This window comes from Struthio camelus, chromosome 1, assembly GCF_040807025.1.
Source record: "Struthio camelus isolate bStrCam1 chromosome 1, bStrCam1.hap1, whole genome shotgun sequence".
In the NCBI taxonomy this organism is placed as follows: Eukaryota; Metazoa; Chordata; class Aves; order Struthioniformes; family Struthionidae; genus Struthio; species Struthio camelus.
This window is the reverse complement of record NC_090942.1, coordinates 224,900,563-224,961,510: the sequence shown is the minus strand read 5'-3', so window position 1 is coordinate 224,961,510 and position 60,948 is coordinate 224,900,563. Positions and strand designations below refer to the sequence as shown.

The 60,948-nt window shown below is 51.1% G+C and overlaps 2 protein-coding genes and 2 non-coding genes across 4 annotated transcripts in view; 1 reads left to right on the top strand and 3 right to left on the bottom strand.

The window, feature by feature from the left end:
• Positions 1-6,642: 6,642 nt before the first annotated feature.
• On the bottom strand, positions 6,643-10,108 carry RPS11 (ribosomal protein S11). Its single transcript, XM_068930959.1, has 5 exons — positions 9,816-10,108; positions 8,886-9,017; positions 8,572-8,647; positions 7,735-7,864; positions 6,643-6,818 (listed from the first exon to the last, which is right to left on the bottom strand). The coding sequence occupies exons 1-5, from the start codon at positions 9,828-9,830 to the stop codon at positions 6,695-6,697; spliced, it is 477 nt and encodes a 158-aa protein (XP_068787060.1). The 5' UTR covers positions 9,831-10,108; the 3' UTR covers positions 6,643-6,694.
• On the bottom strand, positions 7,434-7,527 carry LOC138065872 (small nucleolar RNA SNORD35). Its single transcript, XR_011138917.1, has one exon. It is a non-coding gene; the product is annotated as a small nucleolar RNA SNORD35 (small nucleolar RNA).
• Positions 8,346-8,436, bottom strand: LOC138065873 (small nucleolar RNA SNORD35). Its single transcript, XR_011138918.1, has one exon. It is a non-coding gene; the product is annotated as a small nucleolar RNA SNORD35 (small nucleolar RNA).
• A 49,893-nt stretch (positions 10,109-60,001) lies between the features above and the next one.
• The window catches only part of LOC104147578 (olfactory receptor 52B2-like), an 11,999-nt gene continuing 11,052 nt past the window's right edge, over positions 60,002-60,948 (top strand). The window contains exon 1 of the mRNA XM_009680316.2: positions 60,002-60,080. The gene's annotated coding sequence lies outside the window, so the exon portion shown is untranslated. The remainder of the gene's footprint in view (positions 60,081-60,948) is intronic.

The window sequence follows — 60,948 nt, the reverse complement described above, 5'->3', positions numbered from 1 at the left end:
TTTCCAAAGCTCATAATTTTTGGAAGCAAAAGAAGCCATTCGTTTTAAATTGTTAAAGGTGATAAGGTACCTCATGTAGGGTATGGCTAAGCTAAGGTCTCAGTTAATGATAGCTACTGTAATTCTGGCAAAACTCTGCCTCTCATAATCTGTTATAGTAAAAATAGTGAATATTTTCACACTCAGTCCTGCCAGTTTGAAGATACCTTAGAGCAAACATTAGCCAGAGCAAAAGCTTTCAACTGGACATGTCACAAGGCTATTAGAGACTGGCTAGAAGGTCTAACAAAGATTTCCAAAAGAGTTTTGGGAATCTTAATACAGTAGCTTTATCTTCCCATAAGGTTGAATTATTTAAAACCATACATGCAAAGACTGCAACATTTTGTGGCAGGAGAGACAAGAGCTGGGAAAGGCCTGGATGGGAAAAGCTGCTGCTGCTCACTGTTATCGGTGCTCCACCTCGTTCTTCTCTGAGTAAGGAAACGAGCTGCTGAGGGGAGGAACGTGGATTGGGATGTCCGATGCAGCAGGTCCTGGGTACACAAGCTTCACGGTCCCTGCTCCTGTCTGGAGCCATCTCCAGGCCTGGAGCGATGGGGATGGGCATTTCTTCCCTACTTTGCTCCACACAGCCCACTGACAGGGCACTGCCATTATTGGGATCTCACCCGGTTTGAGGAGCCTCACACGCTCCCCAGCGCAGATGTGGTGAGGAGCACCTCGGCCTGCCCAACGCCTCGTGCAGCTCCTGGCGGAAGCTGCAGGAGATCGACTCTGACGTCTGCCTGGCCCAGGTGCTCTTTGCCCACACTGGACAGGGTCCAGCATCCTCACGCTCATGGTCCTGGACCAGCACCTGGCGGCTTGCTACCCATGGAGGTGCTCCACCATCTTCACCGTGCCTGCAGTGGAGCTGCACAACACATCCCTGTGCTATCGCCGCCTCCTACACCCCAGGCACCTTCACCTTCATGCACAGCCGCGGGGCTTGCAGTGTTGCACCCTGTCCCCATCACCTTCCTTGGTTACACTATTGGTTTCATGCTATGACTGCTCTCAGTCCACCCGCTTTCCCTCCTTCCTTTACAAATCCCCACATCAGCCTCCGCAATTTTCCTCCATTCCTCCCCTTGAAAAACTGAAGCAACTGTTGAATGATCTTCCAAGTCACACGGACCTACTGGTCTCAGCGCTGCAAGTTAGGCGGTGCTAATGTTATAACGGATGTTTCTACCCATACAGGGATTGCTGGTGCTACGGGAATTAGCCTGGTGCGCCTGGCCTTTTATATTTGCAGAACCTGAGGTCTGAAATATGTCTTACAAACACCACTTAAAGGTAGGCTGATTTGTGTTTTAAACTCTTATGTGGGAGTAAAGTGTCAGTCTCTTCTAAATATGACCCTTTCTGGTGAAAGGGAGGAATAAACTCCACACTTTGAGTGCATTAAAGCGTTCCCTATGCCATCTGTCCATTGAAATTGCATGCCTTATTCCACAGTCACCAGGAGGACTCAACCCATTGTGTCCTGGGGAGACACACACTAACTCCAGAGCGGGGGTGCTGGGACGGGGGGAGACCGCTGGCTGATGCCAAAGGGATGCTCCCCGTAGCCCTGCCAGACTTCAGCGAAAATCTTGGAAAACAGTAGCAGAACAGGTTGCGACAGCTGTGACGTATCAGAAAACGTCACAGGATAGCAGGAGGCCTGGTCACTGTCACCATAAACCACACGGGAGACCAACGGCCCAGATCAGAGCCAAAAGCTGTCGTCCACAGAAGGAAAATAGGGTAAGTTACCTTCGTCGCAGCGTTTGCCCTTTCCAGACACATTTCCCCCTTGGTAGCAATCGCAAAGGCATGACTGCATACCAAAACACGTTGGCAGCGTGGTTTTCCTCCCTCTGCCCTTCCTGCATCATTCATCTCAGAACATCACGGCCCTTGCAGCAGGGAGCCTTCAAAGCACGTGTGAGCAGAGCGCCCAGCGCTATGGGACCAGACTGACCAGTGGCTCTGAAGGACAGAAGTGACCTTTCCACCAGGTGTCAGAGTGGCTAATCGACCACAGGACCCAAAGTTTCACCACGGCTCTGACAAATCGTGCAATGAGACTGCATCTCCCAGAGAGGCACCTGGTTCTTAACCAGGGGACAGCAAGCAGAAATGACCACAGGTACCACAGGCAAAGCTCTGCTTCTGTTAATCACTCTGTTAGCAGTGCCGCCTCATCCTTCACTCGACCTCCTCTGGCTTTGTCACACCGTCTGGTCAATGCATGTTTTCCCCAGTAGATTAGGAGAACACATACCTGTGAATACCTTCTGTGCTTCCCATTGCAAGGCACTGGCTGCAGCCACGGGCTCAGCACTACGGTGCTGCTCTACCACCTCCAGTTTTTCCACATAAAACTGAAGAGATCATCACTGCCTCTGCTAGAGGTTTCAGCCCCTCCCAATCTACCCCTGGAGCTGCTCAGGTGCGAGGGGGCCAGGGCAGCTCGAGCAATGTGGTAGCCACCTTCGCCATCCTGGCTGGTCTGACCCCAGCTGGCAGCGCAGCGCCAGCATGACCGAGCGCTCTGCACCTTCCCTGGGTTCACCAAACACTGCACTGTCCTACCAGCGCTATCCCTCTCTGAAGCGCTCCTACCCCGACATCGACACGAGCACGAGGAAGCCGCATCCTCAGCGAGCGCTTCTGGCAGGTGAAGCGGGACAGAAGCTGGAGCTCAGATATGGATCTCTTGGAAAAGCCCTATAACGAGCTCCCCATTAGTGAAGGGGAGGTAAAGTGCCTCTTCCTCACACACCAAAGCATGCATCATCCTCTTAATCCAGAGCAGATGATTTACTTACTTCAGTACGCTAATAATATACTGTGCATCATTTCCACATAGTGATGGGTATCATCTCCAGTGGGTTTTAGGGTTAAAAATATACACTCTAGGCAGAGAAGCGCTCCTTAATTTTTACAGGTTGGACTCAGGTGTGAACGTAGGAGCATAAGAGTGATGTGCCACCTCTCTCCTGTTGTGATAAGATAGGCTGCCAGACAGCTCAAGCCCAACGCCAACCTACAAGTTATGCCTTCTTTCAGACCTTACCTGTGAATTTCTCTTTCCCTCTGGATTATTCACCTGGTTTCATATATACAACAAACCAAATTTTGTACACCACCATTAGGCCAGGGTTTCTTTGCACAAAATGTCACAACCCTAACGACACCTGCCTCATCTTGAGGTGTTTTTCTCCTCAGGGCAGTTGTCCCAGCTGTTTGCCATTTCTGTATAAAAATTAACCTTCTCTCTTTCCAGCTGCTTTTGAACCGCTGCATTTTTCCCTGCTCAGTTTCCCAGATCTCTCCCTGCTTTGAACAAAGAGGGAAAGGCCTGCTTCTCAGTCTCTCTGCCTTCCCTGCCTGGCAACGTTTGTCCTGCATCACGGTGGTGCCCAAAACATATATAATATACAGATACTGTCATGGTGTCACAGAGTCCCTAGCAAAAAAGGGACGCAAACTATTGACATCCCCAAAGTAGCTGTCTAACACCAGGCAAGATGGTACTGAGGGGCCAGCAGCAAGGTGCATTCATCCTGCTTAGCTTTTTGAGTCAAATATCTTTAACATGAAGACTGGTACAAAACAGAGTCCAGTGACCCCAGAGTCTTCAGTCGTCACTCAAGCGCATGCAAGAAAGAAGGGAAAAGCATGTCTCAGCCCTCCCTGAATCAAGGCATCGCTGATTAACTTGCCAAGCCGATTCCTCATCTAACAAAGCAGCGCTTAAGCAAGGGCTTAAGGCAAGGGCTGAGCAGATTTAACAGCTTCCCACAAAAAAGCAGGACATCACTCTTCCCCCCTCTACCCAGCTCGATGCCAGGAGCCCCTCCTTCCCTCTCAGTGCTCTGGCACTTGACAGGACCCTCTGAGAAGATCCAAGTCATTGAACTAGTAGAAGACTATACAAAAAAAAAAAAAAGTTGACTGTTTTCTGCCAGGTTAGTGAGTTAAATCTGCGGAGGGGGAGATCCAGTGGGTGTGTGGGAAGGGTAGCAGACCTCTTTTGTTCAGCAGCAGTGAGCCACTAAATGAGCCGCACTGGATCGTGTAACTTACCCTCAGACATTGCTTACTGCTGCTACTCCTCTAGCTTAAATAGCGTCTGAGTAAGCAGGAAATAGATTGATCTCTTTCCTCTAAAGGCTTCTAAGGGACAGATTACATACCCTCACACAGCTAGAAAAGCTAACATGCTCTTGCCAAGAGCCTGCAAGCCAAGCAATGCTGAAAAACCCAAATGCGCAGGGAGTTCTCGTGTTGGGAAAGCCTTTATAGCAAGGCAGTGGGACAGAGAGACCTTTTGTTTCAGTCTTGCTATAAGTGCTAAACAAATCTCGTTTTACTAAAACCTCCTTAATGGGTACTGAGACTCCCACTAAGAAGTGCCCAGCACACTCAGCACTGCCAGAGCTAACAATACCATCCCAAGGAAACTGCATGCACTGCACGGCAGCGGGGGCCACAGGACCAGAAACATCTCCTGGAGACAGTCGGATAAACACTCTGCCAGGCAACCACACTACAGAGTGGTCCTACAGGCCAAGACTCCCCAGGTCCACGAACTGCATTTCCACATGCAGGCTCTTCCTTAACTTCTTAGCACCCAGGAACATCCTCAGAGCCCTTCTCAAACCTTTAGAGGACCTTCCCCACCTTCCTCAGTGACACTCATTTCAGTTCTTGCCTCCATCACTTTCGGAAAGCACCAGCTCCCTCACTTTCACCAGTTTGGCCTGACCTGCTGCGTTCCCAGCCACATTGCACAAGGCACATTGGAGCTCAGGGCAGCAGGAGAGCTGACACACAGGCTGCTGCAGGAGGGATGAAACATGAGGCTGCGACATCCTCCCAGCCCTGACAGGAACTTGGACCCCCGACGTTTGCAGATGCTGGCTGCTCATCTGCCAGCACTTCAGAAGGATCCTGTACTACCAGCTGAGCCTGTGCTACTCTTCTCCCATCCCAGCCCCAAGGTTTGGGGGTTTAGTTACTTGCTTTTAAGCAGAGACACTTCTTGGCACATCAGCCTTACTCGTAACATCTCCAGCCTGCCTCAGAATGAGCATTCCTCCTAATTTGCACCTAATTCCTCACAGATTAAAGCAGCATGAACCAGCAGCTCTCACATATACACTACAACTTTTTAAAGCCAGATCCATGTTAATGCAGAAGTCACAATGATCTAGAATTTTCTGCAAGCTGTGGAGCACCATTTATCTCTCACAGCGCTTCAGCATTAATTCGATAAGCAATGCTGCTATACAGACAGTCTAATTCTCTGGAAGTGTACATGGAATCCCCATCTCATACAAGCTACTGTAGCAACCAGAACAGAGATGCAAGCCTCAGCACCGCCCTCCTGTTTTTAGACACTTCCTGACAAGTACAAGAAACCCAACAGTAGACTTTGTAATCTGAGCTAACCCAACGATTAGGCTAGTTCACATCTGCAAGAGCACAGGCCTTGCTCAAAATCATGTTTCTTTGCTTCTTGATATTTTAAATGGGTTTGGGTTAAGATAATGCTATCAGCTTAACTACACTGGGTTAAAACACTGAATTTTGATTGTTCCACCTCCGGTGCTTATCGTATATGCTCTCTTCCTGCTGTAGAACAAGACGTTCTACTCATTGTATCATGCCATCACTTCTTTCTGGCGTTGGTTTCCCCCTGGAAGTGGGATCAGTATCCTAGATGGAGGACTAATTCCGTTCCAAGAATAACATATTTTTCTATGACTGTAGGAACCATAACCAACTATCACCTCTAGAAAAAACTGCAGGAAGAGCAGAATTTCTTTAGTGTTAACTCCCAGCCACTTGAACTGCTGACACACCATATCCTTGTAAAATGTGTTTAGACACCTTTTTGTGCAAACACAGCACATGGCATCTTTCTCAAGTACATATTTAAGCCTTATGAAAAATGAAATCTTTAAAGATTTCACTTCCTTTGTTATCACTAAGAGGCTTTACACTCTAAACCGAATTACTTTGTAATTTTCAATCTGTTCTCCTCTGCAGCTATGCTGCGGAAGGGTGAAAAAGCATACAGGGAATCAGACTTGAACTGGAAAGTCACAGAAACTCTTCTGAAAATAGCTAACAAGCACTCAAAACACATCCCTTTTTGCTTCTTTCCTGTGCACAGGTCTCCCACACATTAGATATTTAGGTCTTGTTCAGCCTTTTCTGGAATACAAAAGTCAGGAAGAGAAGACCGATTACAAAGACCAACTTCTCTTTTGAACATGCTCTTTGACAGCTGACTACATCACACTTTGGCTTGAAGAACATTCACTCATTGGTCCTAGGCAGATTGCATGTCAGTTCTATAGAAGAATTCCAAGATTCCTATTTATTAACAAAGGCACAATTCTCTTGCTCCTTCTCTCTCACCTACCTCCACTCTCCTCTCTTCTGAGCAGAAAACCTGAAATATCTCGGAACAGTATCTGCACAATATTCTCACATTTCCCCAAGAAACATACTTATTTCACTCATCTTTGTAGTCCTATGAGTTTACACATGCTATTGCATCCCTATGCTATTTATTTCAGATTATACACACAAGAGTACATTTTTACAAAATGTTTTATTTGTCCTGAATTTCTTCCATATGCGTTTTTTAAAACTTCTGGAACTGCTTCTTGGTACCAGCAGCCTTTGTGACTTTGAGGACATTGAATCGGACAGTCTTGCTGAGGGGACGACATTCTCCCACAGTGACAATATCCCCGATCTGGACATCCCTGCAAAGACATTACAGGTATCTGTAATTTTCTATATTTAAAGCTCGTTAGTTCTGTACCACAGACATATTTGTGTTACACGATGCCAGAAATGCTACTGCATAATACAGCGATGAAAGTGACCGCGTGTCCTCAAACGGTACCTTCTGCTTATTTTGGAATCTTAAGTGCTACAAAGGTGAGAACATGCGTAAAAAGAAGTGCTCATCCTACCCTGCTGCCACAAGGCCTTGGAGTCTGTCATTCCACATTTGCTTAAACTCAAGACAAGACTAAATGCAAGCTTTTCATAAAAGCAGAACGAGCGCTGAGCGTCTGAAGGAAAACTCTCCAGAGATCAGTTTTGCTTTCAGTCACACACAGGCTAAAATGTGGACAAGTCAACTGGACTGAAATAGCAGTCCAGGCTATTCTGAAAATTCTGTCCACCAAAGATGGTGTTAGGAGGGATTCAGTAGACGAAACCGGTATTGCTGTTTGCACCTGCTCCCTCCAGCCTCAGCATTTACTTTGGCAACCTCAGTTTGTCCAAGTTTGTTATCCTTTCTCAAACACTGTAAAACCTCAGGCTGCAACTCTCTAGTTCTACAGAACAGGCAGACTGACCAGAACATGTCTTATGGTTCAGCAAGTGCCACTGGCATTGTCAGCAGCTCCCCTTCACCAAGAGAGGCTCTGAAGACCATCGTGAGTTTAGACATCACCACCAGCAAACAGGTTCCAGGTCAGAAACAGCAACAAAACTACACGTGTTGCACTGAAGTGCCTGCTCGCTTCATTTTTTAGACAGAACATGAGTTCAGCATTACAAATATGCATATTAGACATCCTGAGCACATTAGCTCTTCTATACATGTAATCTTCATACATTAACTCTCCCCTCCATCACTGCTAGACAGAATAGACTTCTACACACCTGAAGCAGGGGGAGAGATGCACAGACATGTTCTTATGGCGCTTTTCAAAACGGTTGTACTTGCGGATGTAATGCAAGTAATCCCTACGGATGACAATGGTGCGCTGCATCTTCATCTTGGTAACCACACCTAGGTGACAAAATTGGAGGGAATATCACAATGATAAGAGTAAGCAAGCACATACTGACCATTAGTAAATTGGGCTGGAGATTTCATTTATAGCTAATAGAGAACAGATTTCAGAAGAACTGTTCAAGAACATTGGCAGTGACAAGTGGTATTTGACATGTGAAAGCAGGAACCTGCAATTCCAGGAATTTCTCCTAACCTACCTTAATAATAAATTATGAGGCAGCCTTGGAGGATTGCTCTAGGACCCTAATCCTACCAGAGTACAAAGACTCTCTTTCCAGCCTGCTACCAGGCTGCAACCTTCAAAATGGCACGGTGTTATGAAGCAACTTATATCCTTTGCCTTTTCAAAGGCTTTCTAAGCATACAATGATATGCTTACTGGAATTATGTTCCCTGCATCATCTGCTGTTGCATTATGTTACCACCTGCGCTACAGAACAGCCCATCTAGAAGAACTGCCAGTAACGGGTCCTTTCACTAGGCATCAGCAAAGCCATGCGGCATTGTCGTCAAAGCCCCTTCACCATGAGACTTGGAAGACCATCGTGAGAATGGCATCACGTGCAGCTCAAGGACCACATCCGAGTTTCCAGGCAGCTCTAGACAGACACTCCTGAATCACGGGCTTATGTTTGCTCACTGCAGGGCAGTCACACAATCACATTCGAAGCGTTAGTCCTTAGGGAACCTTTGCAGCTCACCTGACAGGATTCGGCCACGGATAGAGACATTACCAGTGAAGGGACACTTCTTGTCAATGTAGGTGCCCTCAATCGCCTGCAAAGAGAAGTGCGTGTCAGCATCTGGGCAGACAAAGCTCAGATACCACAGGACATCCCAGTGACCACGCTCAGAGAAGCCATAATAACTGCGCCTGCCCGTGACCTGACGCTTGCCACCACATGGCAGGACCCTCATGTCCCTGGGGATACAAAGGGAGCAAGTGCTCGAGCAAGAAGAGCACCAAGAACTGAAGTATCCCTGCCTGGTGCCCGGCAGGGAGGCTGGGCCCTACCTCCTTGGGAGTCTTGAAGCCGAGGCCAATGTTTTTGTAGTAGCGGGGTAGCTTCTCCTTGCCACCCTCACCCAGCAGCACCCGCTTTTTGTTCTGGAAGATCGTGGGCTGCTTCTGGTAAGCCCGCTCAGTCTGGGGAGAAAGAAAGAGGGAAGCATCACCTGGGGGCCATTGCCACTGAAACCCCCAACCTGGGCATAGTACCTCACTGGCACCGGGAGATGCTATTCTAGATCTGGAGAATGGTGTCATACTGGTACTGGGAAACCCCACCCGGGCCACGGTACCTCACTGCCATCGGGATCCCTTCCCCCCTCCCACCCCGGGGCCCATCCTCCCCCCCCCCCCCCACCTGCACCAGGGGATCGTTTCCCCCCCGCCCCAACCCCAGTCCCTCACCAGCACCAGGAGATCCTTCCCCCTCCCCAACCCTGGTCCCTCACTGGCATGAGGGGATCATTCCCCCTCCTCAACCCCGGTCCCCATCCCCCACCAGAACCAGGGCCCGGCTCCCCCCCCAGTTCCGGGGTCCAGTCCTTCACTGGCCCCAGGGGCCTGGTCCCCCCCCGCCCCAACTCGAGGCCCGGTCTCTCACCAGCACCAGGGGATCGTTCCCCCCCCCCCCCCAACCCCGGTCCCTCACTAACACCAGAGGATCGTTCCCCCTCCCCACCCCGAGGCCCGATCCCTCACCGGCACCAGGGGCCCCCATTTCTCCCCCCCGCCCCAGGGCCCGGTCCCTCACTGGGCCCCAGAGGCCGAGTCCCCCCCCCCAGGGCCCGGTACCCCACCCGACACGCCTCCCCCGCCCGCTCTGAGCCCCAAACCCCCCGCCGCCCCAGCTAGGCGGTCGGAGACCCCCTCCGGGCCCCCGGCGCCCCCCGTCCGGCCCCGGGAGCCCGGCGCGGCCCGGCGCCGCGCGGCGCCCACCTGCGTGTCCGCCATCTTGGCCCGCGCGCTGCCAAAGAGGCCGCGGCCGCCGCGCGGCGCCGCTTATCCGGGGGGGCGGGGCGGGGCCAGGCGGCGCGCCGGAAGTGACCTCACGGCGCAGCAGCGGCGAAGGGAGGAGGAAGGAAGGTAGTTTGGGTCTTGCTGCCTGCCGTAGTCCAGTCGCTCCGCTCGCCTGAGGGGTGCTGGCGCCGGTGCGGCGGAGGCGGCGGGGCCCGGCCCGGCCTCGGCGGGGGTCGGGGCTGGGGCAGGAGCGGCCCATTCCGGTCTGGCCCGGCCTCTGCGGGGGTCGGGGCTGGGGTGGGCGCGGCCCGGCCCGGTCTGGCCCGGCCCGGCCTCTGCGGGGGTCGGGGTCGGGGCTGGGGCGGGTGCGGCCTAGTCCGGCCCGGCCCGCGGTGCAGTCCTGACGCCTCGGCCTTTGCGCAGGGCCTGGACGGGGCAGGAAGGGGAGCGCAGCGCTTTGGGAACCTTCTCATTGGCTCTTACCCCGCGTGTGATAGATCTGAGCAGGGGTCGGGCAGCGCACAGAGCCCGGCGGGGAGCGCCAGTGCCCGGGGCCGTGTGTGGCCGCCCAAGCTGGGCGCTGGATGTTAAGAGGAAAGATGGAGATCAGCGTGGTGATTTAGGCAGGAGCGCTGAAGAGTTTGAGGTGGGCCCCTCCTCCAGAGCAGCATGGGTGTTTATGATGTAGGAAAGTACCACAGAGTAGGGGCTGAACACTGGTGGTTCAGCGATTCGGTCGTACGTCGCTGACTCCAATGCCCAGCAGAACAGCTTCACCAGTCAGGCTGTAACTAAGGCGATGTCGCTCAGTGCTGAGCCCTGTGCAGCCTCCCTGCACAATTCGAGGCAAGATCTTTTCTGTGTTGGTTCCCTATCTGCACAGCAGAGAGAGAAATTCTAAGGGAAAGTACATAATTTACTGATACAAACACCTGCCACAACCAATTCCTCTGGGCAACTGGAGATTTAAGTGTAGCAAGGTTTTGGAGGAAATTTTCTCCTGGCCCTAGGCTGCCAGGGACAAACAACGGCTTCTGTGATCATCCATGGCGATCTAAAAGGGGTTCAAGTCCTTCCTGTAACTAAGGCAGCACCATATTATACTCCCTTTATTTTTTAAGCAAGAGGTTTAGAAGATGATGGGCAATGTATTATATCTGGAGTCCCTGAGTTTCTGCAGTAGCTATGGGAGAAAAGACTCCCTTGAAATCGCTCTCAAAGGAGATCTTGAGAGCTGCCCTGGCTGGGCTGGGTTTTCCCAAGCTCCTTGAGCACTGGAAGCGGGTGAGGATGCTCATAACCAGCTGTATGGGCGTACACTTACAAAGAAAGGGTCTAGTCCTACGTTTACAGCCTGAATTCCAGAAAACGTGGGATGTTCAGGGTGGGTAGCTCTGACTCTGGACAAATATTTGTGTTACCTCCAGGCATGATTCAGAGGTTGTTAGTAATATTACCAGAATTGGACCTAAATTTGAATTCTCAATGATCATGGTGTCCTGACGTGATTTATTACACATCACGGTCCCTCAGAAAGGGCAGTAAATCTATCTTTACTTAATTTTATATATAGATAGCTGTATAATCTGACATTATTGTGATGCAAATAAAGTTATATTAAACCACCAGCATGTGACGCCGTGTTTACTGCATGTCACCTAATTAATTGTTTGAAGATGAAGGGGAGGATAATGACTTTTTAGAGCTCTTATGCTGCATTTTGCTGTCTGTTACTCATCATCTCTGTGTTGTTAGGGGTTGAGTGCACAGAGGAATTTTGCTGCTAAAATCAAAGTCACCTCTAGTAATAAAGAGTTAACTTGTATGGCTAGTGATTGACTGTTCACTGTTTCTTCCAGCACAAGTGATAAGGACAGTAAAAGGAAACTAGCAGGAGTCAGGTTCAAAACAAAAAGCAGCTTGTTCCTCATGCAAGAGTTAATCATGGAACTAGTTGCAAAAGGATGATGTGGATGTTGCAAGTTTACAGGTGTTCACAGAGTCACAGAACGGTTGAGGTTGGAAGGGACCTCTGGAGATCATCTAGTCCAACGCCCCTGCTCCACCAGGGTGACCTAAAGCACGTTGCCCAGGATTGTGTCCAGATGGCTTTTGGATATCTCCAAGGAGGGAGACTCCACCACCTCTCTGGGCAATCTGTTCCAGGGCTCGGTCGCCCCCACATAGAAAAGTTTTTCCTCATGTTCAGCTGGACCTTCCCGTGTTTCAGTTTGTGCCCATTGCTTCAGTTTGCGCCCATTCCCTTATCCTGTCACTAGGCACCATTGAGAGGAGTCTGGCCCCATCCTCTTTACGCTCTCTTTTCAGATACTAAATGCATTGATCAGATCTACCCCCCCGAGCCTCCTCTTCTCCGGGCTAAGCAGTCCCAGCTCTCAGCTTCTTGTATGAGAAGTGCTCCAGTCCCAAAATCATCTTGGTTCAGGGATGGACTGGACAAGTTCATGGAAGCAAAATCCGTTGGTGGTTGCCAAATACATATCACAAACACATAGCTCGGGAGGTCTGCTAGGTTGAAAACACTCCGCAGCTGGGAGTATTTGGAAGTGTCGTACACTTTTCCTCTGTGCAATGCTTGGCTAGGTGGATGCCTGGTTCCCTGTACTGCTATTCATCTGATGTTTCCTTAGAGGTGTTCTTGTCGCGGGTACTGCACTAGTAACCTTTTTACAGGTTACAAGTAGATTTCATGCTAACCTAGTGCCACCTTACACACGTTTGCAATGGTTTTGTGATGTTATGGAAGTGGGTCAGGGTATGCAAATATGTGTCTTTGTAAGAGGGAGAAGCACATGTGTCAAATACGCAACTGACTTTCTTGGAGAATAAGCACAGGGGCAGGGCGTATAGAAGAGCACATGAATTTCTTACAGGCACCAACCAAAAAAGCTGCCCTGCTCTATAACAAACCAAACAGTTCACCAGGTTTAAATATACCAAGAACAGAGCAGCTTTCAAATTTCACTTCTGGGTAAAGTAGGATATGGAAGAGAGTCAAAGCAAACCTCAGCTTAGAAAGGGCTGTGGCTCTGCTATCTGGACAGGGATGTGGGAAGATCCCATTCAGTGGGCTGAAGTGAGCTGCTGCCTGGCCAGGAGGAGGACAAAGAATATTTTTAGTTTTTGGTCATTGCGACCTTGATCTTTCCATGTTTAAATAAGAGTCTGAATAAGGCAGCTGCAGTGGAGTTGCTACAGTGTCAGGGTCCTGAGTAGGTCGTAGGAAGATCTCAGGAATTCTTAAGCTTATTGTCTTCAAAGCCTTTCAAACTTTCTGGAGGAAAGCAACATGGAATGGAGATGCACAACAAAATCCTTGAAAATTACCATTCTTCTCCCCCAGTTACCCATGAACTGATGAATAAATAAAGAAAATAACATTTCTTTGCTCATCTGGCACTGAAAATGAAACTGAGTCATCTACTGCCTTTAACTCAACAGGAATCGTGAAGAGCAGAGGAATACGAAAAGATAGCAATATTTTTTCTCTGTTAGGTGGGCAAATCCTGTAGGTGTTCTGCAGCTTCTCAGATCAACCTGCGGCCTGTGAAGAGAGCCTCATCTTTGAATGCAACAACGGTTAAAGAATAGCTGCGTCCACAAAGGACAGATGTGTTTCAAGACAGAGGATGAAGATGGTGTTAGTAAACTACCAAGCTTGCTCCTGATGATCTAAAACAAAGTGAAAGGACCTTTCAGACAATGGGTTACTCAGGAACCCCAGTTATCAGTGGCAGAGCACAGTGCTTCTGCTTTATGGGAGAATATGAACAGTGGTGGGGTGCTGGAAAGCAGAGAAGAAAGAGAAGCCCTTCATCAAAATACATTATCCAGACTGAGAGATGAGGAAATGAAGAATTTTCTCTCCACAGGCCACGAATGCACTGGAACAGTGGTACAGGGTGCTTTTCCACTGACCTGCTAGTACGCTTTTGTTTAAGAACCATCTGGACACCGCTGACAATTTCTTTTGATGATCCTCAGCAGGAAACAACTTAAGAAAATATTGTGCTTCTGAGAAGGAAATGGCAGAGGTAAAGCATAGGCACTGTCCAGCAAGAGAGGAAGTTTTTCTCTGGACATTGTCTGGCTGTATGAGATACCATCAAGCCTTTGTTGTAAGGAAATATGCAAAATCCATCTTGCCATTCCACAGGAAACTGAAAGAAGCTTCGTTAGCTTCAGAAACTGAGTTGAGAAAACCAGCGGTGCCCCAGTAGCAGGTGTTGACCGATTCCTTCTGGCAGCTGGAGAGAAAGTCCTCAAGTACTTTGAAATGATATAGGAAGAAACCAGAAAATCCTTATGCTCTTGATTTATGTCCTGCAGCATTAAGCTGTCAAGAGAGATTATGGAACTGTTTTCACAGAAAGTTTTTAACAGACTAATATCTACCGAACATGATCTGTTTGTGGTGGCTTGATCCTTTACCATTGTGCAGCTTTGGCCTTTATGACATATAGAAGTCCCTTCCAGACCTGCATTTCTGTTTCCTACCATGCATAGTTTAATAAAAAAGAACAGTAGCATAGAGGTGTGGTGTGATGTGTTGAAGAGTAGTTAAAAACACAAGGATACCTCAGAAGACTGTGCTGCCATTCAGAGGCACCTGGACAGGCTAGAGAGCTGGGCAGAGAGGAACCTCCTGAAGTTCAACAAAGGCAAGTGCAGGGTCCTGCCCCTGGGGACGAATAACCCCCTGCACCAGGACTGGCTGGGGGCTGACCTGCTGGAGAGCAAATCTGCAGAGAAGGACCTGGGAGTCCTGGTGGACAACAAGTTGATCATGAGTCAGCAATGTGCCCTTGTGGCCAAGAAGGCCAATGGTCTCCTGGGGTGCATTAGGCAGAGTGTCGCGGGCAGGTGGAGGGAGGTGATCCTGCCCCTCTCCTCAGCCCTGGGGAGGCCTCCCGTGGAGTACTGTGTCCAGTTCTGGGCCCCCCAGGACAAGAGAGACATGGCGCTACTGGAGAGAGCGCAGTGGAGGGCTACGAAGACAATGAGGGGACTGGAGCATCTCTGCTCTGAGGAAAGGCTGAGGGAGCTGGGCCTGTTTAGCCTGGAGAAGACTCGGGGGGGATCTGATGAATGTGTATAAAAAACTGTGTACATGTCTATAATGTGTATAGAGGGAGAGAGTAAAGAGGATGGGGCCAGACTCTTTTCAGTGATGCCCAGCGACAGGAGAAGGGCAGTGGGCACAAACTGAAACACGGGAAGGTCCAGCTGAACATGAGGAAAAACTTTTCTATGTGGGGGCGACCGAGCCCTGGAACAGATTGCCCAGAGAGGTGGTGGAGTCTCCCTCCTTGGAGATATCCAAAAGCCATCTGGACACAATCCTGGGCAACGTGCTTTAGGTCACCCTGGTGGAGCAGGGGCGTTGGACTAGATGATCTCCAGAGGTCCCTTCCAACCTCAACCGTTCTGTGATTCTGTGTGGATCCCAAGATTGCTTGCTTCTCCCATTTGGCCACTGTTTGCATTCAGGGACTTCTGGCTCTCCAGGGACACGTATGCTCCAGATACTCCAGGGTACCACGATCTGTGCTGGGGTCTTGCTCTGGGAATGGATTCTCTCTGTTTTGCTCACTTCAAAGCAGCACTCAGTGCTGAATTTGTTAGTTTGGCTTCCTAGTCACAGCAATACCGTTAGGTAGTAAGAACGGCACTATGCTGACAGTTAGTATACAGTGGGATATAACTATGCAGCAGAAATGAATTCAAACTATAGATCCTTTTTACATATGCTTAATTAGATTCTTGTTTGTTGTGTAATGTTTTATACCAGTGACATTCCTATCATGTCTATCATGCGTTGGTTGATCAGTTACTTTATCCGTATGTTAAGTACTCCCAAGCTCCAAACGTTTACAGCATTGTGTGGTCAGTACATTTTATGTCTTTTGTTGTTTAGTTAGACATTGATCTAGCTGCACATCCTCCTCCCCACAGTACCAGAGATGTCCCGTTTAGACCTTTGTTAGGGTACTGCTATTTATTCATTTAGTATTAACTGTCCGGTCATGTTCCTCAGCTCCTCAGTACTTAATTTGTAATACTGCTTATCTCCAGACAGTCCTATGTTTTCGTAAGTGCCCCCATGGGAGGAGAAGGAAAGCCTTGCCGGTCTGCCCAGGGCAGTAGTCGGGGTTGCAGACTCCCTGCGGCAGGCTATGGCAGGGCCTGTCAGCTGTCAAACGTGCCAAGGTACCTGCTCTCATAAATTCCCCTGTGCCTTGGCAGCCAGTTACAGCCTACGCAGCGTTTCTTGTGATGGGCTTAACTGACACTCACTGTGACCAGACGGAATTGGTGCACTGAATCTGCTAAATCAGTCCCAAAAAGGAAGAAACGTTTCAAGAATGATTTTTCTGCCCAGATGTTTTGATGTTACAGTGGCAAGACTTAGACAGGAATATTTGTAAGACATCCTTGTCAGATCACTGTAGTCTTCAACTCATCTGGCACCCTGCTGAGCCTGTTTTATATAGTAAGGCTGGTAAGGCGCAAAGCCTGTGGGAAGACATCTGGGCCCATCAGGATTTGCAGATATTTGTTGAAGCCTGGTGGAATTGTGAAATTAGTGCAAGCCACGTGCTCCTTTTGACTCTAACATCTTTCTAGAAAACAGGTGCCTAATTTCAAGCCTCTGCTGGTCTTTAGCAGTCTCTACTCACATTGCTTTTCTGGACCTGAATACATGTGCCTCTGGGGTTGCACTGGTCCCTGAAAGCTAGAGTGGTCCCTATTCCACCCTTTTTTAGGTGATAAATTCCTGCCCTGATGTGTCTGCTCAGCGTCCTCAGGAGCGTCCCACGTGGACCCTGAGTGCAGGCGCTCCCGCGCTGCCTGCCCAGCAGTGCTGCACACTTTGAGCTTTTGCAGGCTGCAGCCTGCAGGTTATAGCACCCACTCTCTGCACTGCCATAAAGAGGTTTGACTCATGACAATCTGACCCCTGACACCCTTTTTCTTCACTCTACCCTGCAGCTTAACTCTTGAATAGAGATGTGTTTTTTCTTAGGTTTCCAATCTAGTGTGATTTCCAGGCTCCTGTCTATGATCTCTGAGAAAGAGGGGTGATTGGAGGAGTTCACTGGTGATTGGAAAAAGCCTAACATTACTGCCATCTTTCAGAGACAAAAGAAGGAGAATCCAGAGGATTATGGACCATTCAGCCACAGCTAAGTCACTGCAAAGCGCGTGAAGCACGTCTTCTTGGGAGCCCTCTCTCCAAACAGCTGAAGGACAGGAAGGCAATCAAGAACAACCAGCATAGATTTACTGAGGGAAAATTGCGCTTGACCAGTGTAATTGCTTTCTACAACAGAAAGACTGTCTACCTCCTTGGATTTTCAGTTTGAAGCACCATTTAAGTGCTTTAAAGCAGTAGCGCCTTAAGAATTTTGTCGGTTATCTTCTTGACATCTCACCTGTTAACATCTCATGAGGTCTTCCAGTGACTGTTAACAGCCCTGACGATGAGGTTTTTTTGAAGTAGTAGCTTAACGTGTTGGTGGCACAAATCAGCACCCACACAGATGCCCCTCTGTTCAGCTCTGCACAAGCACAGGACGTGGTGCGGGGAATGTGAGCACTGCCAGAAATCTCCCTCACTTAAGAGCATCAGGAGCCCCCAGTAACTCTTGGTGGGGACAGCAAGGGGCTTATGCCACACCATGGCAGGGAGCAACTGTCTTGCAGTGGGGCAGTGCAGAGTCAAAAGCACAAGAACACCTCTCCCCAAAATGGTACAGGATCTCTCCGGCCATCCATCTTGTAACAGGGATGGTAAAGACAGAGCACCTCTGTGGGTCTGCAAGAAGACCGTGGGTACTTGCCAGGCAGAGCTGGCTCAGGTGGCATTGCAGGCACGTGAGTTTCACTGCTGAACGTGTATGGTGGTAGCAGGTAGATGCCCCAGCACATGGAGGACTTGTAGAGTGAAGGTGTTTTGGAGTCCCACAAGCGTGAGAGCTCATGTCAATTGCTCTCAGAACTGGGGTGACTACAGTGGTATTTTAGGCAAATGAATAGTCCATTTTCCACAATGTCTTGAGCAGGGCTTTAGGGAACTTTGCATCCAGAGCAAGGACATGGCTAGGGGAAGCCACTGTTGAGACACTGTCCTGTATCTAACCTAATTTATCCAGTGGCTATTCCAATCTGAGCTTCCCATGTGAGCATCAGACAAGCTTGTGCTCCTCCTAATTCCTGATTTAGGAGCTAAGGAAGGTGGAATTTCACAGTCATCATGAAAATGCTTGAGTAGGATGCTTCTGGATGTATGCTCCTGGTGTGCATACAGGTGAATTGCAAATCCTCTTGGTTGTAGCTTAGTTTTCCAGGTATGGTGTCTGACATAAAGAACATGTGAAAGAGGCTGTGTAGTCCTCGAATTGCTATCTGAATGTAATTACCTAGTGGCTGCTGGGTGCTGGATGAGGTGAAGGGCTGGCTGAGATGGATTACTACCAAGTGCTTAGACATCTGTTTTTGGTCAGGGGACTCATACCCTGACGTCTCTTACGAGGAAGCATATATCTGGTGTTTGTCTAATCGTGCCCAAAAAACACTAAGAGAGAGCTTGCTCCAAAGTCTGCCCCCAATGCTGACCGGCAGCCAAAACCTCAGGTAACTTCAGTGCTGTCAGATGAAAAGAAACATTTTCTAGTAAGGCACAATGCTTCTATTTTCAGCTTGGTCTTCCTCATTGAGAGAGGATGAAAACCTCTAAGATAGTTTTGCAAAAAGGTAGTCATCAAGGAGTGAGCGTATGTTCAGGCCATGGGGAAAGGCAGTGGGTAGGGAGAAGGGTTGCAGCCCACTTATGGTGCTGTCCTGGGAATACTTTTCCCTCTTGCTGGTGCATGGTCATCCTGATAAAAGGCACAGGGCAGCTGAATTGCAACAGGTGTCTCAAGTGTTTCCTGTCATATGAAATATAATTAGCCAAGTCGTCATCCCTAATGATGCAGTTCTCCCAAGGCAGACAATGGAGGATCCCAGTTTTAGGGCAGCAAGTTCCCATGTTGTGAAAGCCTGTCAGTCAGTACTTTCATGGCCCAGTGAGCTCCATGGCACAAACTTCCTCTCCCTGCTGGAAACCTGGTTTGAGGGCATCAGTTTGCCCTGTTCTGTGTTCCTGCTCTTGCCCCCACAACATGCCCCTTTTCCCACCCATCCTGGGTAACTCTCCCGTTAGGCCCAGAGCTGTGGAATCACCTTTGGGTGGCAAAGAGTTAAGCAACACTTCTCTGAGTCCAGTGTTCACTTTTTGTTAGCCAGCTAACTGAGGGAACCTGAGTTCGGTAGTTACAGAGTCCGGCGCTGCACCTCCTGCAGTAACAGGGGTTGCCAGCTTTCACTGGGGAAACCAGTAAGGACCTCCAGACCAACTGGAGAATCTTCTGCATGTCGCTCAAAATCTGTCAGATCTAGTACTTCTCCAAGGGCCTCTGGCTCACATGTGGCACATGGAAACCACCATGAGTTCTTGTGGCCATATTGCAAACCATCCATTTTCCATTCTAGAGGATTCTCTGTTTGCCTGAAGTCCAGTATCTTGACCTCAGATAGACTCAGAGTCATTTCTCCAAATATTACCCTTTGAGAGTTCAAAACCTAGCAGATTTAGAAGTTAATTTGTAGTAGCAGTCACTCCACAGTGAAGTCCGGTAAGAAAAAAGGTACAATGCACAAGGCACAAAACACAGTAAGTAGGGCAACAGCAAATGAACAATCAGCAAAACACATTTCTGTATTGTTTATACAAAACTATAGTAGTTTTGTATAAACCACTACCCGGTAGTGACTGCAGACTCTGTGTTACAGAGGCCTTTTAAGGACACTCGAGTGAAAAGCTCCTTTCAGCCTCCAGCACTTGGTGATGGCTCTAAGCTGTCTTCTGGGAAGACCTTTTCCCAGGTCATGCTAACTTACTCCTCTGGCTCTAAAAGAAAATAAACAGACAAAACTTTCGTAGAAGAGTCTTCTTCTTTGGAAAGGTGCTTGAGACCTCGTGGCAGATTTCTTTTGTCTTCACACTGTGCGCCATGGGGGTTCACCATGGGGGATATCCGCAGGTTGGTCAGGATGATGCAAGGTGAAGTGCTGCCCTGTGGCCAAACCGATGCATAAAGAAGCTGTGAGAATGTGAGAAGCTGCAGAGGAAGGCGGAGCCTGGTGTGAACAAACCATTGTCTAGGATGGAGCAGTGAAGGGGATGCCAAAATACAGGGCAACACTGATGCCATTTGTGCTGTTGATGGTTGGGTTGGTGCAGCTCAGTTTCACCATAGCTTTGTGCTGTCTGTGAGTGTGTGGGATGACATGGCTTTCGCAGAAGGGCAGCCTCTTGGCCGTAATGGTTATTAGTGTGACCGTTAATAACGATTGGTGTGAGTATTAACAACACTGCTCTGACGGCGACCATCCCAGTCCTGCCCGGTGCTGCAATGGTTATGATGGATTGGTATCTCAGAGGAAAGCATATCACCACTTGATGATGAAACACCTTGACCATGAATGAAAAACATCTGGAGGACGGAGGCATCGCAGTTAATCTCTCTGACTCTGAACCAGAAGACGCACAGCTGTGCCCATGTTCTTCTTTTCTTAGCTGTGTGACCCAAAGCCCAGGGCTTCCAAGCACTTTCTTGAAGAAGGAAGTTCCCCTGATCTTCGGTGTCAGTCTGGCCCACCCTTCTGCTCCCACCTCTTGGCAAAGGACTCGCAGGAAGGAGGAAGCCATAATCAGGCTGTTGTAAGAAGAGTCGAGAGCTGGAAGACTCTTGTTCATACATAAGTGAGCCTGGAGGCTGAGGGGATGATGCTTCCCCTCTCCTGCAACCTCTCCAGCGCAGAGCTTCTGCAAAGCCTGTGAGAAACTGCAGTAGCATTCAGGACTGCCGCTCTGACTTTTGTGTGTGGCCTGGGAAGGGAGGATAACTTTCAGATACTGCTGCCCATTGCTAAGCCCAGAAGTCTCAGCTTGCCCAAGTCCACACGCAGCTGGATGTTCATGGGGCAATGCCCCAGGGTAGCTCTGTGACAGGTTGGCTGGGGACTGTGTCTTGAAGACATCATCCTTGGAGCTGGCAGGGTGGAAGCAGGTGCCCTGAGGTCTCTGAATGAAGGCGGATGTCTGGTCTCACTTCCAAATACTGCAGCACGGCACAGGCATCCTCTGGAAGGGGGTCATCATGCAGAGCTAGTAAGTGAGCTGTCTTCTGCTCTTGTGCCCTCTTGCATTTCAGTGTTTTGACTCTCTCCAGCAGTTATCACGGTCCACCAGCTGCTGTTCACTTTCAATTTGTCTGCATAGCGAGATCTCATATCAGCATGCCTTGAAAAAAAATCCATTCAGTTTCCTATTGATGTGCTTCAGGCAAACTCACCATGGCCCTTAATTAGGAAAACAGAGCCCGCAGAGTGTTGCTGAAGGTGCTGCAGCTCCATGACCGTTATCTGTTTATCTGCTGGACTGTTAATGTCAGCATGAACACCTGCAGGCAAAGAGACACTTACCTGGAAAGTTTAGGAAATTAGGGACTGTCTGGAAAGCTTGAGGAGGAAATTGCATCTCCCTGGAAATTTCTTGAAAGTCTTAAAAAAGAAACACCATTATGGTTTATGCCAATGACCCAGTAATCTAATTCCGTATTAAAAAAGCTCAGAAGTTATTTGCATTTACCATGTGCCCAGGTACTGAATGCTGCAGAAACACTTTGTTGCACATTTATTGTTCTTTCTTACTGGCTATCTGCAAAAAAGGCATAGACAGACTAGATGTCTCGAGTCAGGTGTAGCACAGAGGAGAGAATGCCATGGATCAGCACAAATGTAAATGAAAGGGAAATTAATTTTTTCTGTTGTAAAGGATACTCAGACCTTCAGATTCTTTCCAGTACATAACTTGGCTTCTATCTGCATAGCTATGTGTGGGATTGTGTTCTGCTTGGAGAGTCCCAAAATACAGCGCTTCTCTTTTGCACCAAATAATAGTAAACCACGAGATAGATGGAGCTATAGATCCTCAGAGAAACCATCAAGATTTGTTACGACTAAGCAGGCAGGGAACTGAAGGCAGTTCTTGATAGTTATACTGTTGTTCCCAGGAACCATTCATGGTAGCTTTTCAATATAATGTTTTTTCCCCTGTGGACATTTCTCCTACTACTATGCAATTTGTGGTTACAATGCTGCAAGTCTGGACTTGGAGCGCAGGACGCTTGCCCACAGGTTTGTATTAGTTTTGGGAGGTGGACAAAAGAATACTATATTGACACCTTAGCACTTTTCATGACAACTTTGCACTTCTCCACAGCGAAGGCTGTTTTGCAATGATCAAAGCTGAAATGCATCTTGCTCCTGTCCTGGTAGGGTCTCGCCCTCCCGCCTGCACTGCCTGTTGCAGTGGGCAGTGTACATGTCCACGCTGTGCTCCAGCACTGCTTGCAGTCGATGCAGCTACAGCAGATGTATAAATGGTGCCTGGAAGCCTCTAATAGCGACGCAGGTGCAAGTTCACATGTTATCTGTGGGGGTGAAGGAGTGAGTGGGGCATTCCTGACATACATTTGGGTTGTCCCAAGGTGCTGCTCCTGAGCACTGGTGAGCTTTCCCTGTGTACTGGTGGGGCTGAGGCCGTGCCACTTCATCATGCTTCCTCTGGCACTTCCCTGGTGTCCCATGCCTGCCGCGGCGCAGCATTCCCAGCCGCTCTGGACCCAGGAAGGAGCTGCTTTGGGGCATTAAGCAACGTTTCTTCTGCAAACGCCCGCCGTGCTCACTAAAGCCAGGGCAGTGGAAGCACTTCAGGCAATACAGAGGGCTGTGCATAAAAAAGTGTGGTTTTTTTGTTAGCAGAAGGATTTAGCATAAGAGATGCTAGAATGTCTCTTGGATCCATTCAGCTTCACTGAGAGCGGGGATTAAACCAGAGGTGAAATGAGAAATTAATTTACCGGTCACAGTCAGTGCTACTAGACAGAAACCACCCGGATCGCCCAGAGATGTCGTTCACCTCTTCGGCAGAGAGTGTCATTGCCTGAAGAGTGAGCTGGCAGCCAGGGCTGGCTCAGTTGCTTCACGGGGCTTTTATTGCTGTGAATAAAAATCGCTTTTCTCTTCTTAAGGAGTAAAAGGGTGCCACTTGGAGGCTATTTCCTTCAGAGGTGCTCTGGCAGGAAAACAGCTTTAGAGAAGTAGTGCCAAAGTGCTTTGAAGGTGCTTTATGTAAAAAAAAAAAATTATTATTAGTTACATGAAACAGTACTTAACTACTTGTTGCAACTGGTTTTGAGTTGATCCACACTGAACCTCCAACAGGTTGCAATTGCACTAATTTGGCCATTAGAGTAATGCTTTATGCTCTATTTGGAAGATAAGCACCTGTTTTCCATCATTTTCGCCGGTGATATCCTCAGGCGGCCAGGCGGGGACCTCGTCACTGAGCTGTTTGGAGCTCTGTATAGAAGAGCCTGCTTTCGTGAGCGATTCGTAGTGCTGTTAGCGAGGACTGACCTGCAAAATCTCCCCGCATCCTGCGTGCCCCCGTGAGCGTGCAGTGACCACTGAACCAGGCCTGTGGCAGCGATCCCGCGGAGACTGGAGGCTCAAAGGACTCGGGTGACGCGTTTCCCCCGTGAAGCCCGCCAGGGGCAGCCTGCCCCAGCACGGGTCAGCGTCCTGCTCCGGCCTCTGTCCCGGCGGAGCGCTGCAGCCCGTGGGATAGTCGCGTGCTCGTTTTGGCGGTCAGAGTGGGATGCAGACCTTGCCAGCTGCAGGGCCACGGCATCCTCTTGTGCCCGAGACTGTGTCCCTCTGTGTTTGGATGCCCTCAGCAAGCCGTGGATGTGCAGCTCCTCAGTCCGTATCAGATCCAGCTCCTTAGGCTGATGACCTTTTGCAGGTTTTTGCAGTTTCTAGGTGCTAACAGTGATCGTGGTCTTTCTGTCTTGTCTTACTGAGTCATTCAGCAGCACAGCTGATTTCCTCCCTGTCCTGTCTCTTCTTCTAGGCATAACCTGTCCTTTGTTTTAGGCTGCCTGAGAACTTGGGCCTAGATGCGCTGTGATCCTGGTGACCTCCTGATCCAGGTGCCATCAACCCCAGCCTTTCTCATATCCTGTCTTCTAGTTGTCCCCTCTGGTGCTTTTGCACACATACATTCACATTCATCCGTAACAACTGCAATGTTTTTAATGACAATCTCTACACTGCTTGGTCATGCAGATTTCACCCCACAGACCCAAACCTCATCCGGCAGCCTTTTTTGCTTCTTCACCTTCCTCCTCTCCTGGCTGGTGGTCCTTCACCTGTTTTCCCCTTCCTAGATCAAACTTCTTTATTCAATTATTCTCTAAAATGTAGCTCCCAGATAATAGATCCTTCATCCTCCTCCTCATACTCCCCCCCTCCTTTGCGTATTTGTTGAGGTCTCCTTTTCCTTCTGTTTCCGGGAGACCCATCTCAATGCTGCAGTGGTGGTATCGGAGGTGCTGACATGACTGCCTCTCACAACAAGGACCTGAACGTGGCAGAAGGTTAATGGGGGGAGAGAGATTACTCGGGGGTGGCAGCAGCAGATGGGAGGATAGCAACAGGACGGGCAAGCAAAGTAAATTTAAGATTCAAGATGAAAGGAGATTTTCTGAAACTTGTTTTGCACTGTGCTGATAGTCCACGATAAAAGCGCTTGCTTTATTGATCTGCTTCTTGAATCTATTTGTTTATTCTGCAGGTCTCCACCTTCCCCTTCAGAAGACTCATGAATCATATTGTAAGGTTGCTCCTGGGAGCTGTGATTTCCATTCCCAGGCAGATCCTCCCGCTGGGTAGAATCAAATCCAGGAGAGACGTCATTAGCTCCTGTTTCTTCCAGGCTTTCAGTACCAGCAGCCTGTCACCAGGGCTTATTGACACCGTCTCCTGGTGCCTTTCCTAGCTGTGTGGGTGTGCAGTTAAACATCTCCTGGTAGCAAAAGCCCTGGTGCCATCAGTGACTCTGCTGGCAGCTCAGAAACCCCCTGTCGCCTCCTTGTTCTCTGTAGCAGACTCCCACGTGTTAGTGCCCTGATCATTTTCTCCTTGGAACGTTAGCCTGAGCCTTTATTAACCGGAGCAATTAGTTCTTCTTTAGCCCTGTGCTTTCCTAAAGAAGATGTGTCTTGCTAATGTTCCAGTCCTGTGAATTATTCCAACAAGCCTGTTTTTAACAACTGAATCACAGTTCTTTTCAGAGAATATAGACATCTAAGATGTGGGGTGGCCTGACCTATCTCTGAGCCCTGCTGTGAGTTTTTGTTCCCCTTGATTGCCCATCAGCAACGGTGCCTTGGCTGTCTGGGATTTAAAAGCCTTCCCTCTTAATCCCTTTCAACCCCAGCTGCTGTGCTTGATCCGGTGGGATGTGGGATCTTTGTTCTCTCGACTCTTTTCCTTACACTTTTGAAAAGGAAGTGTGGCTCCCAAGGATGGAGAATTATAACTCCTGGAAACACACACCGCCAGGGTAAAGGTGTAGAGCAGCTGTTAATCACCCTGAAGGTGCCTGGGGCCAATGATGCTGCTGTGACTGAGGTCTGAGTGCAGCAAGAGGCTCTGCATGGATTTATATCTGGCAGGGGAGCGCCTGCCTGGCACCAGGAGAACTGGGAAGGGTTGATGGCTTATTATACAGCACTGGATGGATCGCTCAGTCAACGCAGACTACTTTAGAGCACAGAATAAATGGTGTTTGCACCACCCCAGATATACGCTAGTGGTAATTTCATTAATTACTTCAGTTTCAGGGTGCACTTGATCAACTTCAGATCCAACTTTCTCAAGGTCAGTGCTGTTCAGATAAGTTTTGGAATGAATTCTCCCATCAGGAAGCTGAATTATTCTGCATTGCACTTGCTTCAGCTGATTAAGAAAACTCCTTATTTCCTCCCTGCCACTCCCATGATTGTTCTTATTCTCTCTAATTCAGCTGTCATGCTATGGAAAATTACTTTATCAGCCTTCAAACTGACCATGACACCTCAGTTTCCAAATCCTCTCACTAATATCCCTTTTGGTACTGCATAAATGCCTATATGTATTGATTGCTTAATTTCCAGAGAGGTGAATTCTCATTTGAAAGATGTCTCTTGAAGGCCTCAACGTGCATTCAAAGCGGTGTAGAACTTCTGTCTTCATGACCCTCTCTGCTGTGCAGATGGGCTAGGAAGCATAACCTTTTTTGAAGCAGTAAAAACCAGAACTCCAAATATGATGTTTGCAGTAAGGGGGAAAACTCACATTTTTGAAGTGTTCCTTCATTATTCTTGTATCTTTTTTTGGGTACATGCATTCATTTGTCTGTGGCTGTCCTTGTTTCTCCTGAAGCCACACCAGCTATTCACAAGGATACTATCTTTAACAGCAGCAGCAGCAGCAGCAGCAGCAGCAGCAGCAGCAGCAGCAGCAGCAGCAGCAGCCCTTCCTCTCTTTTCTTGCCCGGCGTCCCCAGCCCCAAAGCAGGGTGTTATGAGGTATTTGCGTAGCGAGGCTTTTGGGGGTTCCTCCACTCCAGCTCTCCCAGGTGGCCACTGTGGGTGGCCCATGTGGCTTGGCCCCGTTTTGCAGATGGGATTTTGTGGTGGGAGGCATCTCTTGGTTGGTGTCAGGAGGTCTATTCTGCACCTCTGAATGTCGTGGTGGTGGGACCACAGCATCTTTGCGCAGCTTCTCGAGGTAGGGTTGTGGCTTGCTCAGCACCGTGTCTGGGCATGGGTTGGCCTCCCTGATTTGGATGTGCCCAAAATGCAGTGTGTGTTTGCGTTTGAGAAATGCCAGGACTCCATGCGGGAGCTCGACCTGAGCCCGTGGTCCTTCAGTTTTCTTAGTCACCATTACCGATAACCTTGATCTGGAGGCGGCATTTGTTGGTGCTGTTCAAATGGGCACAGCTCAGTATGAAAAGCAGAAAAATAGCAATTTATTGTGGTACTGTTAGAGGCTTCCTTGTAGTAATAATGTCAAGGTATCTTCTTTTTTTTTAATATTAGGTATGACATCTAATGAGTAAGGTGCTTTTATCAACTGTAAGGTCAATTAACATACTAAGTTAGTGCGTATATTAATATTTTAACAGGCTTTAAAAGCAGAGCTTTACCAGAATGAAAATATAAACCAAAACTGAAGAGTAAAAAAATAAACACAAATGGGAGTAATAAACTGCAGAGTAATGAAAGATATTTCCTATGGCAGCGAGCATGATTTAATAAACTTGAAGGACAGAGCTGATCACTGAGATTGCAGCCGCAGCAGAGAGCCTGCAGCCCCGCGCCTGCCGGTGCTGTTAGCGATCTCACCTGATACCTTTCATAAACTTTTCAAGCGCCATCTTAAAGCAGTGTATGGTTTAGTGCCCACACTGTGCCGCACTCCACACTCCCTCCATAGCTGAAAAACTCCCACCACAGTCAGCTGTTTCCACCGGTGCAACAAATGCCAGGACATTTTATCTGGCAGTTCTTGGCATCAGCAGGATTTCCCATCGTGCCATCCCCTCCTTCCCAACCCTCTAGTGCGGCTGGCTAGCGCTCTCATCGGGCTTCGGGGTCTGTGGAAAGTTGGTAGCCAAGAAGCCCAGGCTTTGGGTCTTGAATCACTTATGTGCTCTTAAAATTATTGCCCCTTATCTCTCAGAAGGACTGTTGGTCCTGCTTCGAGGCTCTGCAGGATGGAGAATTTTAATACACCTTGGAAGTCCGCAGAACTGAGGCTATGTAAAAGCTGAAGGTGCCCCTGCCAAGGCTTGTTGCTCCGATAATCTGGATCTCTGTGGGTTTTTATCTGGCAGAGGCCGCTGCAGGTGAAATGGGGAAGAGCTGAAACGGACGGCGAGAGCGCTCTCTGCATCCGCATTTGCCACGAGCTGCTTTGAAGGGCTGGAGAAATGATGCTCCCTCTCCCTCAGGTCATGCTAGCAATAATTTCATTATTGCCTCCGCTTCAGGATGTATTTGGCCAACTTCTTATTTTCTACATCCAACTTTCTGAAGGTCAATGTTTATCAGAACCAGCCTGGGAATGAACTCCCCACCAGGATGCTGAATTATTAACCTCTGCCTGAGTGCTTTTCATGGCTCTCCTCTCTCCATGTGCCAAAGTAAAGACACACACTAACAAATAGAGATTGAGAGGAAAAAAAGGCAGAAGCCACCAAAAAAGCACCTGTATATCTCGGGGGCTAACACTTTTCCTCAAAGAAGCCAGTTACTTATTTCTCTTTTACAGGCATTACCTATATCAAGCCCAAACCTTTTCAGAAGGCTGTATGTCAAAGAACTGAAGATGTGCACAATGGCTGTAGAGCAGAAGTGACTTTCCTGCTCGGTTGTGTTGTTACCTCCCATCTCCTCCCACATGCTCACGGCTCTTTGCTGCATTTCAGGGTGAGTGGACGATTTCAGGGTTTCCATGGGCATTACAACTGTGCAGAAGAACTTGGAAATTTGAATAGTAGAGAGAGAGAGAGAAAAGCTTGGGGGCAAATAGCGAGGCCTTCGGATGCCTTCTTCTCATTCGGTTGCCTGACATGAAAAAGCATGCGACCGTGACTCATTTATTGCCATCCCCGCGTCGCCCTGCGAAGCTTCCCCGCCCACCGCGCCATGCTCGTCTCCAGTGCTCGCTCTGCCTCCTGCCCATGCATGGGGCTGCTCCCGGTTCGTTCTGTCCTGGCCAGCCTGATCTGCTGTCCGCACCACGCCTGGCCCTCCTGGCCCTGGTGCCCAAGCAGATCCCAGCTACATCCTCCACAGCATATTTGGGAGGAATGCCACGGTCTGCATTTAGTGCAGTTGCTGTTTCCTTTATTCTCTGGAGGTAACTCTTGTTATAGTGAACACAGGAACAGCTTTTCGGTGGTTTGGAAGGTCATCAAGTGATCTTTTACGCTGAGCCGATGGAGAACTGGGTCTGCGGAGCGGGTGGTGTTTGTGGGGTCCAGCTTCCTGTGGGATCTCGTCCTCATCATGGCAATAAATGGATGGAAATATTCCTGGGATCCGAGAACTTCCCTTGCGGGACACCAAGAGAGGGATTCAAGCCTTATTTAATGCATGGGCATGTCATACCAAGATCGCTTGCTCGCTTGCTGCAATTATTTTCCATTTGCAAATGTGTGAGCTCCCTCTTCTGCATCCTCTTGGTATTTCTGAGGAGGTTATAGACCGAACTAGCATGATTCTGCAGTAGTAATGTTTGCTAAACAGCGTTCTGGCTTAAATTTTGTCCTGCCAGCAGGAAGTGCAAGGCTGACAACAAGAGAATGGGGAGAAACGCTCAACTTCGGAAGAATTTGAAAGGTTCAAAAAATTCAAACCATTTTTTGGTTTGGGGTAAATCTGGGAAAGTTTCTTAAAGGTTAAGTGGTATAAATGAAAACATATGCCAAATACACTATCTTTACAGGTACAATTCCAAAAAAATAGGAGTTAGTAGCATCTGGCAGTTTCCACAAGCCTGTGCTGACTTTGCATTTACTACTTTTGTGGCTAATAAAAAGAGCATTTACTCAGCCAGGTGGACTTAGTCTTTTGTTTGTGTAGTTCATCTACAATGCTCTTCCTCTTCTCTGTTCTCTAGGAGGAACAATGCAAATGTTACAAAATAAGTTTTAAGAGGTTAATAACTAATTAATAAACTGTTAACAGTACACCTTCTTGTGGTGATACAATGATAAATGCATTTTTGTGATGCTAAGTGCACTCCTAGTGAGGGTATCAGCACACAGCTTTCCCCTAATGACTCCTTCATGTTTTTGATTGTATTTTTCTTTTGTGATGTCCACCTTTCCTCAAACAGTGAGACAGGACAGGTGAGCTTGTCCTGGTGTCTGTTGCAGTGTCTTCCTTCAAGCAGCGCAGATTAAACATAAGTCTTGAAAAAAGGCAGCTGAAAAGGTCAAACTGATGTCATCAGTCAGTTTAAATTCATTAAATACAATTCTCTTTTTGCCAAGAAAATATTGCTAATAGAGGAACAGCATTAACTAGACAGCCCATGAGATGTGATGGAACTGTTTTGCAGATGATACAATAAAATATATATCAAGGCAAGAATGACAGGAACTTAAGTGACTAAAGATAATGAATGGGTTGTACAATGCTGGATGAAATGCAGCGTTGAAATTTAATGCAGCTAGCGTGCTTTATTCAGGCGAGGCTTCTCTGTCTGTTCAGACAGAAGCAATGAAAATGATTAAAGGGCTGAGGAGACAGAGAAACGGCCTGTGTTTAATTTAGACAGTGCCCATCTGGGTCGTTTCTCCCACGCTTGGGTCCAGTCTCCGAGGCAGGGACATCTCTCACTTGGCGGTGCCTCGCTCGTGGGGCTTTCGTCTTTGTTGGGGTCTGTGAGCTCCACGCGCCTGGGGCAGCTGCGGGGAACCGGGGCGTCTCGTTGCAGACGGGTTGGCTTGTTTCCTGCCTGGCCAAACGCTTCCCCTGGGCCCCTGGAGTCGCAAGGCTGCCAGGATGGAGCTGTCTGAGCTTGCTTTGGGAGAGAGCTTGCAGTCAGCCTTTTATGTTGGTCTAATAAATTACACAGAAGGTATTAAACATAAATAAACTGTGGAAAGGCCATCTGGGAAAGCCTTATTTATCTCTTCTCAGCACAAGACGCAGCGCCACACATTAAAATTGCAAGTGAGTCACTTTTAACGTAGACGAATGAAAACACTTTCTTGCACAATTAACCTGTTGCGTTTGCTGCCTGTTCTGCTGCCTGAAGGCCTCTTAAAAGTGGTGAGATCCACCACAGTGCTGGTGGACAAGCTTTTAAGAGGGAAAAAGAGAAGAGAAAGCAACCTTTTTGCACTGGACACAGGCTGACCGATGGACTGAGAAAGCTCTTCCTCCTCACACAGCCTCTGAAGGTGGAGAAAGGTATTCCTTGTGTCCTTGGGGATGCTTGGTGCCCAGTGCGAGGCTGCTCTTCATCTAGAGAGGGGTTCTAGCATGGAAATCTCCCCACTTTCTTCTGGGCAAGTGATAATTTATCAGCAATAAATGCTGACGCAAATAATGTGTTTGTTACGTTTCAAAGGCCTCATCCACTGCAGGCGCTCCCAGTGCACGGGGACCATCCTTTGGTCCTTCAAGCTCTGTCATACTTCCTGCTCTGGAGGTTTGAAAAAGGGTTTAGCACTGGTTTGTATGCCTATTGTTAGTTGTTTCTCAGACTGGGTTTTGGCCTCACTTGCATTCAAGCCACGGGAGTTTGTGTGTGTTTTCTTCTCTCAGAGATGTCTGCAGCATTTTTTAAGGCTGCTCCCAGCTGGACCTTCCCCACTGCCACATCCAGATAGGCTGGCTCCCTTGTCTCCTTCCTTCAGCTGCTCTGAATTGGAGGTGCACCTTGGCCACAGTCTTCCGACGTGATGCCCTTAGGTAGATCCCAGACTGCCTGTAAGGATTTTCTTCTCCTTTTTCGCTTCTTTCTAGCAAGCTGCAGGAAAGTTCCCAGCAGCGCTCCCTTCCGAAAGCTGAGCATGGTGAGGGTAGCCCATCCATCTGCGTTGCTCTGGCAGGGAAGATAGTGGATCCAGGTGGTCCCAGGTGCTATTGGAGCTGCCTCTTCTCTTCATGGAGATCAGGAGAGGTGCCTGAGGATGGGAAGAAAGCAAGTGTCACTCCAGTCTTCCAAAAGGGCAGGAAGGAAGAACCAGGAAACTATAGGCCGGTTAGCCTCATCTCCATCCCTGGAAAGGTGATGGAGCTCACGGATAGCATCCATCTATCCCCGGATAGCATTTCCAAGCATATGAAGAATAAGAAGATGATCAGGAGTAGTCATAATGGCTTCACAAAGGGGAAATCATGCTTAACAAATCTGATAGCCTTCTGTGATGGAACAATTGGCTGGGTAAATTGAGGGCAGAGCAGCGGATGTTGTCTACCTGGGCTTCGGCAAGGCTTTTGACACTGTCTCCCATCACATCCTCCGAGGTAAGCTCAGGAAGTGCAGGCTGAAGGAGTGGACGGTGAGGTGGATCGAGAACTGGCTGGATGGCTGAGCTCAGAGGGTTGTGGTCAGTGGTGCAGAGTGTAGTTGGAGGCGTGTAGCTAGCGGTGTCCCCCCAGGGGTCAGTGCTGGGTCCAGTCTTGTTCAATGTATTCATCCATGACCTGGAGGAAGGGACAGAGTGCACCCTCAGCAAGTTTGCTGATGATACTAAACTGGGAGGAGTGGCTGCTACACCAGAAGACTGTGCTGCCATTCAGAGGGACCTGGATAGGCTGGAGAGCTGGGCAGAGAGGAACCTCCTGAAGTTCAACAAAGGCAAGTGCAGGGTCCTGCCCCTAGGGAGGAATAAGCCCATGCAGGCACCAGTACAGGCTGGGGATTGACCTGCTGGAAAGCAGCTCTGCTGAGAAGGACCTGGGGGACAACAAGTTGACCATGAGTCAGCAATGTGCCCTTGTGGCCAAGAAGGCCAATGGTCTCCTGGGGTGCATTAGGCAGTGTTGCGGGCAGGTCGAGGGAGGTGATCCTGCCCCTCTTCTCAGCCCTGGGGAGGCCTCCCGTGGAGTACTGTGTCCAGTTCTGGGCCCCCCAGGACAAGAGAGACATGGCCGTACTGGAGAGAGTCCAGCGCAGGGCTACAAAGAGGATGAGGGGACTGGAGCATCTCTGCTCTGAAGAAAGGCTGAGGGAGCTGGGCCTGTTTAGCTTGGAGAAGAGAAGACTGAGAGGTGATCTCATCAATGTGTACAAGTATCTGGAGGGAGGGTGTTGAGAGGCTGGGGCCAGACTCTTCTCCGTGGTGCTCAGCGACAGGACAAGAGGCAATGGGCACAAACTGAAACACAGGAAAGTCCAGCTGAACCTGAGGAAAAACTTCTTGACTGTGAGGGTGACAGAGCCTTGGAACAGGTGACCCAGAGAGGTTGTGGAGTCTCCTTCCTTGGAGATATTCCAAACCTGCCTGGCCGCGATCCTGGGAAATATGCTCTAGAGGACCCTGCTTGAGCAGGGAGATTGGAGTAGATGATCTCAGGAGGTCCCTTCCAACCTCAGCCATTCTGTAATTCTGTGAATATGCAGCTTTGTGTGTGCTGCAAGGCTGAATGTAGGTTGCATTTCCCATCAGGAGCTTTGTTGGAGCAGCTCCGTGAGACACTGAGTGGGTCTAATGTGCATGTGGGGCAGTTCCTGCTACCTCCCTGCTCTCTTCTAGAAGAATTAGTACTAAATTCTTCTTCCTGAAGCTTGATTATCAATCCATGTGGATTTTGTTATTTGTTGAAGAATTTAATTCATTAATTGGGTTTGATCTGAAGCTCTCTTTGACATACAGATGCACTCCACTGCCAGCACAGGCTACTTTATCTTTCTACATGTTTTTCTCTTGGTATTACTGTCCCTGTGTTTTTTTTTTAATCGAGTTTCTAGGACACATTACACTGCTGCTTTCATTTAAGGTCAGACATTCCAGCTCTCTTCTTATTTCTTAGACTGATAGCAGCGGTGTTGACGCAAATGTGTTACTGTTTTGGTTCTGTTCTCTGCATCTTTATTAAATAACACTATATTATTTTTGACTGTTCTCATCCTCTGCCCAGTCCTTCACTTGAGGACACTCAATTTCCATGTTTTCACTCCTAAACCCTTAGTCATTTCTTCTGTACCTATTGATGTTCCACCACACTTCAATTTAACACCACCTCATGGCCTTCCTTGTGCTTTCACAGCTCATCTGAAGTCCAACCTTCCTGCATGGGCAAGGGCTTCCTTTTATTTTTCAGAGTTTTTTCTTAGTTCCTGCTGACTCTGGACCACTGCTCTTTATGCTGTTTTCTCAGCTAAGCATAAAGCATAAATCCCCTGGCTTTCTGCTCTGGCTCATGCCACAGAGCCTGCTGCTGTGCAGGTCCTTGGCTTCCTCCTAACAACCTATATTTTGCCTCCAGAGTTGCCTCTTGCTTGTCCTTCTCCTATGGACACCCACATGGACCATGGCCACCAGGGCCATCCCAGCACCTCCCAAAGCCTGTGCGGACCTGTTGTGAGGTCTGCTGCCTTCACGCACTGCAGTTATGGGGCAGGGGAGAAAACCTTGAAGAAGCTTTGCAAAAGGGAGAAGCGGCAGGTCTGATGGGGAAGGGTGAAAAGAAGGGAGGCGCGACGCGAGGATGTTTGTTTTACATGTACTGAGGGCACCCTTGGTCTGTGTAGGTGTGCAGGCACCCTGATGTCACACTGGGAAGGGGAATTGCTTGGGAGCAGGTCTTGCTGAGAATAGGGCCTGCTGCTATCTAAAAGGAAGGGTGGGTGAACTGCAAAAAAGTACAGATACTCATTATGGAAATGTTGTCTAACCTACATTGCTAGGTGTACTTTTTAAATATAGGGTTTGCCCCAAAGTGTATTTTTATATGTATATTTTCCTATCAAGGTGCCTAAAATGAGGCAGCTAATAAACATTGAGGCACTGAAGCAGAAAGAGGTCATTGCTGAGCTCATCAAGGCTCCCAGTGACTCAGAGTGTATTGGAAAGTTTCTAGAGTTTCTTCTGCTAATTCTTCCTCCTTCTTCTACCGAAGCCAGGATCGCAACAGCTGCATTCAGGAGTGAGTGAATGGTGGTTATGATCATAGCTACTGCTCTGATCATTTATATGTGAAAACCTTGTTCCCATGACATTGCAACATTTACACGCAGAGCATAGGTGATGAGTCTGGATGACTGTACAACAATCCAGAATTTCTATTTTCATAAAGACAGGAGCAAAACAAGTCATCTCCGTGGCTCGTTATTGAGCGCTTGATGCAAAGCCTACAGAGCATTAATGCCGCCAAGGAGTCTGTGAACTGTAGAGCTCTCTGTGGACAGCCTCGAGTCGCATTTCATATGTTCCCTTCCTCTTTATGCAGAGATCGGTATAGACAGAGGGACAGATGGACAGGGCTGCCACATGGTTATCACTGCTTGGGCAGTGTTCACGGCTGGCTTAGGTCCCCCTTTGCCTGCACAGGGTCTGCATCAAGACCAGGCAATCTCACTCCACCCTTATCTGCTGAGGTCTGTCCCTCAGTGAGACGCTGCCTCCTTTGTGAAGGGATTTGAGATAATACTTTCTGGAATAATCAAAATTTGTTGAAGTAATTAGGAGATAACAACCTCATCACTTATTGGCATATGAAGCTTAACAGCCTTATTTTTGCATTATTAGACCTGTGCTGGCTATAAGCAATTTCAAGCATAATATAAATTAGGAGACTTTCAGCTTTGCAGAATAATGAATTGTTAAAAGCTACGGAGCCACCAAATATTAGTACAATATGAACGTATTAGCTGCTACTTCTGTGCAATTTTGAAAAAAAACCCATATTTTCCTTTACAAAACCAGTAACAACCCAACCCTGTTCTTGTGGGATTCCTCATGCCTGTTGCCTGTTGCCTTGACGAAATTCTTGCTCTTTGACGGATGGGCCACACAGTGAAGTGCTGCCACAGCTGGTCCTAGGAGGACCCATGATCCGTGGCTGCCGGCTCTGCAGGAGCTGCTGCTGGAGGGCTGGAGTGCTGCGGCTCCACGTGGCGCTGGGGGATGGAGATGAGGTTTGCAGAGTTCCCTGTGAACTCCCTCTCCACTTCTTGCATCATCAGAGCATAGGATCGGACATGTTGGCTCAGACCATGGGTCTTCCTAGCCCTGTCCTCTGTCAGAAGCGGACCCCAATGGATGAGCAGGAGCAGGGCGAGCACATGGGATGCTTCTCCCAAGCATTTCCTGAGCCTGTTGCAGTCTGTGTATTTAATAGCGTGCAAGGTTTTTCTCCTACAAGCACTTATCAGGTTGCCAGTGGAGATCAGGGTCCCGAGGCCATCCTGCACACACTCTTCACACACATTGTGCGTGCTGGTGATGGTTTGCTCCCTGCAGGTTTCCAAGCTGCGCTGGGGTGGCTGATAGGAGCCGCTTTCCTACCGGGGCTCAGCCCGGGACTGCATTAACCGTGAAGGTTACTGCTGAATCACCCTGCAGCTGCAGAGGGGCTCCAAAGGGGTGAGCGAACATTTCAGGAGGGTCACTGGTTTGAGTCAGTCACAGAGTAATGTGGGGGGGAGGTCGATGTGGTCCAGCCCCCCGTTAGAGCAGGGCCAACCAGGTCAGGTGTCTCAGGACCTTGCCCAGTTAAATGCCACCAGACTGTGGGGCGCATCCAGGCAGCGACAGAGCCCGTGCCTGGGCAGCTGTGCCATCACCACGTGCAGGGCACCAGCAGAGTGTGGTCACCTTGCTCCTGGGTGGGATGCTGCCCTTGCTGCCAGCGCTCCCAGCTCTGAATATCAGTGCGAGCCAGGCACAGCCTCCCTGAGGATGTGGGAGAGTCTTCCCATCCAGACCGGTGCAGCGGGGACTGGTGTCGTTGGCTGCAAGCACAGCCCTCTGTGCTCTCTGGAAGCAGCTGGGACACCTTGAAGGTCGCTCGTTTGGGAAGGGCTCTGCACAGCCAGGACTGCCCTGGGTGGGACAGGGGAATGTGCAAAAGGCATTGCCCCTTTTGAGCAAACACCCCTGTCCTCCAGTCCCTGTCAATGCTCTGGATATGGGCTAGTTCCCCGCAGCCTCGGCAGCCTCCTCCAGGCTCCCTTTCCCCTGCTGCTGCACTTAGCCCTGGCACGAAGGGTTTGCTCGCAGGCAGGAGCATCCCGGGCAGCGGCATCAGAGGTGGGGAGAGACAGCAGCAGGGCTAGGGCTTGGGGCTGAGCCCGATGACTTGGCTCTGGAAGAGGGAAAGGGGTTGCTCCTGCCAAGGTGGAAGGAGAGTTTCTGGTCACCTTCCCTGGCTCACCTCCATGCCTACATGCCTTTACCTCCACAGACACCGCACCAGGGAGGCGCACAGCTGTGCAAAAGGACCTGAGTGAGAGCAAACCTTGCTGCTAAACAGGCAGGGGCCAGCAAAGGAGCTGTTTGATACGTGAGTTTGGGACTGTTCGTCCTCATGTGCATTGCATATCATTTATGTAGATTGACTTTCATCTGCAATTTTAGTGCTTGTTGTCTTGTAAGATCCCCACTGCAGCACTGCATGATTGTTCCTCCTCTGTGCTACCCAGAACTGTTCAAACTGACTGTAAATTAGCACAAATAATGAAGTGGAAAAAAACCCTAAGTGTTGGGAGGAAAGATCAGATAAAGGAAGAAAATGCAAAATGCAAAAAGGAAAACAAACCCCATAATAATACTACACTGTGAATAAAACTGCTCCAAGCAGTGCAAATAATTTCCAGTGAAACTGAAAACATATAGCGCTTAAAACCAGGAACAGAAACAATTACAGACATCCTTCACCCACTGCCTTCACTGCAGCTCTGGCTCTCTTCTGCCTCGCAGAAGAGTTGCAGCGTGGAGCTCTATCTGCGCTGGTGGCACTTTTCTGGAGGTGCTGGGGTCTTGGACCTCTCCCTGCAGTGGCCAGGTGTGGTCACCTGCTCCATCTCACCTCGGTGGCCCCAGGGCAGGCTGTGCCTGCCCACTTGGGCTGCAGGGCTGGGAAGATAAGGGGCCTTCCTGCAGCTTTGGGAGCCACTTCTCCAACTCAGAAAGGGCTTTTGTGGTGAGGGAGGGGATGCTGTCCATGCTGCTGCTCAGGAGAAGATCTGAGACTTGCAAAAAGAGCTAAGTTAGTGTTGCCAGCAAGGTGCAGAAAAAGTGAGGGTGGCTTGGCGATCACGCGGGAATGAGTTCATGGTGATACCCTGTTGTGCTTTCTAGGAGAACGAGGGCGATGCAAAGGTGAAAGTCAATTGCTTGATAGACCCCTTTCAGCAGACCCCGCAGGGCTCTGCCTGCCTGTTGGAGGAGCACGTGGTGCTGGAGGAGCACCGAGCAGCACCGTACATGCCACCTGAAGAGAGAAAGATACCAAGCCCCGGGGCTCACTCTGTGGGTTAGTGTTGAAAATAGACTCATCAAACCTTTCCACTTTGCTGTCTGTTGTGTCCATTTACAAACTATGAGAGTGTGTGAGTGTGTGTGTTTGCATGTGCCTGTGTGTGTGTGTGTGGGGGGGGGGGCTGGGTGGTTAAAGAACGCGTGCACACACACATGTACACGTAGAGCCCTTCACTGGGTTGTAAGGTTCATGTATTTCTTTATTGCTCTGCCTTATCAGTCGGCCCCCAGCGTGACGTCCAGCTGGCTGGAGATAGTGGCCAGCAGGTCATTTGTGAGGCCCATGGCTGCACTGGCAGCAAGGTCGGGCTGGTCAGCTTTTACCATCTTGCAGCCAAGGTGCAGCAGAGTGTTGCTCAGATCTATGTGATCTTCCCTGTTCCCTGCTGTGGCAAAGTCCCAAGGGGCAGACCCTGCAGGAGCAGAAAGTGGAGGTCCCTCACTAAACAGGCTTTTCTCAATCCTGGTTTGCGCTGGGGATGCTTGGAACAACTCCAGCTCCACCTTGCTCCGTTCTTCTGAGCTGCCGTGAATGAAAGCCATCCCTTTTCCAAAAGGTTTCCTTTGCCAGCGGTGGCCTGGGCCCTCTTCCTCTGGGTTTTCTGTTCCCTTTCGCACTGTCTGGCCTGACGTGTTGCTCTTTCTTCTTCCTCTGGCCAGGTCAGGCTGTTGAGTGGTGCCCCCCATCCTTTTTCTTTTGGGGGGCCCCCTTCCTCTGGTGGGAGGGGGAGGGCAACATGACTGTCTTGTGCTTCAGGCTTTTTCTTGGACTACAAACCAGCCCCGAGCCCTCCTGTCTTGCTAATGTTTCCAACATGTCCAGGGCAACCTCGGAAACATGTCCAAACAGGCTCTTGACAATGTCTTTGAGTGACGCTGATAACATGTGTCTTCCCAATTTCTAACGCCCTTTCTCAAAGTGGGATGACTCTTCTGGACAGGCTGGCGATAGACCACCAAGGCCCGCATGGCACGTGGCGGGGACACCTTGAAAACCAGGGAGGCCACTGCCAGTTGGGCTCGGGACTAATTCACGTACGAGGATGATGCCCCACAATGCATTACCACTAGCGTTTTGCCACGGTGTCTTCCAATATCAGAGACGTCCGTGACCAGAGATGCACTTGCAGCAGCAGTTGCTTTTTCCTCCTTTCCCTTTTGCAGCGATGATCTTCTCCATTTTGTAGAGTCTGTCCTCGTCAGGGTTCAGTTTTAGAAGTTCTTCAGTGTCGAACGTGCCCCGCATTTCTTGGTGAGCGTAGTCTAGGAAGCGGCACCCAGGTGTCTGTGCCCTTGGCACCACTGCAGCTGCTGAGAGACGTTCAGCTGTGCCTGTCTGCTCATCCTCTTTCTCCGGTCCATCCTTTGCTCCAGGCCTTCTGATGTGGCCTCCTTTGCTCCAGGCCTCCCCCTTGTTCTGCAGGGGAGCAGACTCTGTGGTTTTCAACACATCCCCACGGGCAGTTTTCCAAGCCCCCACCGAGTTTCCAGGGTTCCTGCCCACGGCCGGGTGCTGGCAGGTCGGTGCAAGCTGCGCTTCAGCTCTTCATCAGCTCCAGCCACACATGAGTGTAGCCAAGAGCGTTGCTTGCTGCCAAATCTCTCTGCTTCTTGGCTTGGAGCATCCTGAGGAAACGCTCGATGACGGAGGCTTTCCCTTCATGATTCGTATCAAACCGGTGGACGTGGTTCTGCTTCAACCGCTTGCTTAAAGGCTGCTTTAAAAATGCTTTTCCTGGGTCGGTCTGTTACTGTGGCGGCTTGCACCCCTGCTGAAAATGGTTTGAAAAGTCATGCTCGGGTCCTAAGTCCACGCCTGTGAAGAAGTCCTTGGCACCATCGTTGCTGCCAGCACGCGGCTGTGCCAGCGCGGCCGCTGCCCGTCGCAGCGTCCCTGCCGTCTGGCCCCGCAGCACGGCTTCAGAGACGGCGTCTCCATGGCCGTTGTCCTGCTGCGCGGTGCCGTCTTTCGGCCGGCCCCAGCGACCCCTTGCCTGGGGGCTCCCGGGGCCGCTGCCGCCGCACGGGGACCTCGGAGCTGGTGCTGGGTGGGACGACGCTGGCGCTGGCCTTGCTGGGCAGCGTGATGGAGCGGAGGAAAGCTCAGTGTGTTGTTTTGGGCAGCCTGGCAGAAACCCTCCTCCCTGCTGCAGGCTGCAGGAGCTCCCACTTGCTGGGCAAGCTGCGAGAGGGCAGAGGAGGAGAGGAGAGGAGCTCAGAGGGCAGAAGGACGAGCTCTCTGCCCAGAGCGCTAGCAGCCCCTGCTCCTGCCCAGCCCTCTGCAGTGCATGCCCTGGGGATGTCCCCTGGGCACTGCCAGGACAAGACAGCCCTCCCTGCACCACCAAGGCCCCAGGTGTTTCTCCTGGCTGTCCTGCATCACAGCTGAGCATCAGCAGGACGTGCAAGCCCGGCCCTTTTGCGCAGGGCTGTTGCTGCGGAGTGTGCAGGCCACTGTGACCGCGGGGCGGCAGCGCCGATGGGCCAGGGAGCGAAGGCTGCTGAGAAGCTCTGGAGCCAGCCAAGGGGCTTCGCGATGCCAACACGCCTGGCACACCTGCCGATGTCTGGGGGAGCGGGGATGAGGCGTCTCTACGGGACGCTCTGGCTGGCAGATCCGGGGCTCTGCTCCGGCCCCAACGGGTGCCCAGCCCCGGAGGCAGCCCTCTGCCACTGCCAGTCCTCGGGCAGTGCCCAACCTCTGTCCCTGTCGGCAGAGCTCCTGCGGTTCCACCTGACCCTTCCTCTGCTTCTGCCCTGGACGCTGGGTTGCAGCCAGGCATTGCCCATGTGTTAGATGGTCCCTGTGGTACCACCGTGTCCCAGCCAGCACGTGGCTCTGCTCAGTCTTTGACCGGGCAGGAAGGAAACTCCCAGGTTTTGGACACGGCGAAGTGTGGGGATGGGCATGGCTTAATGTCACCAAAGGACGCGGGACAGGAGCTTCTCTGGCTGGCAGGGAGCCTGGCCCTTTGAAGCGAGCGGAAAGCCTGTGTTTTTTCCACCCCTCCAGCTGGTGGGACACAGGAGCACCCCTCCACCACCCGGGGTCTCGTGCCACGCTCCCCACCACAAGGAATGAGGGTGATGGAGCCCCTGCAGCGGCTTCACCAAGGACTTTGGCTTTTCCTGGGTTTCGTGCCACTTTTTTAACCCTGTACCCGCACGTGGTGCCACACGGCCTGGGTGCAGGGAATTGGGCTGATCTACTGCAGCTTGCAAGTATGCTGCGGGAAGGTTTCCCATCCCAGGAGGCATCGCCGAGGTGCGAGGGTGGCACCGGGGACCAGAGATGCCAGCTGGCAAGTCTGTGGAGAGGAGCAGTTGCCAAAATGTGCTGGCAAACAGTGAGCAATGGGAAGGTAGCTGGGACTTTTAAAGAACATGGAACAGAAACACTCTCCAAATTTGCAGCTCTCACTTCATCAATGCCACCACCGTCACCTCAGCTGTGCTGGGGAGGAGGTGATCACGGCCACCAGCAAGTGCTCTCCAGCTCCAGAGAAACAGTGCACATGGAAAGGGTATTCTCAAAATGTAGATGTGCTTGGAAAATTATCCCTGCTGAACTATCACTGTGGGGGGTGCCATGTCTCACGGTGGGGAACAGCAAATATATCCAGCTTGTAAGCAATAATTAAAAGAGGCTTGCTTGCCTCTGCTGGGTGCTCCTCATACACCTAGAGTCAAGCTGAGATTTCTTTCCTGCTCAGACAGAAATGAGGATGGAGTTTTAAGAAAATGAACCTTGGCATGGGTGTCCACAAGCCTGGAGAGCTGCTGTGAGAGGGTAACAGAGGGAACGGTGCGAAGATTGGGGCCTGGACCTGGAGCCTGGGCTCTAGAGGGTGCAGGGAAAAGGCACGCGGTCCCTGTGTCGGGACAGGCTCCTGGACCCCATGCGTGCTCCTCTGGGGCAGGTCTGATGGTGGTGCTCCAGGTGTGGACCACCTTCTGTCCAGCTCCAGAAAAGTCTCTTTCTGTGCTTGTCTCACCCAGATGTTCCTCCTCAATTTCATTTTTGTGACAAAAAGGGCCATCCCGTGCTCCATGTGCTGGCACGTCTCACTGTCCTCGCTCCTCGCTTTGGCCGTGGCAACCCTTGCCACATCCATGTCTTGGTGGCCAAACCCTGCTGCTGGCACCTGCCTCTCCCCATGCCCTCGGGGAGATCCAGGAGCGGTGACTGGTTCTCCTGTGTGGGAAACGGGGCCGAGCAGTAGCTGGGCTCTCCCCCCGGCAGGGAGCTCCTGCTTCAGAAACGAGGAGATGGGAGCTCAGCAACCTCCAGAAATGGGCTGAGGAAGTTTTAATGAGGGAATTACTGTTTAGCTGACTTCTGGGTAGCTGTTGCCCTTTGTCTGCATCTGGCAAATCAGAAGGGCTTTCAGACTTAGCGTGAGTCATGTACATGTAATTATGTGTAATTCTTTGCCATTTCTGTACGCCATGGAAATATTTGCTGTAGTTAATTCAGCACAAGCTGAGGTAGCATTTCGCATGCTGGCTTATTCACATGCTACGACACTTTCCTTATGGATTTTCTCGTAGGCATCCTCCTTTCACTGTGGCTGTTGGTACAGATGCTTCTAGAGTCCCTCAGCACAGTCTGAGTGCAGGCTTCATGCAAAACGTCTTCTGTGTGCATGGGGTTCACCCTCTCTCGCTCACAGACACCCACGGACACGTCTTCTGCCTCTGAAAGGCTGGAGGTGAGAAATATATGAAGGTAGAAGCAGCCCAGGAGGCAAAATTTGTTCTGTGCCTTTGTTTCCCCTCTGCAAAACCAACGGAGAGCTACCAACTCTAAAGGTGCTGCAGAGCTCCGGGATGAACTGTGATCTCCTCCCTGGAGTTTCACCGGCTACTGACGTGAATCCCTATAGTAAGATGCAATACATGTTCAAGTCATAGTCTTGATCTGACAGATGTTAAAAGGAATAGTGATAGTTGCACGCTCCATGTAACTGGGAGGAAATGCTCTCAGCAGGCACAGTGAGCACGGAGCGAGGAGAGGCCAGTTCTGCGGGGCTCTGGGCTCTGTGTGAATAGCTGCCAACAGCACGGTCTGTTCAGAGCACCGCCAAGGCCCTCAAAATGTCCGTGCTGCTGTGTGGCAAGGAGCAGTGTCCGATCAGCCAGGGTTGCTGAGCATCAGACTAGCTCACTGGCGGGGCATCTGCTTGGACTCCTCTTTAAAACGAGGTTAGCTCCCTGTATTCCAGAAACCGGACTGAAACTTGTCCATTAGAAAACTGCTGACCCTCCAGGTGCAAGGGAAGGAGGCAGCTTGGGGAGCAGAATAGTCTTTTCTCCACTTAATCTGTGCATTGATTAATTAGAGCTGCACCAGCTGCAGTGACGCTGTTGATGGTCATGAGCCCACAGGTTAGAAGATCTGGCTGCCCATCAGGAAAGTCTTTAAATACTTGCAAGTCTCACAAGTGAACTCTGGAGATTATATATTTTAAGACTATAACAATAGTTAGGACTGAATGCTGGTAACGCACCCTTGGAGGGGCACACTGTTAAGCGATGCATGTTGACAGACACTAAAAAGATGCTGCACAATACCAAATGGCGTAAGGTGTGTAAGAAGTTCATAGGATTTGCACCTTCACTTCGATTAGGACTCCCCCAGGATGGGCTGTGTCAGCCTGCTGTGTGATGGCTGGGGAAGGACCAGGTGTTAACTCCAAGACAGACAGCTGTTTCTGATACGATGAAAGCAATCGTGTGTGTTGTCTCTTTTCTTCCACGCTTTGTCTGGCCCACTAAATTCTGCAGGCTCCTGCTTGATGCTACCTTTCATCTGCATGGGAAGTAGTTACCATTCCAAAATTATTATTTACAGTTTGTACTGGCTTTCTCCTCTTTACGCTCCCTCCTTCTCATTTGGGCAAATGGATTTGTTTCCTGCCCCTGTACTGCTAATTTTCAGACTTACGTTTAATCACCTGAATCTGGAAGCGTCAGAGCAGACCAGAGACCTGCCGCTCCCTGTTGGCCCTAAGCATCCTTCTGGGACTTGTGGAAAGAGAGAATAAATACGCTGAGGTCTGAGACATCAGCACTGCAAATCCTCCGCCAAGGTCACTGCCTGCAGCTCCTCATTCCTGGTTAAGGCCAGACCTGGTAACTCACTGTGTGCAGCACTCAGCTCTGGAGCTGCTTTTCGTTGCTGCAGCATGGCAGGCTCTGAGCCGTCTTCTGCAAAACCCAAAGGCTGCAAAGCTGCAAGGCAACAGTGCCACTCCTGGTCTGTGTAGCAGAATAAGGTATGAGTGTTTGGGTCTGGTGGAGGAGGCAAATGTGGATGGAGAGCTCATGGAGCATGGTCATCGCAGACAGGGCTGTGACGCAGAAGTCCCTTGTGCAGCTCCAAGCTTGGCCTCCCGAATGTCTGGAGCAACTGGGTTTTGTCAGCTGGGCTTGAAGAGGGGAACAAATCTGCTCCGTGGGAGTGGGGTGGCCTGCACCCAAAAGCAGCCTCTGACTAGGGGTGAATTTAAATCACCCCTTTCAATTTGTGCTTGCTGCCTTGAACTTCTTCTGCTGCAGTGGTGACCATCCACCTTTCTCTTATACTGTACTTTATTTTTCAGGTGTTTCTAAACAGAAGATCAAAGACCTCTATGGCAGCTGTCACTCACACAGACTTCAGGCCAGGAACTTTCATCCTTGTTGGCACCCCTGGCCTGGAGAAGTTTCACCTCTGGATTTCTGTCCCATTCTTCTCCATGTATATTTTTGCACTTCTAGGGAACTTAGTCTTGCTGTTTGTCATATTAAGAGAACAAAGCCTTCATAAGCCTATGTACCTTTTCCTTTCTGCATTAACAGTAGCAGACTTGCTCTTATCTACCTCTACAGTGCCCAGGATGTTAGCTATTTTCTGGTTCAGACTGAGGGACATTTCTTTCGGTGCATGCCTTGCTCAGATGTTTCTAGTTCATTTTGTTTTTGCTGCAGAGTCAGCAATTCTGGTGGCCATGGCCTTTGATCGGTATGTTGCCATCTGCAACCCCCTGAGATACGTGACTTTATTGACCCCCTCGATCACATGGAGAATAGAGCTGACAGCTGCTATCAGAAGCCTCTGCATTGTCCTCCCCTTTGTTTTTCTGCTTCAAAGGCTGCCGTACTGCAGAAAGCGCGTTATCCCTCATTCTTACTGCGAGCACACGGGTGTAGCCAGACTGGCCTGCACAAGCATAAAAGTCAATGCTGCATACGGTTTAACAGTTGTCCTGCTGTCGGTGGGGATAGATGTAGTGTTCATTGCTGTCTCTTATGGCCTGATTCTCAGGGCTGTCTTCCAGCTCCCCTCCGCGGGTGCCCGTCTCAAGGCTATCGGCACCTGCAGCTCCCACCTCTGCACCATACTCATGTTCTACACCCCAGCGTTTTTCTCCTTTCTTACACACCGGTTTGGTGGCCACAGCATCCCCCGCCCCATCCACATACTGCTGGCCAGTCTCTGTGTAGTGGTTCCCCCCATGCTAAATCCTATCATTTATGGAGTGAAAAACAAGCAGATTCGTGAAACACTAATGTGCATGTGGGTGGGAAGCTGGGGAAACTGAGTCGTTTAGTGGGGCTAGTCTTTCCGTGCCTTGCTCCGAGCTTGTGCATTCGCTCCAGACGGAGGGATGCTGCTCCTGCACAGCATGGGTTTGGAAGCAAACCTTGGGTGCAGCATTTCCAAGGGTCTCCCGGGCTCACAGCCTGTGACCCGCTTGCATCCAGGCCCTGCGGGGACAAGCGAAAGGATCAGCCACGCAAATCCCCTCATTGCTGTCAAGGCATCTCCAAGGCAGGGAAGAGACACACAGACAGGGGCATAGAAGGAAAATCTTGGTGAGCTCTGATTACAGAGAGATGTGAGCTACAGCCTTCCTCACGTACAGGTGAGCAGGTAAGTCTCTCTCCCGTCCTCCAGCCTGCACTGCCAGCACGTTTTCTGTCCGCAGCCCTGGCTGTTCCAGGTGGGTCTGGCTCTGGCTTCACGTCACATCGCATCCTCCAGCATTACTGAATTAGTCTATGACGATACGGAAATACTTGCACTGCTTTCTTCCAGCATCTCCCTCTCCTTTGGGCTCGGGTTCTCTGTGTCTGGGCCTGTCACGGCACAAGAAACATTTCACAAATCCCTTGGCAGTAGCCAAATGAATGGCTGGATAGTGTTGGATCATCTGTGTCCCAGTAAGACGCTGGTACCTGGAATCACCAGGTCTGCTCTACTGCCTTCATTAACAGTTGGATGATGCCTGGGGCTGGAAAGCTGCTGCATCGGCAATGTTGGCAGGACAGCACAGATCTCCAGAGCATGCTGTATCAAATTGCAGGGAAAGCAAGTTCGAGGTGGGAATTACAGCTAATCTAGACTGACCTTGCAAAGAGCAGCCACACAAGACAGGGGCTGAGCTTACAGTGAAAGATGTGCATGAGGTTCCCAGGTCAGAGCCTGGACACGACACCCACCAGCACTGTGGAGAGGGGAAGCAGTTAGAAGGACACCAGAAGACGACATTCTCATCACTCCAGGATTTTTTTGCCACTCTGGAATTCGTTCATGCAGTGACAGTGGAATACAGGCTGCTCAAATTAACTGTGGCGATAATATTTTTCCATATAAAATGGATTCAAAACTTTGTATTGCCAGATATCGTAATAAAGAACAAGGAAGATCATTCTGCAAAGAGTTTGTCTAGTCAATGAGTCATGGTCAGACACTTAGGCTGTTAGTGTCAGCTGGGCTGGTAAATTCTTATTGCGTTTGAAGGTGTCAGCGCCTGTTTTAATAAACACCAGCTTTGCTGAGGGATAGCTTAGCAGTGATAATGGTGCTGTTGATGACAAGGACTTCCTATCTTGGGACAGGTATTTTGTCATTATTGTCTTAAACGTTTTATATTTATTGGCCAGAAAAGACATTCTTAATATAAGGGACTGAAACATATTCTTCTTGAGTTAATGCACTATAAAGAAGCATACGTGATTGCTCTCCCCGGCCCTCGTTTTCGTGCAGGTTCTGGCGTGCTGCCGCGCCGGCGGCACAGGGCCCGTGTGCCGGTTACACCGGCGGTGCCTTCCCGGTTCCCCATTCAAGGTTTTCACTCTCCCCGTATCGTCAGCGGTGCGCTGGGCCGGTCGGCAGCACCAGGGCTGCTCCGCGTAAACGTCGGTTTTAGTGCTGGAGTAGGAGCTGAGCAGCTGCACTGAAGTCCCCACTTCCCTGAGTTTTGTGCAGGGCAGGGCACATTCACTGCTCAGTCCAGACCTTGGGGCTTTTGCTGCTTTGGACTTAGCTGCTTTCAGACCAGGAGCTCCTATGTCAGGCTTACACTTCCACAAATTGCCTGGGAGCATTTCATCGTCGTGGACGATGTGCAGCACTGCTCTAAACGCAGCCCTGTTTTTTGGCCGAGTCCTCCTTGGCTTCCTTGTGTCTCTTGCAGTGGAGCTGTCCTGCCATGAAATGGGTCAGGATCAGCAAATAGATTATTTTTGATGCCTGTTTTCCTCATTCCAGGATTTTGTACCCATGCAGCCACCTGGGCTGTGTTATCTGAGCATCATGAGCCCTTTGCTCTTGCTTTTCCTCTGATAAAAGATAATGTTTTGTCTCATGTATCTCGCGTGTCCTTCTGCGTGCCATTCTGAAATAACTCCCAGGCCATTTTTACCCTACTTGTCTGGCACAGTATCAGACGAGCATTTTTCACTGTGAACACAATGTCCTGCCTGTGATGATCCCGGAGATGCATTTCACTCTCGTCCATGTGTTTGTCACCATCCAGTGACTGGAGGCTGTGAATCAAGGCAACTCGCAGACGTGTGTTCTGTGCCCTCATGTCCCAAAGTGACACAAACTCTTACTCATTCTTCTGAGGTTACAGGAGTTATGCATGTCCTTCGCCTTGGTTAGGACTAGCCTCCACTGCTCCTTCACCGGGCTGCTGCATGGATGTGAACGCACTGCTTCAGCCTGCAAAGGAGAAACTGTGCATGGTGTGACACACAAATCCTGCCCGCTGCATTTAAGCAACGCTGCCGCATGCTCCGCCAAACCTCGTGTTGTGACACTGGGTTTTCAGTTTTGTGAAACTGATTTTCAGTTTTGTGAAATTCCCCTCTAGACAGGCCCTCTCAGGGAAGGGAAGCTCTGCTGAAGCACAGGCATCTGTCTGACTGTTTTGCACCCCCTTGCTCCTGCCCCAGAGGTCAATGCAAGAGCCATAGCGAGCAGTGACAACTGCCCCCTCCTCCGCATTGCCACTGTGGAAAGGGGCTAAAGAAATCACCAAGCAAGCAATGAAATTCCTGCAAATTTGCAGACCCTCAGATGGGGAGGGAGTTTGGGTTTCAGCCCTCAATCAAATGTTCAAGTGGGGAGCTGGGCACATCACTGCCCCATCCCAGGTTTTTCCCAAGTGCCCTTCACCCATGGAGGGAGGCAAGGAAGGCAGCCGGGCGGGGACATCCCAGACTCCGACTGCCCTGCACAGGAAGGAAACTGAGGCACGGGGCTGCACAGTGCTGCTTTGCAAACGCCACCAAAGCCTTGGCTGTAAGCCTAGGTCAGGCAGGAAGCGGGGAGATGGCTGGGAAAAGCCAGTGTAGCTTCTGGCTGGGCTTGCTGGGGCTGACCTGGCAGCTCTGACCACTTCTCCTCCCCTGGGCACAGGTGGAGGACCCAGGTGTCCAGCACACCTTGCTGGGAGTACAGAGCTGGAGCAGCCCCCACAGTGCTGGCCCTGGCTACTGCCATCTGGGACACCTTGTCCCAGATCCCTGTCACCCCACCAGGGCACCTGACCTGGGTACCCTTCCCTGTGCACCACATCCTGTGCACCTACTCCTGCAGACCCCATCTTCCGCATCCCGTTGCATGTGCCCTGTCCCAGGCATCCCGTCTGTGGCCATCTCGTCATGGGTGCTGGTCCCCACGTACACCATCCCCACGCACCCCATCTTTGTGCACCCATCTCTGTGCATCCCGCTCTTCCCTGCTGCTCGATGCTGTTGTCAGCAGAGATTCCCCTGCCTAGTGCCAGTGCCAGATTCCCAGTGTTATCAGCCCCCCCCCCCTCCAGTTCCTGGTGCTATCAGACCCCCCCCCCCAATTCCTGGTGCTGGCAGAACCTCCCCAGTTCCAGTTCCTGGTGCCAGTGCCCAGTGCTGGATCCCAGTGTTTGGTGCCAAGTCAGGGTCCCAGTACCAGTTCCTGGTGCCAGCAGAGCTCCCCCGGTGCCAGGCTGGTGCCAGTGGCACAGTTACTGGTGCCGGTTCCTTGTGCCCGAGTTCCCACGCCTGGTGCTAGTTCCCAGAGCCTGGTGCCAGTGCTGGTGTCGGTTCCTGGTGCCTGTTCACGGTATCAGCTCCTGTGCCATGCTGTGCCATGCCGAGCGGGTGCAGGCCGGGCAGGGGGCAGCTGGGCAGGGACCCCCAGCAGGGCTGGGGGGGCTGTGTGGGCCTGGGGAACCGATGTTATGCAGGGCTGGAGGCAGTGCAGGGCCAGGATGGGGGGATGTAGTGCAGGGTCAGGGTCCTGTGCAACATCAGGGCCGGGGGGTGATGCTGTGCAGGACTGGGGGTGCTGTGCAGGGAGTGAGGGGATGCGGTGCAGGGGGTGAGGGGATGCAGTGCAGGGTGTGAGGGGTGCTGTGCAGGGAGTGAGGGGTGCTGTGCAGGGAGTGAGGGGATGCGGTGCAGGGAGTGAGGGGATGCAGTGCAGGGTGTGAGGGGATGCAGTGCAGGGAGTGAGGGGGTGCTGTGCAGGGAGTGAGGGGATGCGGTGCAGGGAGTGAGGGGATGCGGTGCAGGGAGTGAGGGGGTGCTGTGCAGGGAGTGAGGGGATGCGGTGCAGGGAGTGAGGGGGTGCTGTGCAAGGAGTGAGGGGATGCGGTGCAGGGAGTGAGGGGGTGCTGTGCAGGGAGTGAGGGGGTGCTGTGCAGGGTGTGAGGGGATGCAGTGCAGGGAGTGAGGGGGTGCTGTGCAGGGAGTGAGGGGGTGCTGTGCAAGGAGTGAGGGGATGCGGTGCAGGGAGTGAGGGGATGCGGTGCAGGGAGTGAGGGATTGCTGTGCAAGGAGTGAGGGGATGCGGTGCAGGAAGTGAGGGGGTGCTGTGCAGGGAGTGAGGGGGTGTTGTGCAGGGAGTGAGGGGATGCGGTGCAGGGAGTGAGGGGATGCAGTGCAGGGTGTGTGTTGGGGGGAATGCTGTGCAGGGACGGATCGGTGATGCTGTGCGAGGCAAGAGAAGAACGATGTGCAGGGCTGGGAGTGGGGCTGGGGGGGACATTGTGCAGATAAGGGAAAGGGGGGACCCGGGGAGATGCTGGCCTAGGCTGGACAGGAGACACTGTGCAGGGGCTGGTTTGGGTGCTGTGCAGGGCTGGGTGAGGATGGTGTGCAGGGACAGATCAGGGATGCTGTGCAGGGTTTCAGGGGGTGCTGTGCAGGGACCGATGAAGGATGCTGGGCAGGGTCGGGGTGAGGATGCTGCGCAGGGACTGCCTGTGCTTAGCCTGCACTCTGCTCACCCCTGCAGGGGGGACCGTGGTGCAGCGGGGCTGCATCTGGACCTGCATCCGGCAGAGGAGCCATGGGCATGGGCTGGCCCCACAGCTGTGTGATGCTCCAAGTGGGTGCCTGCCTCTGATGCTGGCTCTGATGAGGTATGAGAGCCCCCGGGGAAAGATCTTGCAGTAGATTTTCCTCAGATAGACTAGCTATAAGCCTGGGTTTGGCTACTGCACTAGAGCTTCTGGACCTGTGTGATTTCTGGATTGTGCTGACCATCTCACACAATGCTGACACAGCGTGTTGTGCACATGGCCTGAATATCACAGTTCATTCATTGCCTGCCCATTATGGTGGAGCAGTGCATGGGATTTGCAAATATCTGTTATTAAAAATGACTTCTTGGGCTGCTGGTTTACAGGACAGAGGTGCTAATGCTGAATTAGACTTACCTGTTCCTAATGCTTTAAGGAAAATTGCTTGGCTGGGAAACACAGAGGTCTTCTTGTACATCACTGGGATGCACTTAAATATGAGGTCACTTCTGCCCCACCACCCCAGGCCAACCACAGGTACCATAGTGTGCACTGATGTGTGGAGCACCCATGGTAGCACCGGCCTGTTGGTAATGGTCATGGCTCTTTTCCAGGCCAGCAGTGTTTGATCAACGCAACTTCTGCCAGAAGTTCTTGCCCTCCCCTGCAGTGCACACGCGCTGCGCCTCTGCAAGGGCAGGTGTGAGAGTCTGCTCATGAAAAGCCGAGGCTGTGTTCATACAGACAGCAGGGCTTGCGAAGCTAGAGTATCTCCTGCACAGAGATGGAAGCTCTAACTTGGCTGCTCTGCTTGCCTGCTCTTGCAGCAGGTCAACTCTGCCTGGCTGGCTTGTGACTGTCAAAGGAGAGGACCAGTGGCCCTTGCAGCAAGACCTGGTTTATGCCTTCCCCTCCGTTCCCAAAGGCTAGAGCCTGGGTGTGCATGGACTGCCCACCCAGAACTTGTCCTGGGCCTCAGAGGAGCAGCAGTGGTGCTGCAAGTGTTGTGCAAATAAAGAGCATTTGTATCTCTATTTCTCTGGTTCCTTTTGGTCTTCCAGAGCTGAGAGCTGAGAAGAGCCAAGCTCGTGCCATGGATCCTCAGGGCTCTGACGGGGAAGACGATCCTGCCTGCAGCTCTGCAGGTGGGTGATGGGGCTCAGGCTCCTGGTACTGCAGCGGCCTGCAATAAGCTGAGAGCTTGCAAGGTGCTGAGGCAAGGTTATACCTCCCTCCCTTGCTCAGTAGGAGGAAATGCTTCACTGTCTCTCCTGTCAGGGCACTCCTTTCCATATTCACTGTGCAAAGGCATCCGCTGCAATATCACCGTCTGTGCTGAGACGTTTTCCACTGGGAAGCTTCCGTGGCTGTGAGTGTCCCAGGAGATGGGAATGGGTCTAGCATAGAAAAGAGCGGGTTGATTATTGATTCACCTTTCACGCACATGAAGAGACAAGGTGTGCTTATACCTCTCGGGGGTTTAATGACTAGATCAGGAGCAGGGCTCTGGGGATCAGTTCTGCTGGTGGTGAGCAGACTCCAGGCGGTCAGCAATGATCTTTGAGACTGGTGGAGAACAGACAGATCTTCCAGGAGGTGGGAAAGGGGAAAAGACTGATGCCTGTCCTTTTAGAAACAGGGAAAAAGAAAAAAAAAAAAGAGAACAGAACCTATCTCTAAGAAGTCCCTAGAAAATAACACGGAGGGATCTGTGATTGCCACAGTGGAATAGTTGAGGTGAAAGTAGTATCTAAACAATCTAAATTCCTCTTATGATAGGTATCCGGCCTCATACAGGAAGGAAGCAGTGCATTGGCTTAGTTTAGAAAGACCTTTTTAAATTTCACTCCTATCATCAGCACACCAGTGAAGCATGGGCTGTGGAGCGTGCCAGGAGGTGGCTGCAGCGAAGCTGTTTGGGTGACTGTTCTTGGAGCATAATTATCAATGACTTCTTGGTTTCCATGGGACGAGGCTGGGTGCAGTGCCTTCCTTCCTGCGTTTTCATTGCCAACCTGAGCGATGGAAAAGGGAGCATGCTTACTGAACCTGAAGACACCGCTCTGGGGGTTTGTGCAAACTCTGGGTCAGCGAATTCAAGCTAATATTGACATGTTCAGAGAGGGCCTGAAAATACGGGAGGCCACACAAGGTAGGACTGTCAGCTGCACAAACACAGGGTGGCCTCAGCTGGGTTGCTCAGAGGTGATAGTGGATAGCAGGCTCAATAGGGATCAGGAGTGTCACTGTGCTGTGAAAAAGTAAATACTGTCTTCGCCTGGGTGAACTGGAATAACATCCGGAAGAGACGTGAAATGATGCTCCTGTCCCACGGGGTGGGGATGAGCTGTGGCATGGCTGCAGCAAGGGGCAGCGCGCTGCAAGAGCGATGTGTCCTGCTGCCGAGTGGCCAGATGGAAGCAGTGAAAATGCCCAAAGAGCTAGAAAACCCGAAGGAAGGATTTGGGTTTGCTGGGGCTAGAGCAAGGAAGACTTAAGGGTTTATGTGATGCTGAGCTTGGAAAGTGACTGTAAAGAGGAAGGAAATAAGCTCTTCTCCATGTAGGTATAACAAGGAGGTATGTGTTTAAATTGCATCAAGGCAGATCAGGAAAAAAAAAAAGATAATGCTAGAGACAGTAGGGTTTGTAAGGTAAACCTCACTGAAGAGAGATTTAAAACAAAGAAGCTGCTGTTTTTACACAGTAGGGAAAGAGACACCCCAGCCGCGGCAGAGTGAAGCCTGTAGGTGGAGGGATTTCCAGGTGGATGGGCAGAGGTCCACAGCCAAGGGTGCGGCCATCCGGGCAGGGCAGGTGGATGCTGGACACACGGTCTGGGGTTGATCCTGCTGCAAAGCCTGGCAATGGGCATGGAGAGATGCCTCTAGCTCATGATGGGTCCAGGGAGCAGCTGCTGCTGGCTGGGGCCCTCCAGTGTTGCATATTGTGCATGATGGTAGTTAAACAAAAAACACTTCTGCAACACGACTGACGGGGTGGAGCGCCCAGTACATGAGCCGTTGTGGAGAGCAAGGGTGAGGTATACTCTTGCTGTGCTCTTTCTCGCCCAGAGTATCTTGTTTCCAACTTGGATGTGTTGGTGAAGATTGAAGGAGAAGATAAGCCCACATTTATGGGTCCTCTGGGCTTTGCAGAGGAGGTGTTGCCACGGGGCTGCCTTGCAGAGCTGAAGCTCTGGTCAGACTGTATGTACAGACCCTTTCAGGTGCAGGTCCTGTGCTCATCAGCCAGGTTGGCTTGTTAGCCACACTTGCAGAACGTGCTCAACCCAAGGGCATTCCCAAGAGATGGACGACACCACCACTGCTGAGAGAGGAGCTCGCCCCAGCCACCGCTCAGGTGAGGAGCTGCACTTTGCTTCCACAATGCTCTGCAGGTGCTGCATAAATACAAACTGCTGGGCCACAGCTTGAGATACAGCTGCTTTTGATAGTGCACAGAGGCTGTTTGTTGTCTGATGCAGCCTGAGATAAATCCATCATGGCAGTTGTGAGTGGAGAGCTCAAAAAAGAAGACTGAACTCCTGTGGGTTACGGTCCTACCCTCCAGTCTGATGTTTTGTTCGCCATATGTTATCCACCTTGTGCAGGTAAAACTCCCTTACAGGGAACGTGATCCTGGAAACAAAAATAATATCTCTTGAGCCTCAGTGACGCTGTTTCTCTGCATCTTTGCTCTCTTGACCTCGAGGATGTACAATGTTTGCTTCTGAGCTATTATAAGCTGCAAGCATCATGTTCTGCCCCCACTTACCCTTCTCTTCTCCTTGGGAAAAACACTTAAAGGTTAGATATATGCTACCACTGCTTAGTATGTTTCTGCAGCCGGAAAGACAAATATGAAACATATATTGCGCATTTAGACACAAAGCTGAGTGAGGATTTCAGTTCTGCTCCCTGGGAAAGCACATGCCAGCTTTGGTCTTGGGACTGGGAGACAGGGTTCATTTTGAGATTGTTGTATATTGTGAATGATCCCTTCTCCTTCTAAAAGAGAAGCAGAGGAAAAACAATTAAAAAGAACCTGGTAGATGCAGAATTCAGCTCTGTCTCTCTGGTCTCTGTGGGTGTTTTTAGTGTTCTGGTTTTGAAAATTAAATGAAAATTAGAAGAACAAAACCCAAGAATAAAGGGCAGCTCTGATCTGCCAAGGCGACTCCTGGAAGGGCTGCTGCAATTGTTTTCTGCTGAAATCTGCTCATATTGCTGTTTTCTGTGGAAACCAAACCATTCTTTGTGCCCCACATAAACTCCTGAGTTTTGATCTGCCTAAACACCTGATCTCAGCTTTCCTTGTGTTTTACCAGTTTAACCTCTCCGCAAACCCATTAGGGATGGAGGTACGGACGGGGCAATGAGACACAGGGCTGCCTTGGGGGGGGTGGTTTACAAGGACGCAAGTGTCCGCAAGACGCCTGGTTCCCACGGGAAGTAGATGTGAATTGGGCTGCAGCCGGGGTGTCTTTGGACGCTCGTCAGTTGGGAAAGCGTCGGTGTTGTTCTCTCGCAGCAGCACCCGGCTGGGCTCTGGTTTTGTGGTCGTTTGAGCTCGCAGGCGGCTGTGTTGCAGGATCAGGGTTGTGCCTGATCTTCTGTTGCTTGCTGCTGCTGCGCAGGATAAGTGTGCGGACAGGCTTCGAGCGGCAGTGGGAGCAGGCAGGCAGACCCGCCGGGGCATGCGGGCAGCGTCACGGCGCCGGGGATGGTGTCCAGCTTCTCCTTTCCTCTCTGCAGGCGACTGGGCTGTGCAGGCTGTTAAAGAAGAGGGGATTGGAGACAGCAGCGCGGGGGAGCTGCCCCCGGCCATGCTGACAGCGATGCCCCATGCAAAGCTCCACGTGGCTCCCGGCGGGAGCTGCTGGCGGCAGCCGGGGTGGGCAGGGTGCATGTCCGCAGGGGCCAGGGAAGGGCCAGGCAGGGGCGGCAGGAGGACAAGCCCGTCACGTGCATGGACTGTGGGGAGACCTTCTGCTGACACCCCTCGCGGCTGAGCTGCCAGTGCGTCCCCGCCGAGGAGCAGCCCTACACGCGCTCCACATGCGGGACGAGCTGCTGCTTCCAGGCGGAGCTGGCGTCGCACAGGCTGTGCCACCTCAAGGAACGCTGGTCCCCGTGCCGCGCTTGCAAGCGGTGCTTCAGCTCCCAGACGGACCTTATCCTGCGCAAACGCGCCCACCCTGAGCCCCAGCGGTGCCCCTGTGCCGACTGCGGCAAGGTCTTTGCAGGACCAGCGGAGCTGAGCCAGCGCCAGGCAGGGCGCACGGACACGGTGCCCGCCTGCAGCCGCTGTGGGAAGGGCTTCGGGCACCGGGCTGACCTCAACGTGCACCAGGGCACCCACATGGAGAAGCTGCACCCCTGCGGGCCGTGCCAGAAGGGTTTCGGGTCCTGCTCTGACCTGCTGATCCACCAGTGGGGCCACACTGGGAGCCTCTCCTTTGCCCGCACCCAGTGTGTGAAGATGTTGGGCTCTCACACGGACCTCATCATGCACCAGCACAGCCACTGGGCCCAGCAGGCCTTCTGGGCCACGCATGGCCATGCTGACAACCAGCTGCTCCTACCTGGTGGCCCACCAGTGCTTCCACACGGGCAAGAAGCTCTACCAGTGCTCAGAGCGCGGGTGTTGGTTCGGCCACAAGTACCACCTGGGCAAGCACCAGCGCATGCATGCCACTGGCAGGTCGCCCATCTGCTGAGGGCCACCGCAGGCCCTGGGGATGGGGGGGAGGTGAGCCAGGAAGGGAGGCCAGGCCGTGGCTGAGCATCGTGGGCAGCACCTTCTGCAGGCATAAAGGGTCCGTCTAGTAGCGGAGCGTCTGGCCCTGAGTTTCAGGATATGTTTGGATTTCCAAGTAAACGAATAAGAGACACTTCAAAAGCATGTATATCCACCCCATGGAGCTCTCCCCAGATGGGACTGAGCCAAAGCGAAGGAGGGCAAGTCTCTAATCTATGTCATGTTGTCAGGTTGCACATGTGCTGCACCGAGGAGAGAGGAGAAATGCAGAAAGTGCAGCACGCTACGTGTCTCTTCTCTGCTCATTGCAGGTGCTGGGAGGAAAAGGGACCATGCAATAAATAATAATAACTTAAAAAGCTTTGAAACAGTGAGACAGATGTCTCTGTTAGTGTAACTAGCTGTGCTGTGGTGGGAGATGAGCCTGGGGAAGGGAGGAGGTGGGGCCACCATTATCAGGGTGCAGGAGTGTGGGTCCTCCTTGCCTGGTTGCTCTCAAATTGCCAGATTCGCTCTTGTCACCTTCGTCCCTGGACTGGTGAGCAGCTCAGCTGCAGAAAAGCTGCTGTTTTTGTGCTGAAACGGGGCAGACAGAGGGGGATGGGAATATGCTTTGTGCAAGGGGCAGCAATGACTGGGTGGTCAGGGCCTGGGTGGGGAGTCCCTGCCCAGCAGGAGAGCATGGGCAAGCCACTTCTGAGGTGCACATGGATGTTCTCCGTGGCCAAGCCTGGCGCTTCAGCTGAACGAGGAGTTATTTGAGGAGCAGATGCCTTCCCTCTCCCCCCATCCCATGCACTCCAGAGCCGTCACCTTTGCTAGAAGCTGGCATTCCCCCCCAAGCTGAGTGCACCGTGTTTTCTGCAGACAGACGCCGGGGAGGAAATGCCGTGCTGCAAGCTGGTCCCAGCATGGTGTTCCAGCCACCAGATGCTTCCTGCCCCTTCCCTGCGTCATGCTCAAGCAAGGCTCTCAGCTTCGATTCCCTGAGGCTCCCAAAAGGCATAGTATTGTTTTCTTAATTCATTTCAGATCTAATTTTCTTTTCACAGCATCTGTCCTTCTGCCTTTACACGGAGACCAGATCAGCAAACTGGTGCGCCTTTGCGACTGCGGTGCTCCCTGGGGTGGGTGCAAACCGTTCCTAGAAAGCCTGCTGGTGGATAAAACGTGGATCACTGTGGCCTCATGGACTGCTCTCAGGTCTGCGGCCTGGTTGAGCTGTGTGAAGAATTTCCACGTTAAATGCACCCACGTGTGCCAGTGCACAGCACCCCCTCCTGCAGTGGTGTGCTGAGTCGGGGCTCTGCGATTGCGAGCCACGGTCCCTGGAGGGGCATTCCCGCTTGCTCAGCTGGGGATGGACTTGTTGGCCGTGGCCCATTTGGTGGCCTCAGCCTGAGGTTTGCAGGCCCGCTCCATGGCTGCGCACCGTAAAGCAGCCTGGACGAGAGCAGAAGGGCTTTGGCAGTGCCTGGGTGCTTCTCTTTAACCTCCGGTGACGTTAGAGCTCATTCCAGTTCCAGGTGTAAACTTGAGGATAATGAGGGTCTTGGTGAGGTGCTTGGAAACCTGTCATGTCCTTGTGTTCAGACCAGCAGACCGGGTTTGCCTTTGCCCTGTGCCGGGCTACACAGCTCCCCTCGCCTCGTCTTCCTTTTGCCCTTGCTCACCATGCTGCATCCCAGACGGATCGTGACCGTTTTACACGAGTGCCTGCAACACTGGCCGTCCTGTGCTAAGTGTGGCTGGACGCAGACGGCCGCGATCGGTCCCCCGATCTGAGCTACGCCTGGCACAGCTGTGTCTGCAGGACTGTGCTGTTTCTTGCCTTGCAGAGACCTCTAGAGTTCACTCTCCTTAATGCTCGGCATTTCTCCTGCGACGTCCAGGAAAGGGGATGAAGGGTGCCATCCACATCACTCCTCTTTTGCTGAGGCTGGAGCATCGTGAAGAGCCTTTCAGCCTCGTTCCTCATCCCTTCCCCAGAGGAGCACCCACAGAAGCCCTCTTCGTGTAGCCAGGCTGGATTTCGGCCCCTCTGTGCAGGAGGCTGTGGCACGTGGCTGCCTTGGAGAGCAAGGCTCTGACTGAGGGGCCTGGGAGGACCCAACCTCGTCTGCGTGAGTCTCCTTGAGGTGACAACTATTGCTGGGGTGCATCCTTGCTGCAGGGCCCACTTCATCCTGGTGGCAGGTGTGGAGCCGACCATCCCTGCTGGTACCCCAGCAGCACTGGACGTCTGGGACAGGAGAGCAGCATCCTCAGAGGAGGGGATCCTGCCTGCCTTGTCCCTGAACTCTCCCTGGTGCACATGTTGGTGCAGGTCAGGATGCACCATCCTGCTGGGACAGGCTGTGGGCTGCAGGAAGCATGTTGTCAGATGCCTCCTGGGGACGCCATGGCATCCCCCTCCTGCCCCTTCCCTACGTCATGCTCAAGCACTGGCTCGCTGTGCCCCTGTTCAAGCCCCGTGTTTGCAGCACATCCCTCTGTCTGCAGTGTGGCCGTCTTGCTCTCCTCTCCAACGCAGTGGCAGTGGCTTAGTGCTGGCCGAACGGGTGGTCAGAACGGGCCGCTGTAACCGGCTGCAGACAGAGTTGCTGCCCAGCTTGGAAGAAACCCAACTTCTGCCTTGGATAGCTTGGCATAATTCACGTTCCTTCTTAAAAAGAGGAGCGAGGAGAATGCTAATGATACATTTTTAAATGCAAAATGCATAAGAAGAGAGACAAAAGAAATTTTTCTTACTCTTTGCACTACACCCTTTGAAAACTCCCATGGCTACTGTGGATGTTACAACCCGGTGTTGGAGAGGGGTCTGAGATCCTTCTGCAAGCTGGGGGCCACCCTCTCCACCCCCTTTCAAGAGACTCAGGGAGGCATTAGCTGACCTTGCGGGAGGAGGGACAAGTGGCCCAGGCGAAACAGCCCCGAGCGGAGGCGTTCATAGCATCCCTTGGAGTCTTAGTGTCACTGCAGGTCGCAGGGCACTGCTGAAGTATTATTGTTTCAGGCAATAAAACACCAGACTTGTTGTGACAAACAGAATGTGTTAATGCCCTGGCATGAAAGACTCTACCAAAAGTAAGCTGATTTTAAAGACAACGAGACTTTTGGGTTGTTTTCTCATGACGTCGTGAAGAAAGTCAGAGAGCAGACAGTCGCTGGAGTCTGCCGGGCCTGTTTTGTACGAGCATTTTGCAAGAGTGAAAGGGCTGTGATTTACCCCAAATGTGAAACTAGTAGATAGGCTAGTTGCCAGACTTCACTCATGCAAAGCTTTCTATGCCAGGAGGAACTGTGGAGAGGATTAGAAGATAACATCCTTGCATTTTTAATCAGTCCAGAGACTCAAATTAGCCAGTTTCCCTCCACAGACTGAAGCCTGTCTCTGACCGTACTGGTCTGGGGAGGAGATGAGAGAGAGTCTGATTAGGCTCAGAGGGCTGAATGGAGGTTTTATCCCAAACTGGGCCACATCCCAGAAGTAATAACCCCATGACAGCCTCATCTATACTCTGTGGGAGCAATCTTCCCCCTGTTTGTGTATCTTCCCATCTGTGTGTCGCTCTTTAGGTAGAAAAAGTGTCAGGAAATATTCGTAATGCATTCCCACGGAGCTCTATAGTTAGCAGGGTTTCCAGGTGGCCATAATATTCCTCCGTGTTTGCTTCCAAGAGGCGAAAAGCAAGCACTGAGCTTTCTCCATCTATATAAATAGAAACAGTCTAAAATAGGCATGCAGCAGTTTGCTCAGGAGCTGTGCTCTGCCTGTCGCTGCTCCTGGTGCTCGCGATGCAAGCATGCGATGGATGGAGGATCTGGGTGGAGGACAGAGGATCCTCTCCAAGATGCCAGCAGTACCACTGCTATTGGGGCTGGCAGAGCCCTGTGCACCCCGCATGGCTATGCACATCGACCTGGAGAGCACCCACAAGGAGAGGTGGGGACAGAGGCTCCACGAAATAAATTCTGGGCTTTGCTACTTGCCTGGTAGCGCGCTGGGGATGTGCTCAGAGAGCATCGTGTCAGGCAGGAAGCCAGCGCTCGTCCTGAAGGTCAAGGGCTGTGAACCAAAACAATATTGATCTGGAAGTTATTCTGCACAGCAGAAACAATAGAAACAGAGCCTCTTTCTGTCCTGCAGCTGCATCTATCAATCTCCGTGCCGACATAGCAGATCCCAGCCAAGCATGCCAGGCTTGTATGAGCACCTACTACTACCTGGGATGATTTTCATCTGGAGCGTTATTTCAGACCATTGTGGCAGAAGCAGAACAGCAGTGGGCTCTGAACATGCTCCAGGGAAATGCGTAGCTGCATTTGTTTTGTGTGGGTGTTTCTCGGGGTGGTGCCAGGGCTGCCTTTGGGATTGCTGGGGGAGGTGTTGCTTTGCTTGGCTCCAGGTCTTTGTGTCCTCTGGCCCTGCATCCGGGTGAGTTGGAGCACAGGTGCTTCATGGCCAGCACATTCACAGGGTGCTGTTTGCTCAGGGCTAGCCCTGACTGTAGCCCCATGCTTAGCGCTGCTTTGCACTCCTGCACGGGTCTGAGCAGCAGGGATAGGGGCAAAGTCAACAAGAAGCTGTTTGTCTCCAGGTTTCTGGAAACACTTGAGAAGTGGGAGTCGAGAGCTACATTGCTCAGGCACATTTTCTCCTGGTTGCAAGTTTCCACCAGTGATATGCATGCGAGAAACTGCACAAATTGTGAATCTGCATTGCCAGGGACCCAGAGAGGTACCCTGGGGTCCCTGAGGAAGCCCTGCCGGGTCTGACTCAGAGGCCCCCCGGGGGCTTAGGCTGGGGATGA

What these genes read in the sequence shown, in the direction of transcription:
- RPS11 (XM_068930959.1), bottom strand. An exon ending in GCTTCAAGACTCCCAAGGAG is followed by an intron (nt 8,648 to 8,885) that starts GTAGGGCCCAGC and finishes TTCTCTTTGCAG; the next exon opens with GCGATTGAGGGCACCTACAT. An exon ending in CATCTCTCCCCCTGCTTCAG is followed by an intron (nt 6,819 to 7,734) that starts GTGTGTAGAAGT and finishes ATGTCTTTGCAG; the next exon opens with GGATGTCCAGATCGGGGATA.